Source organism: Cryptomeria japonica, chromosome 11, assembly GCF_030272615.1.
Source record: "Cryptomeria japonica chromosome 11, Sugi_1.0, whole genome shotgun sequence".
NCBI lineage: Eukaryota > Viridiplantae > Streptophyta > Pinopsida > Cupressales > Cupressaceae > Cryptomeria > Cryptomeria japonica.
The window spans coordinates 723482428-723554516 of NC_081415.1; the positions used below are offsets into that span (position 1 = coordinate 723482428).

Sequence of the window (72089 nt, forward strand, 5' to 3'; positions counted from 1 at the left end):
ATCCTCATTGACGATGTCCAATTGACATGATAAGATGATTATGACTAACGATTGCAATTTGAAGATGATGTTGACAAGAGCTAATTGAAAATGCGAAAAACGCAATCGAAGAGGAAAGAAGCACAAAAGAATGACAAGATGTCGACAAATGATAAAGATCAAGTAGACGACATAGAAGAAATGTTAATAAGATGCGAAAACCCTAAAATAAGATCGCACAGACATGTTAGAGTATGGTGTCGCAAACATTGACCATTTTTAAATGCCTACAAAGTGTAATATATCTAATCACAATCTTGTGAAGCATTATGAAAGGAGCATACTTCCAAATGATTAGAAAGAACTCGTTAGGTTGGTTACGGCGCATTTGAAACCCGTGAGGCTATCCAGCCATGGCTGCTCTAAAATGTGAACGATTTCAAAGACACGGATTTTTACCAACCAATGATTTCAAGACTAGGATTTGCCAATTTAAGCCTTCATCAATAATTCCTTCAAAAAACGTTTTTTTTCAGAGGAAAAGCATTTGAGAACTAGGTATATTGTAGGAAGCTTAGTTCTCTAGTATACTTGTAAGAGATTTAAGAGTTTTGTTATCGTTTCTTGTGGCTCCATATCACCGTCTCCGACTGTTCTAGCACTTGTTTCATCATTGTCTTGTTGATTTGGATAGATAGTTCAAATTCAAATTTCCAAGGTTTATGGGTGAATTAAATGCACAACTGTATTTAGTTGGCTCCAGTTGTGCATTTAATTCACTCCTGTAGGCAATGGTCGTCGTCCTCTTTATAGCCGTCAATCTCAAATTGTAGCAGTACATGCTACAGGCCTTCTCGCATATGTCAAAAATCATAAATTTGGCCTTACGGCCATCAAATTTAATTTGAGGTCCTGAATGTCTGTTAACCAATAAAGCAACTGTGTACTCTCTTCGTCAACCCCACAACTGTGTACGCTCTCAACAAGCCCACAGTTGATACGGATCGGTACTTCTAACATGGTGGTTTGCTGGCCTACTTTGGGTGGCTGTAATTGTAATAGAAACTTTCATTAAATATTATAAATCTAAGCTGGGATTTACCCCGTAAATGATTAAAAAAATACACACGTACAGGCACATTTTGGTTTCCAATGCATGGAAGCTCTTGTCTCGATGCTGTAACTAATGACTTAGTTAATACTCCCCGGTTTGTGGTGAAAGTTGTTCAGTCTCTACTGCTGAGAATTATTTCTCGTTGGGGATGTGGGTTTGTCTCAAACTGGATGACTAGAAATGGGTGCCGCTTTTTTACTTGCTTTTCTACTCACGACGGCCGCTGTTTACGCATGTCTCTGTGCTGGTCCTGAACAGGTATTATTCTATGCTCTGCTTCCTTCAGTAAAGCTTAAACCTATAGTAAACTTTAATTATAGGTAGATATTTCAGATTTAGACAACAACAATGTAATCTTGTTCACTAACACTCTTGTTCCGGTCCTCATTCTAGACTAGTACTCATCTGCACATATATTACACGGACTCTTCAGGTCTTCAACATTAACTCCATTTGCTCAAATGGTAAGTTTGTAGCTCAGTTTGGCAGGCTGAGATTAAATTTAGGCTTGGTTGGTAGAGACATCCTAGGAGAGTAAAACTGCAGCTCAGAAACGGATTATAGATCTCCCTGGCCTTAGCTTTCCAATGTAAAATTCAGAAAATATCTTTCACGGGAACATAAATTAAATCTAGAATGCTTCAAGCTTCTTTTGTTCTATGTTGTTTAAGGCTCGGCACAAAGTGGGAGTTTGTATGTGCTATACTTGACTCAATCTAGTACATTTGAAGTTGATTGTTTAGTCATTATATTTAATGAAGAAAAACAGAAGTATGCATTGTCACCTGATCCCTATTTGACCTCTGTAAAGAGTCTCCGAGAAAAATAGGATTTTTATCCCTGTCCCTTATTCCCATATTTTCTTGCGAAAGACAGATTTATTCCATTGGCAATGCACTAGGACAAGCTCATATATATTCCAGTGGTTCCATGGGGAGGGGCTTGAGACTGTTTAGTGTGTGCTGTTGAGGAAGTTTGGAAGAGAATTGTAGTGAACAAGTTTTATGGGAGATAATACTTTTAGTCCCACTATTGTTTTTTAGAATCCGCATCAAGATTCAATACATTTTGGTACATGATGTTTTTCGAACAGTTTTAATAAAAAATCTAGTTCAGGTGGACGTATCGTTTGCCATTAAAAGTTTCCCTAAAATGTTCGAGTGTGCACTGTGCACTGCCCAAGTTCAAGCCCCTTGTTGCCAGAAGCGATTCCACTCCAGCCTCCCGAAGAACAGCAGGTCCGTATATTCAGAACAAGATTCTAAAGCTTGTTAGTTTGTTGTGAAATGGGTTTCATAGGCCTACCTGTGCAATGAAAGTAGGTGTAATACTCTCTTCCACGAGCCTCTGTAGCTCCCTATCATGCCGGTTAAAGTCCTTTAACCTGTCAGGGTTATTAAACGATACAATTATAAGGCCTTTGAGTGATCATTCAAGTTTTCAGGAAACGAAAATTTAAAGAATTTGATGTCTAACAGCTACATAAGCAGTAACCTACGATATAAAGAAGTATTAGAAAGCTTGGACTTTTAGGTCTCTATGGCTGCAACCTGTGTATAATGAGATATATGCAGAATGTGAGATGAATATAAGAATCCCTCTAGTCAGAGACCAGAAAAGCAAATTGGATTTCTTTTCCTGCAATGTCTCCAAATTAAGCCAACTCTGAAGGGAGCCAATTACAAATTGTGTTCCCTGGGTCCCATTCACACAACCTACTGAAGAAAACTTATTCATTATTGACATTAAAAAGGTTCTATTTACCCATTTGAGTCACACAATTCCATTTCTTAATTGCGATGTATTTAACGATGAGTAGAGAAATCTGATTCATTCTGATGCAGACAACCCCTGTTGGTGCAAGCTAAATTCTGTGCCTACTGAAATGGATCAAAACAGAACAGTAAAACCCATGGCATAGCAAGTGACTTAGTAATCTAAGTATTCTCTGCTCAAATAATTTATTAACTCACAATAGATACAGAATCAACATGCAGTATCAGTTAGAAAGCAACAGAAAATTACATCCTTTATGCCTTCTAGAAATAACACAGCTAATTCCCATGAACGGCTTCCAAGGCCAGACCAAAAATCTCAACTTAAACCAAAACTGAAACCGAATAAAGAGAGCCCAAATATAGACCACAAGTATCTGTTCTAGATGACAGTTACAACATTCAGAAAAACAATATACAAAAGAAACTGATGGGTAGTGGGGGACCTGTCACAAAAGAGTAGTTACATCCTCCTCACCTTTTAAAAAATTTTTGAACTTCCGGCCCCAGGTTTAGAGATCTGATTTTGTAAATTTCACTTGTTCTTCTTTGGCGACCCAAGTGTTGTTGGGGTCAAGTAAATGAAGCCATTTCACTAAATACATCTTGTAATTTTGGATCTTGTAGTAGCAACCTTAGTGTCAACTATCTTTTCAGTCACCTTTTTCTGTGGCAATTGACTGGTCACATCTCCTAGCATGTTCTCATCTTGAACTTCTTCACTACCTAAAAGTTAGGGGTAAAGATCTGTGACATTAATTATAGGACAAACATCAAAATCTTTAGGCTAGTCTATCAAATAGGCATTCTCGCTTATTTGCTTTGGTAGCTTGTAACTGTCAATTTTGTTCGGCTTCAATCTGTTGTAAGTGCCTTGAGAAAATCTGTCTTTAAGCAAGTAAACCTAAGTTGCTGAATTGGGTATGAGTACTTGTCCAACCTCTTAGACCAAGCTTCAATTTATAGAAGAATTACAAATAAAAATCATAGAATGGTTTTGGAAACCATTGACAAGCCCAAGAGAGGTTTGACGTCCAAATTGGTTGGACTAAAATCTTAGCGCCTCCCTTGATCTAAGATGCCCCTGGCTATTAATAACATTGAGTTATTGGTTTGCAGGGTTTGGATGCCGGGTCTCAGACCTGTTCGAATCCGATTCATGATTCAGGTTTGGTCTGTTGTGGGTCCAAACAGGGTATTGGCCCCAGCATATGGCTCCGGCCCTGGCAAACTCAGGATGAATTTCGTCCCTGGAATTGTTGTTTTGTTGAATTTGGCAAGTTTCCCAAAATAAATTCACTTTTTTTTCTTAAATTTGATTTTTATTGCAAATGGGTCATTTCACCTCCCCAACCCTGATTTATGCTGTACAAAACATCTTAAAGGAAAAACCAACCTCATTTTTCATATAGTGAATGAAAAACAAAAATATCTTCCTCCATTGCTGAAATTATTCTCTTGCTTGCCATTGCAACATTAGAGTTGAATTGATCGTTGAATGCTCCAAGCTGGTTGTTGTACTATTCTTGTGCATTTGCAAGTGTTGGTTTGTTGTCAAGGAGATCGTAGAGGAAGATTTAATAAAAAGAGGTAGGTTTTTTTGAATTTTTGGTTTTTTTTCCTTACATTTTTTATTTACAACTGAACTTTTTTTTTTTTTTGAATTTTTTTCCTTTTGGTTTGTTTCAAATGTGTTTTTTATTGAAATTGTTGTTTTAGGTGTTAAAATGGCAACCGTTTCTAGCTTCGTGAACCATCTTCACTTCAAAACAAACCCAAACTCTCCCCTTTGGAAATATGTTGAAATGGAACAACAACTTTCAGGTGGTGGAGGTTATCTTTGGATTTATAAATGTTGTAAAGTTAGATATTCGAGCTCAGAAGTCGAGTGAAAGGCCATATGTCCAAGGTCTCTAGACAAGGCATCAAATTTTGTCCAGGTGGACCAGGTTGTAATGTCCCCTATCTCGATTACCTTATATTTTACACTAGTTTCACAAATACAAATGAAACAAAGAATATAAGATAGCTAGAGCTATAGTTCTCACCCAAGAATAAGGTAGGATAAGTCTGTTTTGGAAACCTGTAATCAAGTTAGATAACATTGAAGATATCATTCATGAGATAAATCCATTACTAGGGTTAAAGGAAACATATATTCGTAACATATAACAAATCTAAAATATTATGTGGGGTTCAACCATAACGGGGATTGAGATAAGGAGACTTGATAAGGTGCCCAAAATCTTCCCTGCCCTAGGTCCAAGAGTGGAAACTCTGTCCCTCTTGTACCTAGTGAGGCCTGCATAGCTGTTCCCCTTCATCATGTCATCCTTCTCACCCTCTTATGATTGAGGGTCCCTTGAGTTCATCCCAAGAATTGATCAATGTAGGGTTTGTAGGGGAAATTGCAATAGGTTGCCCTAAAATGACCCTCAAACCTAGGCCCAAGAGTGGAAACTCTGTCCCTCTTGGCCCCATGTGGCCTTTCTGCCATCCAGATGGGGTGGTGTGCCTAGTGAGGGATTCATAGCTGTTCCCCCACCTTGCATTCCCTTCCTTACCCCACCATGACCGATTATTGCAAGTAGAAAATCATATATTTGTTCATAATATTATTAAATGCATAGATATGTATGCTACATTAGTACATAATAATTCCTACATTCATATCTGCATCCAACTGATATAGACATATACATTTATACATTCACATCTACATACAACAGATATAGATTCATATAAATAAGTTAAATATCTATTTCGGCATACCACGAGAAATAATTATGTTACTACTCAGATCGGGTCTGCTGCATATGAGAGTCTCTGCTGTTCATCAATGTTTGTTTCTGCTGCTCGCTTGATTATCTTATTCCTAATGATAATTCTGCCCTATATATCCTACAAGAAGGGCGTGGGTTCACATCCTTTGCAATGGTTGCCCTTGTTCATAAAGATGTGTCTTTCCAAGTTAATAGCTGTGTCGGACTGTAGGTTGCTTATATTAGAATATGTTCTGATCTGGTCCTCTTCGTTGTCTTCCTTTATGATCTGCTCTAAACTCAGAAATTAGAATGATATTCCATGAATTCTTCTTCTAATGTCCACCAAAGACTTGTTTATATATCCCTCCACATGCCTCTTTATCCAACAGTCACCTTCCTTTGATTAAGTGGGCCAGAATTAATATAATAATTATTTATTTGTTTTATCCTATCTCAAAAGGGAGTGAAGCTTGTAATATGTCCTAATATCCCTATTGGATTCGGCCCTAAAGCAAAATAGATTTAATTTCATTTAAACACCAATAGGTCAGCTCATTTCCTTTGTGATTATATATTTTTTTTATTTTGCTATCCTTTTCCCTTTGCTTTAGGTCGGCCCTATTTGCTAAAGTGTGGGTTAAGTGGCTATTTAAAGCTGTGATTTGTAGTATAAGGCCCTAATCTTAGACGGGGCGTGACAATTCGCCCTTCCCAAATTTGCTTGTCCTCAAGCAATGACAATTTTTTAACCAAATCATTGCAAATGCAAGGGTTTCAAATCATCTCTTAGGTATTTGTAATCCTTAGATCCTCCATATGATATAATTAGCTTTAGTAACCCTAGTATTAGCCTAAGTTGCGAATTTGAATGAAAACATGCAACAACATAGTCTAGAGTTGGAAATTGGCAAGGTTCGAAATTTAAGACAAGTTTTCTCTCATCAATTGTAATCATAAAAACTGTTTTGGTTGGTCCTATGGATATCTTTTCGAGACAAAGCAAGGGTGAACTTCCCATATATTGAGAAGAGGATTAGAAGCATGACACTTATCTATGACCTTAAATGCAATGTTCTTTCCTAAATAAATTCATATCTTTTTGGTTTACTCTTGTTATTCTCATATTCTAGATCAACCAAAACCCTCATGATGATAGGAATATGCTTATAGTAATCATGGATATTTATGGAGTAGACATGCCAAGCATGGAGCATTGTTGTGACCTTTTCACACATCGCCCCATTGCTAACGAGGACCCCCTCTTTTCCTGCTTGCTGTGTTGTTAGGTTAGGGTTTTGGCTGCTTAGCGGGCAATTTTGCGTTTCTCGTGCCCGAGTCTCAGAGTTTTGATCATACCTAGTGCCGTCTAGGGTTTTTGAAGTTATAGGATCAAGCTGCAAACGTTGATATTTTAATGATCCTAAATTTTGTGTAAGTGTTGACCTCTTGAGCGTTAACGTGTTTTTAAACACGCGCATCGGTGATTTTAAAGTGCTAAGGTATTTCCAGACCTTTTGGAGTTGTTTTCTCGCTCCTAAGGTATTATTTAAGTTGATTTTGCATTTTATCCCGATAATTTCCTAGCTTTTCGCTCATTTTTTTGGAAAATTTGCCTAAGTCCAATCTAATTTTGAAGTTTCTAAGTGATTTTGAGTGGTTAAAATGCCTAACTCCGAAGGGAAATCCATATTCCAAGGGTTAGAAGGTCAAATTCCATGCTAGAGGTGCTTTTCCCCTCATATTCCAGACTACCCACCCTTTTCCCCACTCAAAATCCACACTACACATGGGTTTCCCCTGAAATCCATACTGGCTATGATTTTCCACCACTGTTTATCCATGCCTGGATCGATTTTCCCCTGGAAGTGCTAAAATTTTGTGAGATTTTGCCAAGATCAAGAGGCAATGGAAAGCACAAATAAGAGAGACAAAATATATGATACAAATAATCTGTATTCTATCAAGATGCAAAATACTGATCAACTGGATCATCACAAGATATAGATTGATTGCCCGTACAAAAATGTAGATGAACTTGCTTATATAGGCAAGTATATGGATATGTGAGCACACAAACATGACATGTGGCTCAATAAGAAACAAGGGTAGGTAGGAAATAGGTGTGGGTAGGTAGGAGAAATAATATAATATTCCACATGAGGTGGATCACCCACTGAAGGTGGAATTATCACTCCACAATAAGTGGATATGATAAAGTAGTAAAAAGATCAATACCATAAAAGGTGGAATTTCTCTTACACACACTATCCCAATGTGGCACAAACACCCAAGTGTCTCATACCCAAACTACTATGAAATGCATGTACCTAAGTATACTTACGTAAGGTGTAATAATATCCAAGATGAATAATTATTTACACCAACACCCCCCCTTAAGTGCAACTTAGGGGAATGCACTTAAGTCTACAATGCAACTAAGCAATGCAAGATGGGTCCCGGCTACGAGGCCATGTTAGGTACCCATGTACAAATGCAAATGCAAGGAAATCTCTCAAAAAGCGGGGAAAGAGAGAAAAACCCAATGGGAAAAAACCCTCCCCCCAAAAGAGAGATGAAAACTAGATACAAAGAACTCTCATAGAAGTATGTGAAGGACAAAACCCCATGTGAGGAAAAATTCCCCCCCATATGAGAGAAGAAGAAGAGAGACTAGGAAGCCCCCCCTCAATCTGGAATCTGCACCAATGATAGAAGCTCGAAGATAAATGAAGAAACTGCTCCATGAACGTCGAACCACATTCCTCCCCTTAAGAAGAAACAAAACCAAAGGTGTATCCAAAAAGTCTCCCCAACCATGAAGGGAAGATGAAGGAAAAATACTCATGATAAAAGGAATCTCTGAAAACTGCTAAAGTGTCTCCATGTCGATGCTGAAAGGTACCCCCTCCAAAGGTGGTAAACTGTGCCACACTGCTGAAAAAGGCACTCCAAGATCTAGTGGAGATGAATGTAGAACAATATCCAAAGACTCATATGTCTCCTCAAAAGATAAAGAGACCTCCTCCAAGTGTTGTACAAAAGTATCCACAATCATGTCAACCTCTAAAGATTGATCATGTAGAGAATGCACAAGAGGGTCAGAGTTATCCCTCGCAACAATCAAAGAAGGATCACCTTCATCAAAGAGAAGATGAATGTCATCAATGGTGTCTCCCAAATCTGTAATGTAGGAGTCCACAAACAAACCTGCAATGTCTGTCAAGTAGGCATCCCAATCAATTGAAGCTAGAAGACATGAAATATCCTGCTGCATTGAATCATAAGAAGGCAAAACTGTCGCACTAGTTGCATCATCAGGTGCAATAGGTGGTGTGATATCAATAGAAGGAGATGAAATGCAAGGCTCAAGAACAGGGTCACAAGTGAGAATCCCCAAGTTCAAATGCCCAAAGTTCTCCTCAAAATCTGAATCATCAATATAGAAAGAATTAACCTCATCAATAGGACCAAAATGTGAAAAAGAGTACAACCGAGATGCATGATCAACCACCCCAGTCGCAATGATAGCTCCACTCTCCAGGTCTCTAATGATAACTGAATCAGGTGTGAACTCCATAGTTTTCATAGTTGCCCCATGTGTGATTTGATAGATGGAAAGAAGATTATTTGTCAAGTGGGATACACACAACACATCATTGAAGGAGTTATCCCCAATGGCAATAGATCCTTTCCCAATCACATCCATGTATGTATGATTGCCCATCAAAATCTGCAAGATGTGGCAAGGCTCAAATGTAGAAAACATAGATTGCGAAGATGCCATATGATGAGAAGCCCCTGAATCTAGAAGCCATCTCCCTGAATCATGACTTGTAGTAGCACAAAGAGCTTGTCCCTTTCCTTTATCCTTGGAAGAAGAAGTTGATGTAGACTTTCTAGAAGGTAGGTTGATTCTATTCTTCTCAAGAAGATTCTTCAACTCATCAATATCCTTCTTATAACAATGATGTTCATCATGTCCTGACTTCTTGCAATATCCACAAAGATTATCCTTATATGATTTCCTCTAAGGTGAGAATGGTGAATCACGTTGTTGTGGAGAGGAAGATTGTGCTCCATCTTGTTGTGGTTTTGACTTAGGTTGCTTGTGATTCTTGCCTTTTCCTTGATTACTTTGATTCTCTTTATTAGCCACCGAAGCTTGTGACTTTGAAGATTTGAGAATCCCCATCGTGGTCAACTTAGATTGCTCAAGTATCAACATCTCCGTAAATGAATCAAATGAGGGAGAAGTTTATGAGGAACCTTGAGCCAACCTATGGGTGTGAAAGCTAGATACAAAGGCTGCATATTCTGAAGGAAGCTTGTCCAACAAGTTATAAACCAATTGAGAATCCTTTTTGTCAATTCCACAATCCTTTAGCTTTGCTCTTAGCTCAGTTGCTTTTGTGACATAATCTTGGATTGTATCAAAATCCTTGGGATCCAAAGTTGTGAGTTTACTATCAAGCTTGTAGCCCTTAATCTCATCAACTTGACCATACAATTTCTTAAAAATATCCCAAGCCTCTTTAATTGTAGTACACTTATCAATGTGAAAAACGAGGTCATCTGATACATACTTTCTAAGAGGTCCAAGTGCCATAGCATTCTTAGTAAGCCATTCAATTTGAGCATTAGGATCAGCCTTAGGATCAGATGGTGTTGTAATAGTTTCATTTACATAATGAATGAGTCCTTTTTCCATTAGTTTACTCCATGCCTTAATTTTCCATGATGCATAATTATGAGGAGTTAAAAGTGGAAATTTAGGAGAACCCATAGCACCAAAATGGAAAAACACAAGATAGAGAGAGGCACAATCACACAAGACACCCCCCCAAAATACTCAATCAAGAAATCCCCCCAAAATGGTGATTTTGGTACTTTATACTTAGTGCGTATACAATGGGCCACTTGCAAAACAAGGCAAAGTGGACTTTTGATTTCAATTTACAACTTCTCAAAATGAGATCTAAGAGGCTTCAACAAATACTGCTAGTGATCTAAACTGAGATTCAAGCAAAATGCAAGTACCAATTATGCCAAAAATGGCCAAATACTGAAAGTACTATTTCTACTTAAAATCACTGCAAACAGATGGCAGATTATGAAAGTAGATGAAAAAATATGCACTTTCAAAAAAAACGGCACCCGAAAAGGAGTCCATATGAGCCCAAATGAAGCCTCCAAAGATGTAAAAATCAGGATTTCGCGATTTCCGAAAAACCTGTATCTAAAAATCAGAAAAATTCTGCACCACTGTATAGATCACGAAATTCTACCCCAAAGCAAAAAAATTTGCTCGTAAAAATGAGTCCGGATGAGTGAGATATTGCTATTTGAAAATTGCCTGCAAAATTATAATTTCTGGAAAATTTCAGTCGCAGCGTCAAACTTCAAATGCCTTTAGATTTGACCTCCGAAGTCTGATTTAGATGAAACAAGGCAAAATTGACTTTCTTGGACCTCCTCAATCCAATGGTAACCTCAGATTTGACCCATCAAGCTTCAATAATAACTTGCAATAGAAAACTCCAAAATACACAATACCAAATAGCATCAATTTCTCTCAATTAGCAAACCAATGACACTCTAATGGCTCTGATACCATGTGAGATTTTGCCAAGATCAAGAGGCAATGGAAAGCACAAATAAGAGAGACAAAATATATGATATAATTAATCTGTATTCTATCAAGATGCAAAATACCGATCAACTGGATCATCAAAAGATATAGATTGATTGCCCGTACAACAATGTAAATGAGTTTGCTTATATAGGCAAGTATATGGATATGTGAGCACACAAACATGACATGTGGCTCAATAAGAAACAAGGGTAGGTAGGAAATAGGTGTGGGTACGTAGGAGAAATAATATAATATTCCACATGAGGTGGATCACCCACTGAAGGTGGAATTATCACTCCACAATAAGTGGATATGATAAAGTAGTAAAAAGATCAACACCATAAAAGGTGGAATTTCTCCTACACACACTATCCCAATGTGGCACAAACACCCAAGTGTCTCATACCCAAACTACTATGAAATGCATGTACCTAAGTAAACTTACGTAAGGTGTAATAATATCCAAGATGAATAATTATTTACACCAACAAATTTGGCTAAGTGTCAGGATTTTTCCAGATTGACATCGATTTTCCACTAGGAGTGCGGACTGGAGTGCGGACTATAGTGCAGGCAACGTTAAGATTTCATCCAGACTGAAGTCGATTTTCCACTGAGAGCATTTTGATGAGTTTTAAGTCCAGATTTTCATCCAAACTGAGGTTGATTTTCCACCAGAGAGTGTTTTTTACGAATAAAGTGAATTTGGAGTGTGGATTCCTTGTCTAGACTGCCATCGATTTTCCTCTGGAGTGTTTTATGATGAAGTTTTGTATGGATTTTTATCCAAGCTAGGATTGATTTTTCCTTCTGGGAAATTTTTGACATTTTAAATGATTTTGAAGGGATTTTTTAATCCCAACTAAAGTCGATTTTCCCCTGGAGGCTCAATCTGGACTTAAATCGAAATATTTAATAAGTGAGCCCATTTAATTGTTTTTAAATGTTGATTAATGATTATTTAAAATTTTAAAAGCAAAAATTAAATAACTTGCAATAAGCATTTAATATTTTAACCTTCTAGAAGCAAGTTGGTTTTTACCAAACAAGTATATAAGCAAGTGTTTTATCCCACATTGCTTGTGTGGTGAAGGTGAGAGGCAAAAACAAGTATATGAGAGGAGTTTCCAGCATTATTTTATTACTAAATCTGCCAAGTGTTTTCATGAAAGGCAATTTTTCTCCCTCATTGGCGAATTTTGGCGAAGTACTGAAGTGAAGTGTTGGGTTGAGGATTTTTTTTGCCTCCTCCATTTTTTCCAGCTTGGCTATCCATTCCCTTGTTGCCATTGAAGACTATTTCCAGATTTAGCGATTTTTCCAAGTTTGGCGATTTTTGGTGAAGGTGGCGATTTTTGCTGTTTGGGAGTGAGGCGATTTTCTCCTCCATTTTTGCTTGCTGTTCCAACCTCCCTTGTTGCAGATCCGAGCTGCCATTGAAGACATTTTCAAAATTTTAGGAATGGTGCTGGGAAAATTTCGATTTTTTATTTGGAGAGCTTTGTGCCAATGTTTGGGGTGATTTTCTTTGTGCTTGGTGGCTGCCATCATTCCCAGCTCACTGATTTGTTTCAGATCTGAGGTTTACTTCAGATTTGACCTCTATTGTTGGCTGCTCATTAATTTTCAGACTTCAATTTTCATTGCTTAGCCAATTCCAACCTAGGCAATTTGCATTTGGAGGTGTTTTATGGAGTTTCTAGTGCATTTTCAGACCATTTTATCGCTGTTGTAGGTCTGAAAACTCCATTATAGGCAGCTGTTCTCAGAAATTTTCATTTCCAGCCACCTAACCACTTTTTCGATTTTGCTTGGAGCAGCTTCCTTAGCTATTTTCTATCATTTTTCAGGGATTTTTAACTACTTTGCAAGGTGCTGGTAAGTCTGAAGTAATTAATTTTCAGACTTGTCCTCAGATTTTTTTTTTTTACTAGCCACACTTACATTTGTGGATATGATTGTTTCCTTCATCAAAACTGATTTTTATTAAGTTATGCACATTTTTGAAGGATTACAACATGTTGTAAAAGTCTGATTTTGAGGTTGTCTTCAAATTTGTTGACCTTCATTGTTGACTGCGGAAGGTGTCTTCAGACATACTTTGTGTGAAAACAAAACCTTCCACACCTTTTCTTAGTCATCGTTGATTCGGTATACTCCTTTGCATTTTAGCTTGCATATTTTCTAAGCATAAGGAGGTATTAATGAATTTTGTAGAGGGTTTCCATACCCTAGTGTTGTCATACTTTGAATCTAATTGTCAAAATCTACAAAGAGTATGGATTATTTTCCTGACTTCATGCTTTAATTAGCTAAAATCTTTAGAAAGTCAGGAATTTTATCAAGAGCATTATTCATTTTCCTAAGTCTAACTTCAAGCTTCGTACAGGTACGATGTTGAAGTCCTGATTCAAGGAAAGGAAAGAACTACAGAAGATGCTGGAGATTGGATTTTATCCAGAGCTTAAGATTTCATCTAGATGGAAGGAGATCACAGATACAAACATGCATTTCTTAGACTTTGACCAGATGCATCAGTAGATGTTCGGAGTTAGAGATCAAGTTCCTTTCCCAGCATATGCGAACATTATGAAGAGTGGTAGTTTTCATGCCGTTGAATTTCCACAGTCCATACAGTGCAGTGAGCTTATCTTGAAGTGTGCACGATGTTATGATCCGCTCACGTGAATGATCAAAACTCCTAAGGGCGTTGTCATTGCCTACCTTAGGATGCTATTGCTGAGGTGTTCGGAATTCCACGCGGAACGGACATGAAGGATGTGACCAAGGATGAATATACAGAAAGATACACGAAGAAGATGGGTGTATGCAAGAATATGATTAACAAGGAGTGGATGATTGAGCCTAGGTCTCATCATTCCAAGGCTCCCAAGACACTCATGTGCGTAGACTTCAAAGAGGAGTATAGTGATTTAATATTCCTACTCAACAGAGTGATGTGGATGTTGCAGGGAGCAATACGCGATGGATGGATGTTCTACTTCATCCAGGATTGTCTTAGAGGAATGTTAGTAAATTGGTCTAAGATTACAAGTGACAATCTGGACTTTCAGCTGAGGAATGTAGAGTGGTTCAAGTCATTTGCCATGACTTCTTACCTGGTTTACCTGCTTGCACGATTTGTTTCATACAGAGGATTAATATGCAAAGGTGAAGTCGGGAATGGGCAAAGACAGTTCAGGAGTCATGAATGCTACCCCCAGTTGAGCATGTATAGAATTGAAGACTATAAGAGAGTGAATGATGCATTCACTATGTACATCACACGGATGCTGCAAGGCGGAATCCACAGAAGATTGTCCAAGGAGGCAACAAAGCTAATAGAGAAATATGGATCGTGGTATATTCAGTTTCCCACTTTCACGTACCTTAGGATTCATGGGTTTCAATTTGAACCCTACAGACTTCCTAGGTATCCAACCAACAGAATGATCTTGTTGGAAGTGGTGAGACAACTTCTAGAGTTCAATGTCATTCAAAGAGAGAAGCATAGGACAGGCATGACATTCCCTATTTCAGTTGGGAAGACATCAGAGGTTTGCCAGTCTGCCTTAAGTGCTAGCACTACGAGTGAGGAGCTTGCTTTCTATCGATTTGCTACATATAAGAAAAGAGAGATTTGATCCAGACAAGAAAGTTGGAAGGATTAGGCGAGAGAAGTTCATTCACAAAGTTGACATAGAAGATTATTGGGCCAACTTGATGGACGAGCAAGCAGTGAAGAGAAGAATGTGGTCCAGAATGCCAGTAGATTTCATGAGGAAGTGTGTGGACTTTTCCTCATTCCTGATCAAGTGTTAGATAACAAAGATCATATGCATCCACAGTATGAGAGTGAAATGAAGAAGGCAATCCTATTGCCTAATTGGTTAGAGTCAGAAGAGATTGATCTGAATGTATTGATGAGAGAGATCTTGAGTTTCTCCCGTGCATGGGTAGATATATAGATGAATAAGTTAGTTGATATGGGTGTTCCCTTCACTTATGAAAGGATGAAGCCAGAAGAGTCTACTTCCGAAGATGATCAGAGGACTACCAGTGATGTCAGGATTCATGCAGACGAAGAGAGTCAAGCTCCCAAGAGAAGGAAGAACACGCCAGGAGAAGTCAAGGCTAGAGGAAAGAAGATTGAGGAGGTGAAGAAGAAACAAAAGACTATCATTTCTCCACCTATCATTCCTTCACCACCTCTCAGTGTCTCATCAATCAAAGTGATTGAAATAACAGAGCAGAACAAGGAAACCCAACAGTGTTCTAACACAGTGATACTACCAGGGAATACTTAGGAGTTACATGCCACAACGACATCTGCACCTCCTAATGAGAATGATGATCAACTGGGATCCCCTCCTGTCCTTTTAGAAGTTAGTTTGGGAAATGAGGTATACGATTGGACCAAGAATAATCCTGATGATGATGATGATGTTATCTCGGCATTAAGAGGACTTGATTGAGAAATATGTCTCGATGATGGCATGGAGATGGCCGCTATTCTTGAATGGCTGATGAGAAGTATGGAGAAAATTAAACAAATGATAGAGGTACAGCCTATTGATGACATTGATGACTACCTAGCTAGGAGTGCTAAGGAGAAAGAGCCCAAGAGAGCGGAGATTTTGTCGCACATAGCTAGAGATGAGACAGGAATGCGGATTGCGCAGATTGGTGTTCCTATTGCAGGTGTGACAGCGAACATTGCTACTCCTATGGATTTCCAGATCGCTTTAGTTGCCCTTGGTCGTACATCTAGAAAACAAGAATTTCAGGAGGTTGGTGAAAATCTCAAGGCAATCGATGCAAGGTTAGACAAAGAGATTGCGGAGAAAGAAAGGTACAGAGAAGAGAATATCAGACTTAGAGAGTATATTGCAGGGATAAGGCGTGAAAATCCCACCCTTATTTCTCGTAGTGCAATTGACCATGGAATGCATTCACATTATGAAGCGGCAAGAGGTACACTCTCGGAGGTGGAAAAGTGGATTGAGAATACAAGAAAGTAGGCAAATGATTTCCTTACTCAATTTGTCCATGCATAGGATAGGACAACAGGGCTCGCATTTAGAATCCAGTATTTGGAGGGAGTTTGGGAAGAATTTCGGCCTATTCAAGAGGACTGTTCCATGCCTCCAGGCTTTGAAGAAGATTCCAAATTCCACCTTGGTCAGCGAGAGCATTGTACACAGTGAAGACAGATATGATTTCCATGGTTGCTATTGTTCATTAGCTGTGAAGAAATCAACTTATGAGAACGCCCAGTCGAGTTGTATGGAGATGGAGGGATCGATTCAGGACATTCAGATGAAGATCCTTGCCTCGATTAAGGAATTATTGGGTGTTGATGTTAGTGATGCTAGTGGTTTACACTTAGCCGAATTAAGAGACAAGATGAAATTCATGTATTTTTTCCAGTTGGACTCTTTGAAGAAGAGTTAGATAGATGACTTGGTCTCTTTGTTGATTCATGTTCATAGTTCGCAGAAGCTCATGCCAGAATAGGAGAACACTTTGGATGCTTGCTCGGATTCACTGGACGTGATTGATTTACAATAGGATACCTTGCCTAGCATTTCCATGGAGGAGTTAGATTCAGTATTGGCTAGATTCTTGGAGTATACTAGGAGAGAGAGAGATGTAGGGAGGAATCTTCTAGAAGATTCCCTATTTGATGACTAGGTATCTTTTCATTGGGCCATATGTTGTTGGCGCCATTTTTGATGTAAACCCTAATTAGGGCAATTCTAGGGTTTTGTTGGCATGATCTCGGCTGCTGATCTTGGATCAATCTTGGATCAATCTTGGCCATCCATTTTGTAAGAGACTTTATAGATGCCTCCTCATCTCTCATTTGTAGGGGAGAGTTTTTGTAGAATTGTTGGTATATGCTGCAGCTATTTAAATCATAATCATTGTTCAATTGTTGGTGATTTTGCTCTTCAAGTGTTGTATTTGCATTCATGGTTTTCAATTCCTCCAAGTTAGATTATAATTTATTTTCATGTATGTTAGATTGAGTGAAAGATTTGTTGAGTATATTTGTGTGGAATCCTTAGTCCATACCATTGGCCTCTTGCCGCTGGTAAGTGCGCCTTGTGTGGTCAACTAGAAATTTAAGTAAGCTTAACTTCAACTATTACGCGTCCCTTGACAAGCATCAACTTGTATGGTGTCAATGTTTGATGGTGATAGCCTGAAAATCTTTAAGTATACCTTAGACGATTGCACTAAGCTTGTGTCAATACCTATTTGTGAGACCTTGCCTAGTTTGATTCCACTAGATCTGTTCGTCATTTCCTACATTCCTAGGCCTAGAATAGATTTCTTGAACCCTATTCCTTTTGCCTATTTTTTAGTAAGAAGTAAATCCAGAACCATATTGATAAATCTTAAGTTGTCAGCACACCTACTCCGCATCATTCATGATAATCCAAACATTTGCATAAGTCCCCAAGTGAACACAACAATTCACATCGACCATTGGGTTACCCACTCGTCAAGACCTGATATGTAGAAACCTTGGAGTCATTTTAGTTGATCTCATTCTTAGCATCTGAGGTGATTTTGTTCAAGAGAGGGTAAATTATCTTGGTAATTTATTCTGTATTGTTATGTGCGTAAAATACACATCAACAAGCATACACATAAAAACACGAAGCATACACATGAATATATGCAAACACGGAGCATACATGCAAATACATGTATTGTTAGGTTCCTTCCCATTGACTTTAATGCATTCATTGATACATCTTTACCCTACAGGCTAGCAGGATCAATGCTTTGATACCACTTGTAATGCCCCCTTACTGGATTACCTTATATTTTGCCCTAACTTCACAAATCTAAATGAAACAAAGAATATAAGATAGTTAGAGCTATAGCTCTTGCCCAAGAATAAGATAAGTTTATTTTGGAAACTTGCAATCAAGTTAAATAACATTGAAGGTATCATTCATGATATAAATCCATTACTAGGGTTAAAGGAAACATATATTCATAACATATAACAAATCTAAACAATTATGTGGGGTTCAACCATATTGGGGGTTGAGATAAGGAGACATGATAAGGTGCCCAAAATATCCCTTACCCTAGGCCCAAGAGCAGAAACTTTGTCTACCTTGGCCTCATGTGGCCTTTTGCCATCTTCATGAGGTGGTGTATCTAGTGAGGCCTGCATAGTCGTTCGCCTTCATCATGCCATCCTTCTCAACCTCTTATGATTGAGGGTCCCTCGAGTTAATTCCAATGATTGATCAATGTAGGGTTTATAGGGGAAACTGCAATAAAGTGCCCTAAAATGACCCTCTATCCTAGGACCAAGAGTGGAAACTCTGTCCCTCTTGGCCCCATGTGGCCTTTGATAGCCATTCCTTCTCTTTGCATTCCCTTCCTTACCCTACCATCACCGATTATTGCAAGTAGAAAATCATATAATTGCTCATAATATTATTAAATGCATAGATATGTATGTTACATTTGTACATAATAATTCCTATCTACTGTAATGTCCCCAACTTGAGATTACCTGAATTTTGCACTAAATTAGTAATTCCACAATATAGTTTATCTTTTTTTTCAAATTATGAGAGTGACTTCATCTAGTCGTTCAATAAATTTAGGATTAGACAAATAAATACATGGATTAGTAGCAAATATATTACATAGAATGATAAACATGTCTTTCTACCCATATTCAATCATAGTTTAGTTTGGTAGGAAAGCCTTGTGAGGGTGCCTGTAAACTACTCAACCCAACTAAGCCCAAGAGCGTGCAGCGTCCTACTATGACAACTCACCTCTTGGCCCACAAGAGGCAGGAACGTCTTGCTATGACAATTCCATCCCTTGGGGTGGCCTACCTAGCTTGGGAGAACCAGTAAACTGCAATTCCCTAACGCACTTCCTCCATTCATTCCTTTGATTGATTACGAGATAAGACATACGCACATATATAAATAATCTAAGGAAATATAATCAAGTAACTAATTCATTATATCCATAATAATATATATACATATAATCTTATCAATATTATTTTAAATATATATATATATATATATATATATGTATATCAAACTATTATAAATCTTGCTAACATCATTATCATATATAACTCTATTATCCTTATTTTGTACTATATAAATCTATATAAATCTTTTATGTAATATGAATGACTGTCATACCTATTGCAGTCCATATTAGCATTACTATTAATTCTGCATAAGAACATTATTGGGCTTCATATATTAAGCATACTTATTAAGCACATCCCCATGCATACCACCAAGAACACAAATGTTATTGCCTATAACTTGATAACAATTCTGATCAGATTCTGCATAAGAACATTATTGGGCTTCATATATTAAGCATACTTATTAAGCACATCGCCATGCATACCACCAAGAACACAAATGTTATTGCCTATAACTTGATAACAATTCTGATCTAATCTGATCAATGGTGATCTTACTAGATGCTTTTGATTCCTTTCCTTTATATCTCTCAATGTGAGGGAGAGGTCACACCTCTTCATCATGTATACCCTTTGGCAAGAGATACACCCTTTCACCATTAGCACCCTTTGAAAGAGTGCAACACTTCATTATTTCTGCCCTTTGAAAGGGACACAACCTCTCATAATCAGATCTGCACTTATCATTTAAATCAGATCTGCACTTCTCATTTCCCAAATTATTCCCCCCCTCAAATGAGGTTCTCTTCTCCCTTTTATATCTCATTGTTGAGGGAGTCACAACCTTTCCTTTCATTTTTTTTGATTTTTCATTAACTTAATTAATTTTAATTAATCATATTTAATTATTTTATTTTATATTTTAATTTTATTATTATCATTTATTATTGAATTTTATTTCAAAGTGGGGACATTACAGTCCGCCCCACCCAAGATTGCTTGTCCTCAAGCAATGATCATGGAGTGTTCAAAATGACTCCCAATATGAAATGGTATTGGAAACACACATGGAATGAAAATTGCTTGTCCTCAAGCAATGATCATGGAGTGTTCAAAATGACTCCCAATATGAAATTGTAATGTCCCCTACTTGGTTCAGGACAATTTTAACCGTAATTAATCGATTTCCAATATATTTATAACTTAACTAAATCGATTAATGGACAAAACTATCTTAACATGAATCCAACCTAGGATGTTCTACCTTTTCTTTAGTCTATCAAGTACTAGCAATCTTACCATACTAATAATTAATCCTATTTTTGATTTATAAATCATTTACGCAATACTTATTGTTATCAATTAATTAATAAATACTTTGTTTTGGTGATTTAATAAATATTTATTAATTTTTAATTACATAATAAATGATAATTTATTATTATGATGAAGAATCACAAAATCTATTATTAATTACATCATCGGGATGTGGGGTTATGACAACCTTCTCACTTTAGAGGAAAATCGTGAAGTCTCATAAATGAGACGATTTTCCAATATTATTAAATGTTAATTAATAAATGTTTTAATTATTGTATTTATCACAATAATCCAATGTCCAAAGAGGGGTTATGACAGTTCGCCCTTCTCGAATTTGCTTGTCCTCAAGCAAATGTTTATTTTAATTTCCTCAACTAAGTCATCTACCAACATGAGTTAAACAACACAAAGCATATACATGGGAAACACGAAGCATACACGTGGAAGACACAAAGCATACACATGGAAAACACGAAGCATACATATATGCAAACACGGAGTATACATGTGAATACACACATTGTGAAATTTCTTTCTTGTTATGAGTAGAAACACAAATCAACACCGGCTTGATGCAAAAACATAAACACTCAATCTAGTTTGTGATCTCAGGTAGAGTATTTAAGAATTTCAAATGGAGTAAATATAATGAGTCTGATTAGCCATATCGACAAAGAGGATAGATAGCACAATGTTTGGATACTTGCCTCAAGTATTAATTAAATGGACTATGCTTAACCCCCTATTCGCCATTAATGAAAGAGAAAAGATTTAGACACAACGAGACGCCTGTAGCGCTTATCAGGCCCAAGAGCAGTACACTCCCCCTTGGCCCAACTGATGGCAGACTTTCAGTCATCCACATCGGGTTGCCTACCTGACAGAGGCCTAGTTTCTGCTGACCTCATTGCTCTATCTCTCTCCCACACTAGTGGTGAATGTGAAGTATACATCTATTATTAGTCAATTTGTTTAAGATTATACTGTTATCAATGAGATAATTCCATACTCATTCCCTAGTGAGACCAAGGAGAAGTAGGTGCAATAGGATGCCCGTAGCGCTTATCAGGCCCAAGAGCGGTACACTCCCCCTTGGCCCAACTTGTGGCAGATGTTCGGTCATCCACAGTGGGTTGCCTACTTGACAGAGGCCTAGTTCTTGCTATCCCATGGCCCTATTCCCTTGTATCTTATTGGGTTTGGGTATGCAATTTATCCATTCATCATTACTTAATAATTAATCTATGGTTTCTTTATGGGACTAATCCTTGTGATCTTAAAATCACATTAATAATGCAATTCAATACTAACTTGTAATTTCAATAAATATTTGTGTATGCATTAGCCTTCTTCGTATTCACTTCCTTAGTGAGATCAAAAGGATTTAGACGCAATGAGACCCCCGTAGCGCTTATCAGGCCCAAGAGTGGTTTACTCCCCCTTGGCCTCACTAATGGCAGATCTACAGTCGCCATAGTGGGTGATGTACCTGACAAAGGCCTAACATCTGCTAACCTCATTGCTCTACCCCATTTCCTCACTAATGGTCCATATGGAATTTATGATTAATTTATTCTCAATTTAAATGCCAGCTTATTTGTTATTTGTTATTTTTTTGTCATTATATATATATATATATATATATTAAGTATTTTAAATGCCACATGGATATGCCTAGTTATCCACTATTCTAATTTGAATTACTTTGAAGTCATACCAATTCAATATCTATTTGGCTGATAATAATATATTTTAAATTCATTTTACGAGATGGAACCCTCGTTGTTTATCCGTCATGGTATTTGCCTCTGTTTATTGACTAGAATAATTCGTTGATTGAATCTTACCCTACAGGATGGCAAGATCATGGCTCTGATACCAATTGTAATGTCCCCAACTTGAGATTACTTGAATTTTGCACTAAATTAAGAATTCCACAATATAGTTTATCTTTTTTTTCAAATTTTGAGAGTGACTTCATCTAGTCGTTCAATAAATTTAGGATTAGACAAATAAATACATGGATTAGTAGCAAATATATTACATAGAATGATAAACATGTCTTTCTACCCATATTCAATCATAGTTTAGTTTGGTAGGAAAGCCTTGTGAGGGCGCCTGTAAATTGCTCAACCCAACTAAGCCCAAGAGTGTGCAGCGTCCTACTATGACAACTCACCTCTTGGCCCACAAGAGGCAGGAACGTCTCGCTATGACAATTCCATCCCTTGGGGTGGCCTACCTAGCTTGGGAGAACCAGTAAACTGTAATTCCCTAACGCACTTCCTCCATTCATTCCTTTGATTGATTACGAGATAAGACATACGCACATATATAAATAATCTAAGGAAATATAATCAAGTAACTAATTCATTATATCCATAATAATATATATACATATAATCTTATCAATATTATTTTAAGTATATATATATATGTATATCAAACTATTATAAATCTTGCTAACATCATTATCATATATAACTCTATTATCCTTATTTTGTACTATATAAATCTATATAAATCTTTTATGTAATATGAATGACTGTCATACCTATTGCAGTTCATATTAGCATTACTATTAATTCTGCATAAGAACATTATTGGGCTTCATATATTAAGCATACTTATTAAGCACATCCCCATGCATACCACCAAGAACACAAATGTTACTGCCTATAACTTGATAACAATTCTGATCTAATCTGATCAATGGTGATCTTACTAGATGCTTTTGATTCCTTTCCTTTATATATCTCAATGTGAGGGAGAGGTCACACCTCTTCATCATGTATACCCTTTGGCAAGAGATACACCCTTTCACCATTAGCACCCTTTGAAAGAGTGCAATTCTTCATTATTTCTACCCTTTGACAGGGACACAACCTCTCATAATCAGATCTGCACTTATCATTTAAATCAGATCTGCACTTCTCATTTCCCAAATTATTCCCCCCCTCAAATGAGGTTCTCTTCTCCCTTTTATATCTCATTGTTGAGGAAGTCACAACCTTTCCTTTCATTTCTTTTGATTTTTCATTAACTTAATTAATTTTTAATTAATTATATTTAATTATATTTAATTATTTTATTTTATATTTTAATTTAATTTTAAATATTTTAATTTTATTATTATCATTTATTATTTTATTTTATTTCAAAGTGGGGACATTACATCTACTTCCGCTTGCCACAAAAAATATTTATGTCACTATTCAGATCGGGTCTGCTTCATATGAGAGTCTCTGTTGTTCGTCGATGTTCGGTTCTGCTGCTTGCTTGATTGTCTTGTTCCTAATGATAGTTCTTCCCTATATATCCTACAAGAAGGGCATGGGGTCACATCCTTTGCAATATTTATCCTCCTTCATAGAGACTTGTCTTTTCAATTTAATAGCTGTTTTGGACTGTAGGTTGCTTATAGCAGAATATGTTTTGATGTGGTCCTCTCCGTTGTCTTCCTTTATGATCTGCTCTAAACTCAGAAATTAGAATGATATTCCATGAATTCTTCTTCCATTGTCCACCAAAGACTTGTTTATATATCCCTCAACATGCTACTTTATCCAACGGTCACCTCTCTTTGATTAGGTCGGCCAGAATTAATAGAATAATTTTTTATTTGTTTTATCCTATCTCCAAAGGGAGTGCTGCTTGTAATATGTCCCTATTGGAGTCAGCCCTAAAGCTAAATAGATTTAATTTTATCTAAACACCAACAGTTAGGCTCATTTCCTTTGCTATTATATTTTATTTTCATTTTGTTATCCTTTTCCCTTTGCTTCAGGTCGGCCCTATTTGCTAAATTGCTGGTTAAGTGTCTATTTAAGGCTGTGATTTGTAGTATAAGGCCCTAATCTCAGACAGGGCATGACAAAGGCCCAAATGATAAAGCCCTTCCGAATGAAGTAGTCTTTGCATGTATTGAAAAGCAAGAAAACAGACCAATTATCAAGGTGTAAATCAAATCAAAATCATCCTTTGCTAAAGAAAGGACTGAGAGGGATGAAGCCCCCTCCACAGCCTTCTTATTTTGAACCTACAAAGAGCTATCCGTTTTTGTCCATACCTGAAGAGCTTGTGGCCTCTATACACAGGAGATCAAAGGGATCATTGGAAAAGACATTTCATAACGAGTCTAGAGAGATTGCTGATCAAGAGATAGCGAGATGTGTATATACGAATAGATTGGTATTCAATGTTGCTTGCTCACCATATTGGTAAAAAATGGTGAAATCAATTAATGAGGCTCCAAAAGGCTACAGGGCCCAAATTTTGAAAAGGTGTGAAGCACCTTGTTGGATAGAGAAGTGAAATTCGTAGAGGACTCCTTGAGGGCCATTAAGGGATTTGTTGATTGAAACAGGGGTGCCCATCATTTTTGATGAATGGATAAAAATCACCAACAAATAAAAACGAGGGTTTAACTTACGAATTATGGAATATTGATTTTTTTATTATGTTCATATGACTGATTATATTGCATTCTACAATGCATATTGCATAATGCATAAATGATAGCTAGATACTAATAGTTTTCAAAATTTTAATTACAATTTACTTTGTACAAAAATCAAAAGTCCACCTATTTAGGGGGTCTTGCATAAAAAATTGTGCAAGTAACTCAGAGCTACAACAAGTCAATAAAGCCATCTAATAGAAATAAATTCAAGCTGTTATGATGAACAGCTAAAGTGCAGGCATGCTTTATTTCCCACAAGAGAAGTGATTTAAGCATATGCAACTTTTGAGGGCCAAAATCCTTTAAAATAGGAGGTCTGATTTGTTTCTAGATATATATTCTATTTGAAATCCTCAGTTTCAAGTCCACTGAATAAATATGAAAACTTCAGCTAGAAACTATAGTCTTCACATTATGTTGGGTATTAGAAAGCTAGAGATGCAGTGCTGCATAGTGTAGATACCAAGGTTCATCAAGAAACCTCGAAATCATGACTGCAAATAATGACTAACAAAGGAGCCAAAATTGTGCGGTGAGTGGATCTCTACCAAGGCGGAAAGAAGAGCAGAGGTTAGTGTTTGCAGGCGCTGCCTATAATGCATCAAGAAAATCAGTCTCTGGACAACCAACAGACCAAATGACCTGTCAGTCAAGGCTACCGAGGTTTCTGCTGTCTTGTGAAATAATAGCACTGAAGTTATTGAGGTCAAAAAGTAGCCATCTGAGTAAACAACAGCCACTGCAAACAAATGAAAAATTGGAAACCCTTTTTTGATAAAAAAGGCTTTGACAAAATAAAAAATCATGAAAACATCACCTAAAATCTGTAAACTTGTGATAAATTGCAATTCAGATGATTTATTCTTGATTTATTGGGAAGAAGTTAAAAAAATTGGGTGGGCATATTTCTTGCAAAAACCGTGATTATTGTTAAAAATCACCAACAGTGGTGTTTTGTGATTACTTGTGATTAATCAAAGTTTTTTCGCAAGTTACTCTTTTATGTAATATACAAATGTATACATTCACTGTATTGTCAAGTAAGTATGGCAAAGACGATTCTGAACTGAACAGGTGTCTGCACGGCTTCTGGTGATGCTTGAAATTCCTCTTGGGTCCAGTAGAACTTTGCTGTCATAAGAAAGTTATCAACAGAGGCTTTGTATTGGTTTGTAAGGGGGCATGGGAGGAAAATTGTATGGTGTGCCTTCCTAGATTGATGGAAAAGAGAATACTTTTATGTTGTATCTTTGTCTTTCAAAATTAAGTACGACTATCATGTGTTGTATTCCTAGGAGATAAGAGTCAAAAGGAAAGTAGCATCGAAGCATAGGCAAATAATGGAAACATGTAGCTAATGGAGCAAGGGGCAGATCCATAGCCAATGTCTTATTGAATGGAACAAAGGGCAAATTGTATCCATATTATCTGCACACTCATTGTATATGTCAGTTTACTGCATAATATAGGTAGTAGGCAATTGCCACTGCCAAATTTTGGTTTCTCTCTCTTCACAGTATTTTTAGGATAAGTATGGTGTTCTTTACTTCTTCTTTTACTCTCTTGACTGTCATCTAATTTCTAATTATCATAGTATAAATTCTTGTTTTTGCAATTTCTACAAGCATAGGTTTTGAGAAATTATGAATCATTTTGGTATCAGGGCAGAGTGTGAACCCTTGTGATTTGTGGACCCGTGCAAAAAACACTGCTGGATTTGCAAACTGGAAAGAAGGCTGAGTTGTTGAAATTGTATGGGCATTTGATTGACACTCCAAATATTTCTGACTTAAATGACTGATTCCACTTCAAGAAATCAAGGGAATTGTATGAGAGCATGTACAACACGCAGCATGTGAAAAGATATAAAAATTGTACCACTTTATTATTCCTAGTTCATAGCATCCATCATAGCAAGCTTTGAGCAAAACAAGTGTTGTAGCTATCAGAGTTTTAGCATAAGTTGATACCCACAAACATCTCTCAAATGTAATATTTTATAAAACCAAAATCTCTTTAAGTAAGGGAATTGTGATCAGAATGGATCATAAAAATTGTAATAAACATGTAAAGACATTAATTTTTGTGAACAGTATTATAGATTTAAGAAAACTATATGTAGGGGCAGGTGTTTAATGAGCTTGCAAAGCAGGGAAAACACAGAGACTGGAGCACGTTTGTGTTAATGTCTTAGACTTTATTGCATTTGTGACCATGTCCATCAGCAATACACATGCCATAACTTAAAATCCAAACTGAACAGATGTCATACATCATTTCGTGATAGTTGAAATTCTTCTTGGGTGTGGGGAGTTTGTTGTTGTAAGAAAGTCATAAATAGAGGCTTGTATTGGTTTGTAAAGGGGGCATGGGAGGACAAATGTATTTTGTGCCTTCCTAGATTGATGGAAGAGAGAACAATTGTATGTTGTATCTTTTTCCTCTAGAATCAAGGACAACTATTGTGTGTTAGTATATTTTAGGAGGTGAGAGGCAAAACGATAGGAGGTGAGTGGCAAAAGGAAAGGAACATAGGCAAACAATGGAGATAAGTAGTTAGTGGAGAAATGGGCAGATTGTATCCATAGCCAAGGTCTTAATGAATGGAACAAGGGGCAGATTTTATCCATATCATTTGTACACTCATTGTATGTGCCAATTTACAACATAATATTAATATATGTAGTAGGCAATCGCCATTACCACAATCTGGTTTTCTCTCTTTGGAGGGTTTCTAGGATAAGTATAGTGTTATTTTATCCTTCTCTTCCTCTATTGACTATCATCTAATTTCTAATTCAATAGCACGGTACAATTTCTTACTTTTGTGATTTCTACAATCATAGATTTTGAGAAAGATGAATCAAAAGTTGGAAGTCTGATTCCAAGTATGATTGCAAAACGTGCAATATTGTCAAGGTTCTTACTCTATGTCATTGAGTCCCTATCCCCGAGTGCCACATGTTGAGAAGCTCTTGGGCAGTATGAGCAATTTTCTTTGGGAGATAGATGACAATATCACCAAATTAGTGCTGGGAGATTAAGTGTTCACCTTGCAAGCCTTGATAACATTGTATTTATTTAAAATTTGTGATGTGTCGTAAACATTGGGCCCTATGGAAAAAGGCACCCCATTTGGGAGGAATCTCAAGACTCCCTGGACAACATACTATGCCACTTGGCATTTGTATCATAATGGGTGTAAGAGCATCCACGCCATTGTAAGATGTGTTTATGACCATCATTGTTACACGAAGTGCCTTGAATGCAAATCCATGGGCTCCAATTAATTTTCTTTATGCTTAGAATTTTTGGGATTTTGGTTGTAGTTGTCATTAGTGGCTGTTGTAGAGATCATACAGATGATTTTTGGTTTTTAGATTTTTAATTTTTCTCTTACTGGGGGTGTGTTGATGGGATGAAGGGGGAAGTTTTGGGGACTGGTTGGGGTAGCCATTGAATGTATTCAAGCTTAGAAATAAAACATGTATTTTTCTATGTAATCTTCAGTATATTGAGTTGGTCTCTATCTATTCAAAGTGAGTTAATAGATTATAAAGAAGAGAAAAATGTTAGTGTTTGTATCTGTGGCTATGCTATGCTTTTGCTATCTTGTTTTGATTCATTATCTACTAGAATGGAGTATTTAACTTGCAGGAATATAGTTTGTCTGCATCACTTTGGTATTATAGCATCCAAAGATGCTGGGAGTAAAGAGTTTGGGACACCCTTAGCTGTTATTGAGGGGAGTACTGAATAACATAGAAGAGAGGTATGGTTATGGCTATGGATGCAGAAGTGGAGTTGCTTCATGATATGAAAAAGAGGATAACCCAGTTCGAAGAAGAAAAAGACAAAGGAAGAGGCAGAAGCCAACAAAAGACAAGCAAAGAAAGCTACACATAATGGAGTTTGAGTTGGAGAAATTATGGTGAATGTTGGAGCAGTTTGAGGCAAGTAATAATGGGAAAGCAAAGAAGAAGAAAGCTAAGCAAAGATACTCAAGGGTTGTGAGAAGGTGAAAAAGATTGGTGTGAATAGATACTCACCTTGTGAGCAAGAGTTGTTTTTAGAGAGGAAAGCTATAGAGTTTGGGATTGGCACAGGGATGGAGTTACTAGAGAAAAGAAATATTAAATCTCCTAAGGAGTTTGCAAATTTATTATTGGATGGAAGGCCTTTAAATATGCTCTACAAAAAGAGTTTGAGAGAGAGAAGATAGATGAATGAGATGAAGATGTTGAACTATGTTACCTCGAAGAAGGGGAAATATTGATGATTGCATGGGAGAGAGGAAGAGTTCAGACATTGCAATGAAGAGGAATGCAACTTATCAATATAGGTGGCCCTACATGTTACAGCTATGGAAGCAATCCACATTACAGATGAAGTAGCAACATAGATGGAGAACTTGGAGGCCCCACATTTTATGGTAGGAGTCCTCATAAAAGAGGATGACATTTTGAAAAACGAATGTGAATGACATGATACTGTGAGCATCGAAGAAGTTGATATGGCAATAAACACAGATGAAGAGGAAAATGGACTCTTGATAGTATGTGACAGGGCAAAAATTCATGAAAAAGATACATTCTGCAAAGAAGAATAGGAAAGCATGCCTAAATGGTATGTAGAGGAGGCATGTATGGGAAATTTCGATTCCCTTGATTTTCTTTTAGTTTTTAATTGCTTGTGTAGGTACAACAAAAGGTTGGACAAGTGATGAGAAGAGAAATAATAGATCTAGTGGAGGAGGACAACTAGAGGTGGGTCTAGGCCCACAAGATGTTTGGAAAATAGAAGAGAACAATTTTTACTTAGTTTCTACTTGAAGCCCTTTTATTCAAAATATAAATTGAACAATTTGGCAGAGGGACGATTTATGGTCCAACAAGAGGCTGGGAACTGAAAAATAAATTTAATGAATGATTCAATAATCGGATAATGTATTCAACAATATACAAGCATATATATAGAGATTACAAGATGACGTTCTAAATTAAGAACAAGTTGTTTAAAGTGAACTACTAAAAAGCTAAACGCTAAATAAAGCTTAAAAGCTAATTAACTAAAAAGAAAAAAGCTAAATGCTAAATAAAGCTTAAAAGCTAATTAACTAAAAAGCTAAATGACCATTAAACAAGGAACTAAATATAGGTGACTAAAATATAATTAAATATTCTAATACCCTCCCTTAATGGTCATTCTATCTACTAACTACCCTACAGAAGACACTACAGGTCTTTTAATCACAAATGAAAAGAACACTCTGTTGCGGTGGAGACCCTCCCTGGATCTGAAAAGTGTTAATAACCAAGAATACCAGAATCCATCCAACTTGATGTTGGGTAACCAAACTGAAACCTGAAACCATGATTTTGAGGAAAAATCGGCAAACCCTCCAAAGCTGAAGATACAAATCATCATTTTTGTGGAAAAAAATGGTAAAAACCCTTGAAACGTTTTTTGTGGAAAAAATCGAACAAAACCTTGAAACTTTGCATGGCAAGACCCAAAAGACCACGTGGTAAGACACCAAACATCACACGGTAAAACATCAGACATCATGCTGGAAAACACCAGACAACATCACGTGGTAAAATACCAGACATCACGTGGTAAAACAACAAACCTCATGCGGCAAAATAGCAGACATCACGTGGTAAAACAACAACCCTTGATTTTTGAGGAAAAATCAAGCAAAACCCTCCCATGATTTTTTTGTGGAAAAAAATCAGAAAACCCACAGACAATTTTTCAAGAAAAAATCATGAAAACCCTGGGACCTGTAAGACGAGGTCTGGCCTAAATCAATCTGATAAAGGTAGCGATATTCAAATGTCGTGAACATGCACTAATTCTACGTTGTTGTGGCAGTTGTTGAACTTTTGATTGTGTTCCAACATTATGTTGGTCAAAGATGCCATAACGAAAATGGAGGTTGAACGAGGTCAACCTAGTGAAGCATGAGACAAAAGAATCTGATTCAAAAATTAGAATAGAAGTAGCTGCACAAAAAATATGAAGTACTGGAGGAGAATTCTGACACGAATTTTGAGGTTTGGAAGAAACCCCAAAATTAAATTTTTTTGCAAACTTAAAACCTGAAATTTTTTTTGAAAATTAATCAGAAAAAAAAAATAATTTGCAGAAAATAAGAAAATACCTCTGATTTTTTTTGTAAAAAAAAAAGAAAAATATTGACGATTTTTTTTCCAAAAAAAACACAAAAAAAAATAGGGGCAGAAACCCTAGGTCGGATGTACAACATAAACGGCACCCAAAAGACACCAAAATTCCCAACGTCCACAGAATTAGCAGAAATCGCTGACTGTTTTTAAATTCCAAGGCAAATTCGCTGGCACAAAATTTGAGGCACAGAAAAATATGAGACCAACCCAAAAAAGCTCTTGAAAAACCCACCAAGAATATGAAAACAGAATGCAGATCCGTTGGCTCAAAAATCAAGGCATCGAAAACGATGCACCCAGAAAAATCTGACAACAACCCAGTTGAGATCTCGAAAAAACCACCAAGAATCCGCAACCAGAATAAAATTTGGACTTGAACTGAAGGGTTAACCCTAGTTGAAAATTGTAGAAACCCTAGGAAAATTTTCAATCTGCAAAAAGAAACTCCAGGTTGCAGGCTCGAAAATCTCCATAACCCTAAAAAAAACATGAACTGCTACCCAGCACAAAGAAATTCGCCCACTAACAAGAAACCCTCGAAACCCACAAAAAACCTTCAAAAAAGCAAAATCGACAAGAAACCCTCGAAACCTACAAAAAACCTTCAAAAAAGCAAAATCGTTTTTGGATTAAAAAACAATAAAAAAAAAATCTGGAAAATATTCTAGAAAGAAGGCCATGAATTTTTATTAAAAAATTCGCCAAACTTTAAAGAATCCCATCGACCCGCTCTGATACCATGAAAAATAAATTTAATGAATGATTCAATAATCGGATAATGTATTCAACAATATACAAGCGTATATATAGAGATTACAAGACTTGTTCTAAATTAAGAACAAGTTGTTTAAAGTGAACTACTAAAAAGCTAAACGCTAAATAAAGCTTAAAAGCTAATTAACTAAATGCTAAATAAAGCTTAAAAGCTAATTATATAAAAAGCTAAATGACCATTAAACAAGGAACTAAATAGGTGACTAAAATATAATTAAATATTCTAATAGAAACATGGGAAGAAATAATGTGAAAAATTGCTGAAGTACCTAACATGGTAGAATGGCAGGCCATGGGAGGCAGGTTCTTTAATTCTTTGAACTGGAAGGTTTAAAATTTCTAATAGATGGAGAGGATGATGTGGAGTGCCTTTAGTGCAAATCCTTCTGCTCCTGTGGGTATCCTTTGTGCTTAGATATTTTTGGAATTTGATTGTAACTGCCACTAGTGGCTGCTGCAGAGGTCATCTAGGTGCTTTTCTATTTCAGAATTTTAGTTTAGTTTTTTAGTGGGAATGTTTGCTGGGGTGAAGGATGAAAGTTTTGGGGACTGGGCTGGGTAGCCATTGAAGAGGATTTTGTGATGTATTCAAGCTCAGAAATAAAAGGCGTATTTTTCTACTATAATCTTCAGTATTTAGAGTTGGTTTCTATAATCAAAGTGAGTTAATAGATTATAGAGTAGAGAATAACAAGTTTTTTTATCAGTTGCTATGTTCTGTTTTTGCAATCTTGTTTTCATTCGTTATCTGCTAGAACCAAGTATTTAAAGTATTTAACTTTTAGCAATAAAGGTTTTTTGCATCACATTTTAAAATGCATTCAGAGATTTAATGACTTGTAAGACCATGCAAGAGGAAGTCACAAAGTGGACATGGAAGGACATGGAAGAGACCTTTGTTTGATAATGATGGTATTTGTAAGAGGTTTGAATATACCAAATTGGAGAGCGACCAATTTTGGTGAGTCGAATATTAGACCTTGGGAATTACATACTACTCTTGGAAGGTGGACTCTTTATAGGAGGTGTTGGTATTTGAGAAGAACAATTTGGGAAACTGTTGTGACGTATTCACACATGGCCCCATTGCAAATGGGGACCCCTACTTTTTGCTTTCTAGGGTTTGTTTTCTTGGTCTTTTAGGTTCTGGGCTTTTAGCCTTTGCATTGAAGGGTCGCCAGGGGGGCTCATTAGGGTAGCAGGCTCTGCTTGAGTCAGGTGGATCTCCTCAAGAGGTCAAGTCAATTGAGTGATTAGGGGTAATTTAGATCATTCCTAGGCTTTTTTTTTTGTGTACTATCTGGTCGCACTTCAAGTTGCTAAGTCAAACCTTGGTTGAATGCATAATGTCCTCCTAGGTCCCATCCCTTACATCAAGGGCAAAGAAAATTCGCCTTGAGAAGTCTGGAACAAAGAAACGGGACTCGGGCTCGGCTCGGACTCTGACTCGGGACTCGGCTGGACTCGGGAAAGTGAAAAACTCAAGAAATTTAGAGATTTTTAAAGATGTAAAACTTGTTTCAGACACCCTTTATTGAATACACCTTAAAGACACAAAAACATCATCAAACTCGACTCATTTGATTACATACACAAGTATACATCAATCACATAAGCATAAACGCAAATTGTAGCTGAAGAAAATAACAAGCATAGATATATAAATATTGTCAAATGTATACAATATTACAAAACTCATGGAATAAAAAATCCATGTCATCATATGATCATCATCAAATGTTTCATACAAATACCAAAGGTAAATAGTAAATGCTAAATACAACTACAAGTGTACAAGCCTATGGCTCAGAGGGCCGTGCAACTGAACCCTCTCGCCCTGGCCCCCTGCGAAGGCGTTTAAAGTAGGTCCTGGATGATTTAGCAGCCATAGTCGCTCCTCGGGACACCATGCCATGCTCACCAACATCAGGAACAGCTGTGTCATGCTCGCCAACGTCAGGAACAATTGTGTCACTATGAGTCTCAGTATTTCCTGTCTCTGCTCGTGCTCTCTGCTCCTCCTCTGCCATGGCTACAGCCTCAGCTTCTATATCTACCTGGTCAATCCAATCAATGTCATCATCACTAAATACAGCTGTAGGAGTCCCAGGAGCTGTCTGATTCTCATTGGCCCACTCTGCTTCAAGATCAACCTCATCTAGAATGATGGGAGACATGTCAACTGTTGCATTCTTTCTCATTCTCAGGCAGAGGTTGTAGTGAACAAAGATGAGATCATTCATCTTCTCCACAGATAATCTATTGCGCCTCTTGGAGTGTATGTGCTCAAACATACTCCAATTGCGCTCACAACCTGATGCGTTTCATGGTTGGCTCAAGATGCGAATGGCCAACTTCTGAATATTTGGTGTCTCTGGGCCAAAAAAGTTCCACCAATGATCTGAGTTTGAAATGAGAAAAATAAATAAAATCAGTCTCACTCATGAACTCATTTAACAAGTTACAATATAGTATTGAATAAAACTAAAATTAAGCCTAACAATTTATTTTTACCTGGCATCATAGTTGTCCTACCGTCTTTGGCGACAGGATGAGAGAAGGTCTCCCCTTGTGCATCTGAGAACATCTGTAGCTCTCGAAAAAGGTCTATCTGAGAAGTACCAGCAGGTCTCATCTTCTCCATGATTGCATATAGCCCATTAAGGACCTCCACATCAGACTTGAAAGAAGGGATAAAACGGAATGCCGGATTCAGATAATAGGCTGTCGCATGGATGGGCCTATGAAGCTGACGATGCCATCTCCTATCAATGATCTCCCAAATGGGACCATACTTGCTCTCATCTGCTCCATAGACGAATTTGATGGCCTCCTTCGCCCTATCCATGCCCTCATATATATAGCCCATTGTAGGCTTATCTCCATCCGCAACTCGCAATAAAACCACCAAGGGCTTAACAAACTGCAAAATTGAAAATATTGTGTAATTTAGAAAAATGAGCAAATAAGAGAATACATATAATAATTTATAAAACATGAAGTTAAATTGTAGAATTTATAAAAAAATTACCTTCACTATCTCATCACAAGGGACCCAAAAGCCTTGCTCATCAAAAATGCAGTCTGCCATTTTTATCCCTGCCGGGGTGGTAGCATAGGATGAGGAAGACCACTCCTCACCAACAATCATACATCTCAAGGCAGACTTAGACCTAAGCATGGACTGCAATGTGAGGAAGTTTGTGGCAAATCTTGTGATTCCTGGACGAGCTAACTCCTTCCGCTCTGTGTATTGTCTCATAAGAGCCAACACCCATGAATGATTATATACAAATTTGTAGACATTTCTTGCCCTTTCTACACATCTCTTGACCCATGGGATTTTTCCAATATCCTCCAACATGAGGTCAATGCAATGAGCAGCACATGGAGTCCAAACTATAGATGGGTGCCTCTCCATCAATAGTCTACCTGCAGCAACATAATTTGTTGCATTGTAAATTGTAATTAATGGAGGTACAAACTACAAGATAGTAATTAATTTGCAAACAAAATTAGTTTGTAATCAAAAGTTTACCCACAGCAACATAATTTGCTGCATTGTCGGTCACTGCCTGTACCACGTTCTCCTCACCCACATCTTCAATCACCTCCTCTATTTGCTCACATAGGTAGGTGGCATTCTTGCAATGGGCGGAGGCATCAATGGACTTGATGAAAACGGTGCCCCCTGAAATAAAAAAATAAAGCTAGGTCAATGATCATTCAATAAACCATTAGATAAAAAATAAAAATTTAAAGACTATATGAAACTAAAATTAATCAATCACCTGTGGAAGAAACAAGAAAATTAAGGAGAGTTCTATTTCTCCTATCCGTCCAACCATCAATCATGATGGTGCAACCTTTAGTGCTCCATATGTGGCGTTGTTCATCTAAATCCTTTTTCACATCATCCACCATTTGAGACAAAATGGGTCCCCTCAAATCACTCTCACTAGGGGCTTTGAACCCCGCCCCGCATATGGTAATGGCATCAACCATTTGTTGCCAATAAGGAGACCTGTCGCAAAGAAACTCAATGAGATAAGTATAAAAATTCAATGAGATAAGTTAAGTATAAAAATTAAAACAATCAAAGTTATCAAACATAAAAGTTAGTAAAACATTCACCTGGCTACAAAGAATGGAATACAGCTGTAGCTCCAAAACCTGCCAACTGCCATTTTAGCAGCATCATGGACCTCCTTGATCCAACCCATGCCCTCAAGCGACGGTTGGGACCCAGGAGTAGTGCGAGGCACAAAGAAGGAATCCAACCTAGATTTACGAATCCTAGGTCCAATGGTAACATTCCCACTAAAACTACTAGTGGTAGGAGCATGAGAAGTGGCGGTGGCACTGCCACTTATAGAAGCAGAAGCAAAAACAGAAGCACCAGCAGTAGCAAACTGAGTGGGACGATATGGAGGTAAGGAAGAAGGGCCTCCAACACAACCTAACTGTGTCCCTCTTCCTAAAACTGTCTCTCTCCCAATGGTCGCTCGATCCTCCTTTTGTTTCTTTTTTCTTTCAATCTCCTCAACCATTACATAACAATCACATACGGCCTCAGGGACTGCTTTTAGGCATGGTTCGACATCATGTCCACGCACACCAACAATATGGTATTTCAGTCTATATATACCTCCATGGAATATTGTTTTGCAAAACATACATTTTGTTTGCCCCTTTCCTTGTCCTAGAAAATCCTCATGATATTTCCAAGCAGGGTCCTTTCTAATGGGGGGTCTAGAAGCTGAAGTAGACATTTTAGGATAGTTTTGTGAAACTTGAAGTTGAGGCAAATAATAAAGTGAAGTTTGCTGCAATAAAACATTACAAATACAAAATAAAATTAATACATACATTCAAAAAAACTAAAGTAGGGTTTGTAAATTTTTTTTTTAAAAATTGTAGGGTTTGTCAAACCCTACTTTAAAAATAAATAAATTTACAAGCCCTACATACAACCCTACATAGTACAACTACATACTACATGCTACATACAAATTACAAAGATACAAAAGATCTTGCATACAAGAAAATGTAAAACTTTCAAAATAAATGAATAGAAAATGGAATTTTTGCATACAAGAAACAAAATAATGTTCAAAAAAACAATCTTACCTCTTACAACAAGCTTGAAATGAGCTGCAAACTCTTCCTATCCAACTCTTGATGCACCAAATCGAAACACAATGCAGCTCCAATGTGACAAATTGAAGAAAACTTGAGCTTCCTCCTTGCTGGTTTTTCTTCTATGCACCCTTGTTTTTCTTCCCAACTCACTTTACTCTTCCTTTTTTTGCAAGTGAATGAAATGAAAGTCACTTTTAGGGCTAGAAGACAATTAACATAAAAAAACGGATTTAAAAAATTTGCAAACTAATTTTTTTTTGTGTTTTAAAGTATGTCCACGCCGGCCGAGTCCAAGGCTCGGGACTCGCCGAGTTTGGCGAGTTTGGGCCAAACTCGCCAACTCAGCGAGTCTGAGTCCGAGCCCCTGGGACTCGGCAGGCCTGACTCGGACTCGGACTCGCCTAGTCTGGGCGAGTCCCGTTTCTCTGGTCTAGAATGTCATCCTGATCCTGAAATTTGACTTAAGTCTGGAAAATTGAAGAATCCTCCAAAAACTAGATTTTGCATTATAACTCCTGGAGGTCCGAAACCACTCTCAAACATCCTGACAGTATATATGGAATATAACTTAAAGTATAAGTGACATTTCCTTTATACTTAAATGTTATATTCCATATATAAATCCTGGCGTAGAGGCTAAAATATCAAATTTTGCTCCTGACCCTTCCAAAGGGTCCAGAGCGAATGTGAATTTCGCTCCTGACCCTTCCAAAGGGTCCAGAGCAAAATTTCACAAAGGACCTAAGATTTCACCTAAGTCATTGAATGGTTGAGCAAATTTGAAAGGATAGGGAAGGAAATGGATCTAGGATCAAGTCTAAGGCAAAGTCAAGTCAAATCCAAGGTGAATTGAGCCTAGAATAGGAATTTCACTCCTGACCCTTCCAAAGGGTCCAGAGCGAATTCCTCTATAAGACATTCTACATTGCCCAAAGCCATGAGCTAATCCATGTCCTAGGTATTATTGAAGGCAATTCACTTGTTTAAATGAAGAAATGTGGGAAACGGAGTCAGAAATCAAACCCAAAATGCAAATTTTCCTGACCCTTCCAAAGGGTCCAGAGCGAAATTCATATAAGACCCTATTTCTTCACAAAATCTTGAACTAGATGCCAACTTGAGGAACAAATTCACTTGATCATGATGGAAGGAGGCCTAAGAAGTTATATCCAAGCCAAGGAAGGGAGGAAAAAGGTGAGAAATCAGCCCAAGTAAGAATTTCGCTCCTAACCCTTCCAAAGGGTCCAGAGCGAAATTCTCCATAAACCTCATTTTCTTCCTTGTTTAGACCAACATCTTAGTTCCTTGGGCATATTTGGAAGTGGATTAACATGTCTTTGCCTTTTGAAGTGATGGGATGTGAAGGGGTGAAGGATTTTGTCCTAAAACTTGAATTTCGCTCCTCACCCTTCCAAAGGGTCCAGAGCGAAATTCTTGAAAACACCTATTTTCCCCTTGGAGGAGGTCAAATCCTTGGTTTTTATGGCGTGGATGGAAGTGAAGTGATATGTCCTTGCCTTTTGAGGTAATTTGGAGTTGAAAAAATGAAGAAATGAGCTCAAGACATGAATTTCGCTCCTGACCCTTCCAAAGGGTCCAGAGCGAAATCCTCAAAACCTTCTCTTTTCTCCCAATTTTGTGTTGAGCCAAGCATTGATCAGGATGAATTGAACTTGAAGATGTCCTTAAGCATGCCTTTGAATGGCTTGTGATCACCAAATGTGAAGGAATTGAGCTAAAACTTGAATTTTGCTCCTAACCCTTCCAAAGGGTCTAGAGCGAAATTCTCTAAAGGTCTTGTCCTTGGCCATGATTTGGAGCGAATTTCTCCTTTCAGGCCTTCTTAGGGGTCAAACAGGTATTGCCTTCATGAGAGAGGGATCCAAAGTTGAGTGTTAAAGGAAAACAAGGTATGAAGAATGAATCTAGGTGAAGGAAAACAAGCAAATGGAAGGGTCAGGAGCGAAATTTTCAAAATCACCTAGTTTGTTCTTGATGAAGACTAAGATATGGATTCCTAGGCCTTGGTGGAGAGAAGGCTAGCATGTGCTTGTCTTGGGAGGCAACTTGGAGTAAGAAAATGATAGAATTTGAGTCTAAGGAAGAATTTCGCCCTTGACCCTTCCAAAGGGTCTAGAGCGAAATCCTTAAAACCTCTATTTTGCTCCCAATTTTGCATCAAACCTAGTGTTTATTGAGATTAGAGGCATCCTTAGGCATGCATTTGATCAAGTTGTGGTCACAAAATGTGAATATTTTGTCCTAGAATGCAAATTTCGCTCCTGACCCTTCCAAAGGGTCCAGAGTGAAATTCTCCATAGGTCCTGTCCTTGGCCTAGGTCCAAAGCGAAATCCTTTTTTTTGGTCTTTTTGGGGGTCAAATAAATGATGTCTTCAGGAGAAAGCGATTCAAAGGTCAAGAGAAGTTTAAGGCTAAAGGAATGTGAATTAAGCCTAAAATGCAAAATTTCGCTCCTGAGAGCGAATTTTATTGTAGGGCCTATCCCTGGAGAGGATCTTGAGCGAATTTCATTCTAATGCCTTCTTGTCAAAGATATGAAAGGAAATGCTATGTTAGAATGAATTTATTTGTACTTAATCACCTTTTGGTTTGTTCTGCAAATGGAAGAAAATTAGGCCAGGACAAGGACGACCTATTCTAAGCCCATCATTATCAAGGACACTTCAAAGGCATGGAGGAGGACTCAAGGTGTTTTGAAGCGTTGGAAGACTACAAGTGTTCGAAGAGTTCCAGGCTAGCCTCAAAAGACTCCATTCTACCACACAAAAGACCCACATGATGACAAAGAAGAATGACCTTACTAACACTTCAAGGCGAGGTATGCTTATCAAGCACATAGAAGATCAAGGAGTGCATCTTTATTCACATCAAAGACAAAGGAGGATCAACCAAGATACAAACGTCAGACAAGGTGGCATCCCAGTCACTTTTCCTCTAGTCGGATTGGTCCACCTCAGCATGTCCAGATTCAATTAACCTAATTTATCAAGGACGACACAAACTTCGGTGTACCTACCCTTGCTTCCTATTGGTCCTCACTCCTAGAATGTAATTTTCTCATTGGCTAAGGAAGTTTGTTAGAACAAACCCTAATTAGGGTTTCTATCTTGTAATCCTAGCCATTGATTCTAAGTCAATCAGAGCCATCAATTTGTAAAGGGGTTCTCTATATAAAGCCCTGGCTCTTCATTTGTAAAGGTTAATAGTGAGAGATTAGTTAATAGTTAGGGAGTTAGCAAAAGAGATAGTCAATAATTAGTAGCTCAATAGTAGATAGCATTTTAGAGTAGAGTAGAAAGAGAACGCAAATATTGTTGCCAAGAGATTGTTGCAAAAGACATGTAAACTTCATTGAAGGAATGGTGAATTCTGTGTCGATTCTACAATTTGCATGGTCTCTATACTTCTCAAATTTAATTTCATGTTATTAGATGAATAGAAGAAATTTGTATGATCAATGGTGAAATTTGTATATCCATACTACTAGCGGTTTGTTGATTGCAAACTTGCCTTGCATAGTCAACTGGAATCATTCAGCTTAAGCTTAACTTCAATTATCGCTTCTTCATTGATATGCATCAACCTAACGGTGTCTATGCTTGTAGCGGTGATCTGAACATCATAAAGCTTTCCTTAGAAGATCGCACTAACCTTTTGGAGATGATCCAAGCATGTCAAAGCAAGACTTAGTTAAAGTTTCATCAAAGGTCATCCATTGCTCCTACATTCTTAGTGTTAGAATTAGATCCTTCTCCAACCCTTATCCTTTTCCGTTTAAAAAAAATCAAGGATCAGTAAAGACCCACGTTCCAGTGATATCCAAAGCAAATTAGACGCTCAGGTCATCGAATGTAAGTCCCCTTGTGATTCTAGCAAAATCGCATCATACCGCAAGAGCTTATCCACACGTAGAGAACCTACAATCAGAACCTTGGAACTACTCCGATTGATCCTTCTCCGAGATCTTCAGCATTCGGGGAAGCTTTATTCAAGAGAGGACAAGGTACCTTTAGGTATTTTATTCTGTGTTTGGTCGTGTACAAAAGACACATCAACAGAAACCAAATTGGGCCCATTGGTTTGGCCCATGGCATTGGAAGTCCCTCACTGTTTTTTAGTTTTCTTTGGTCTATATATTGGATGTTTGAAATGAAGTTTGTACGCTTGTAGATTGTAGGGGTTATGTTGCCAGCATTTCTCCACATAGGTTGAAGTTCTCCAGTGAATGACAGATGCTATGAGCGTGTGTTGTAATCTGGTAGTTGTGATTAATACATAATTGTGCTCCTTTGATGTTTTCTTTTTTCTTGTGAAGGGTTTTCCTAAGGTGTATCTTGTATTTTGTTTTTCTCATTTTTGTTGAAATTATTTAGATCTATCTCTACTTACATTGTTTCTCTCATTCGGTTAGTGTAAAAAATCTATACTTTTTGCCTAGTTTCATTGCAATAAGATTAGCCTCAAAAGTTGATCCAAACTCATTTGAGATTGGAAGGCTTCCCCAAAATTTGACTTGGTGAGCTTAGTTGTTATAACCTTAAGGAGGTGTGATATGGAAACTTTGAAGTTATCTTGTTAGATGATCATGGTACCCATTTTGAAGCTATAATTTATTGATAGGTAATGGTCCCAAGAAATTGCTCAAGTTGTTTAGGACATGGGATAGATGTGTCTGATCTGGCATCCTGAATATCAATGGTTAACTGTAGATGGAAATCAATAGTCTTGACTGCAGATTTACATCCACCAATCAAAATTTGATTTAGATATCTATATGTTGCTTGAGAGAGACATGGATCTGGCCTTTTTCGCTAGTTCTAACAATTAAGCTGCTCGCTATATGCATTTATATAGTCATAAAGAGGAGACTCAATATTTTGTGCTTCACCAATCTTTTGGTTGTTATGTTGTTTCTCTGTTGATGAAATGGACAAGTTTTATCTTCTTAGTGCCTGATTTTGGCACTGTAATGAATCCAATGCATTGAACGCACAGACAAGTCATGTTGGTCCTTTGTTTGTTTCCATATGTGATGCATTTTTTCTTGTGTTTATTTTTGCATTTATAACTTATCTTTATAATAAATTAGCTGGTAAGGCATACAATAGGTATTGTTTGCTTTGCACACTAAGCATAATTGATGGCTTTATGACAGTTATTCTAGATATGAATTTGGCTACTTTCTCTATGTTCTCTTCTTTGTGGCATTGCCTGATATTTGTAAAGCTGTGATTATGTTTGGCTTTGATGTGGCTCACTCATCTCTTGTGGAGAGGGTGATTTCTACAGTTATGTTGATTGTTAATGATTCTCTCCTCAAAAAATGTTAATGTAAAAGTAATATAAATTTTGGTATCATTAAAAATGTGGCTTTTTCTCTAACCTATAAATAACTAGGCACTTTTTTTAGTTCCATACGGAGAACCTGTCCTGCCTTTGGCCATCCTTGTTTCTTGTCTTCCCTCATCTCTGCCCCTTTCCCCACCTTACCCATTTCTTTTGCTCTCCTTCTCCCGCTCTCTTCCTCTTGTCCTTCCCTTCTCTCTCCACCTTTCCGTCACCCACCTCTCTCTGACTATATATTTCATTGCTTGTTAGTGAATTCACAATCACCAGAAATAAGGTTTTTATTCACTTTTTCTGTTTTCTAAAGTAGCCTTACAGTGCTTCATGTGAAATTTGTCCTAATTAAGATCTTAATTTTTAAATGTCTGGAAGAATCAGTCGCTTTGGCCATCAGGAAAGCCCCTCTTGGAAATTGGTACTACTTTTTATAAATTTGGGCATTACTTCCCTTAAGCAGGATAGAAGATTTATTTATTACATGCTGTGTTCTGTAACCCAAATTGTGTATAAATAAGCACAATGCAGTCTTGTATACTTCTACGGCTGAGAGTAGGGGATAAATATATTGTTTGAGCAATTTTTAAAGCAAGGAAACCTTATGAGAATCTTTTACTATCGCTAAGGGAGAGGACCCAGCAGTTGAGCACCCTAACTTCATGCCTCTCAAAATCCTATGTGATAATTTCAAATCAATTCCCCAATTTTTAAAGCAGTTTACTTAGCAAGTCCCCTACTTATAACTAAGGTTCCAGGTCCACATCATCAAATATGATGCCACTCAGTATGCTTTTCGTTGAGGTGTCCAAAAAGGCCCCCAAAAAAGGTTAGACCAGTAGTTGTGCGCTAAGTCATGTTTTATTGGTGCACTTATATGGCATCACATGATTTGTTGCTTTTTAGATCTAATGACTATATTTCATTCTATAATGAGTACTCATCAACACTAACAACTTTAAAGTCACAACTACTAGTGTTATATTATTAAAAATATTGGGCATTAAATCAACAAATATTATCAGAAGTTTTAGAACATGCTCAACTACTAGGTCCTCTACCCTAATTCAGTCCTACGATATTTTTTGAGGTTGTTTGGGAGCAATAGGCTTCTAATTCTTGCTGAGTTCACCTGACATAAGGATGCACAGGTCCAAGTTGCCAGAGTTTTCCCACATTTGGTTTTTCCAGGGTAAATTTGTGTCATGCTCTGTGTGACTTTTGTTATATTTTACTTGCTCAAATTTCTATCCTTCATCTTCTGTAGTTCTAGACTCCCCTTCAAACAAGAAACATGAGCATAGCAGTATATATATCATAATTTCATCCTAAACATGCTAACCGTGTTGGAGATTTAAGGATGGAATGTTATCCTAATTACAGATCAGAGATTCAACTCATTTGCTTTAATATCCAGTTACCAAACACCAAAGTTGAGCCATCCCTGTCCTATAACTTTCCCGGTCAATGGTTAACCTTGATCTCAATGAAATTATAACTAGTGTGTTCCATTTTATTGTATGGAAAATCGAACTGATTCTATCAGCGTAGTGAATCTTGGGTGAATCCTCCGAAGCATTTAATTAGTATTCTTGTAAAGTTAAAAAGGATTCTGTTGTTCATATTATAATTTGGAAAGAACGATATAAAAATATAACATCTCACTTTTGACCAAGAAGGGCTTCTGATATTTTTCATACTTTACAGGTACATATTTCTTTGTCGGGACAGAATCAAATGAGAGTAACATGGTTAACAAATGATACCGGTGTGCTGTCAATAGTCGAGTATGGAACATTGCCTGGAGTATATAATTATTCAGCTAAGGGAGGAAATACTTCTTATTCTTACTTGGGCTATAAATCTGGCCCGATTTATGATGTTACAATTGGGCCATTGGATGCGAATACAAATTATTACTATCGCTGTGGAACTTCTGGTCCAGAGTACAAATTCAAAACACCACCATTGCAGTTTCCAATAACTTTTGCAATTGTGGGTAAGAGGAATATTGCTTTCATCCTAACTATTGCTGCTCTCTAACTGTTGCTTTCATCCTAATGATGGATCATGATCCTAAACATTGATGGTGAAGAATATTACTGTGCAATCCTGAAATGAATAATGTTAACATTATGGACTGTAGAAATTACATGACTTCAATAGAAATATTTCTAATTTTCCTCCTTTCCGTGTCTTCTTGAGCTGGCTTCTTTCCTGATCTCCCTTCTAACAATTGACCAAATATGGCTGTAATTCCTTCTAGATTAATTAAAGGTTAAGTTTGGCTCAACAATTTGTTCTGTGAATATTCCAAAGCTGGTGCGGTGCCTTTAAACCTTAGTTGCCAGAAACGCGACGGTCGTTTCGCGTTTCAACGCGAGAAACGCGTTTCTCGTTTCTAATGGCTGTTTCTGCAGGGAAATTCTTTTGACAGGTGTTTTCCATTGTTTTCGATTTGTCATAAAATAATTGTTTTCCATTATAAGTGCAGTAAAATAATTGTTTTCTATTATAAGTGCAGTAAAGTAATTGTTTTTAATAGGTTTGACAGTAAAGTAATTGTTTTTAACAGGTTTGACAGTAAAGTAAATGTTTTTAACAGATTTGACAGTAAAGTAATTGTTTTTTTATTGATTTAACATTGACAGACTGATTTTTTTTGGCATGTGAAATTGCATGTTTCATGGCTTAACTTTGGATTAACTAGTAGATGCAGATTATAGTTTTCTAAGTCATGTTAGTTACATTAAATATATAACTTTAACTAACAATAATTATACAGCCTCATGCAAAATATTTCAATATAATTATCTACAATTCATGCAATGCAATATCTTAATAATTTATCTCCTAATATAAATATCTACGGTTCATGCAAAATGCAATATCTTAAAATAATTTATGTTTATCTTCCACTAATGTTTCAGAATAAATTTTTTTAATGAAAATATATATAAAATTTCATGCTTTTTCATTTATGTAAAATATTTTTTTATAATAATAGCTTGTATATGTGTATATTTTTATTTTATATATATATATATATATATATATATATATATATATATATATATATACGTTTCTTATATGCAACCTTTAAATATTCCGTAATTTAGCTTTAAACAGCCAATGTAATGTCTTTTTCCTTGGATTTGCAACAGGCGACCTAGGACAGACTAAGTGGACAAATTCAACTTTACAGCACATTCAACAGACAAACTATGATGTCTTCCTGTTGCCAGGTGGTCTTTCATATGCAGATACCCAGCAGCCGTTATGGGATTCCTTTGGAAAGCTGGTAGAGCCTTTGGCAAGTACAAGGCCATGGATGGTCACAGAAGGAAATCATGAAACTGAGACTGTACCCATTGTTGTAACAGAGCCATTTATTGCTTATAATGCACGATGGCAAATGCCTTTTGAGCAGAGTGGATCAAGTTCAAATCTCTATTATTCCTTTGACGTTACAGGAGTACACATAATAATGCTTGGCTCGTATGCGCGCAATGGAAAGTATTCAGACCAATATGAGTGGCTCCAGGTTCTACTTTTCCATACTTTGTATCAATATATAGGCTTGTTAATTACATCTTCCAGACAATATCATATGGAATGTGAACACAGTCGTTAGATAAAAGTTAACTCAAGCATTCATTAACTTTTGGAAATCGCAGGCTGACCTTTCAAGTGTAAATAGAACCAGAACACCATGGATTCTTGTGCTCTTCCATACCCCTTGGTATAACAGCAATGCTGCTCATCAAGGTGAAGGTGATGAGGCGAAGAAAGCCATGGAGCCACTACTTTATGCTGCAAAAGTTGATGTTGTCTTTGCTGGCCATGTCCATGCCTATGAACGCTTTGTAAGTATTGTATAATGCTTTGGTTGGCTATTTTCTGCACCAATATCATAGACAATTGTTGTTTCCTTATTGCTCGACTAAGTTGTATGCCTTGTTTCAGACTCGAGTTTACATGGATGCAATCAATCCATGCGGAGCTTTGCATATAACCATAGGGGATGGAGGAAGTCCAGAAGGCCTTTCCACACAGTATGTGAAAATATTGATATGATTTTTTGTACTTTCTGTTTGTTTTTCTGGATAATGGGTGTCATACTTGATTAATTTTCCACAGGTTCCTGGACCCACAACCTCAATGGTCACTGTTTCGAGAAGCAAGCTTTGGACATGGTGAGCTTACGATTTACAATGCAACTCATGCACATTGGACTTGGCATCGTAATGATGACAACAACTCAGTTATAGCAGATGAAGTCTGGATAAACAATCTAAGCTTTTCAAGCAATTGCACCAAGTGAAGTTCAAACAGAAACCAAATATCAATCATATTACTAAACAAGCAACTGATGCTCTTTGCAATATATCTTATAAACAAACAACTGATCCTCTTTGCAATTGCAATAATGAGTAATTACTAATTTATTAAGGTTAAGCAAACTGTAGGTGTCAGTTGATTTGGAATTCATGATGACATTAATTATTTTTTAGAAGGCTCTAGTGCATTTGTGATAGTGGCGCACCATGTTGAAAATTTCCCTAGAAGTAGTTGAGTTGGGCAGAAAATTGAAATGTATTCACCACTTTAGATGTATGCTGGACTTTTCAATTGGCTAAGCCAATGCAATTGCGTACCTTGTTAGGTGAAGTTTTGAGGTGAGGCAAAATTATTACATGTTCAACCATGATTTATATATGCGAAACTTTTAGCCACTTACTCACTCAAGTCTAGGAAAATATTTGAAAATATTTGTCACTCAAGCCTGGCAGAATTTTTTTTGACATTTAAGCTGAGAAAACTTTTAAATGGTTGAACGAAGGTGGAAATATTTGCCACTAATATAGTTGGAACTTTTTTCACTTGAGCCAAGGTAGAAATATTGGCCACTTAGGCAATTTCAAGATCATGGGTGGAATTTTCATGTTGTAAAGCCACTTCAAATGTTTGTCTAACATTTGAAACTTTTAGTCACTTAAGTTGGTGGTACGTTTAATCACTCAAGTCTAGGAAAATATTTGCCACTCAAGCTAAGCAGAAATTTTTTTGACACTTAAGCTGGGAAAATCTTTTAAATGGTTGAGCGAAGGTGGAAATATTTGCCACTAATATAGTTAGAACTTTTTTCACTTGAGCCAAGGTAGAAATATTGGCCTCGTGAGCCAATTTCAAGATCATGGATGGAATTTTCATGTTGTGAAGCCACTTCAAATGTCTGTCTAACATAGAAATATAATGATTTAGTTGATTTAAAGATTTTAGACAAACCTTTCAAATGGTCGAACCTTGCTAAGTTTGTTTTTTTGGGTACCTTTGTTGGACAAACAATAGCAACATGTGTCCCTTCCATGACTTAGCCATTTTTCCACTTGTCTTTCTTTGTTGATGACATTGACAACTTGTAAATTTCACCATTATTTCATATCAAATAATTGTAACCTCCATTCTATAAAAGTTGTTAGTCAACGAATAAAGACTATGACATGACAACCTTGCAAATTGATTAAGGATGTCACATATTGAATTTGGTTAGCAGACAATGATGGCCAATCTTGACAAGGAAAGACAACAACCAAGTATGGACATAGAGTTGAGCCTATTTCAAAAACACCTACCTTACAACTAATCTAATTGAACAAAAAATAACAACAAAAAAAAGGGAAATGAGTTATTGAAAGATGAACATCGAAAAGGAACACCTACCTATGAAAACAATAGGAAATACATTTGCTATACAAATCAATAACTTGCTAAGAAAATTAACAATCCTATATTTGAGTTGGGAATCCAACTATGGCAACATAGTTCCATAAATTAGTTTTGAGCAATATTTTCATGAAGATTATGGTTCAAGATGATGTATAAAATCATGTAGAGAAAACTCAAGTACAAATTCTTAAATGTTTTGCAATTTATGGAAATCTTCCTCCTCGTTGAAGTTTATCTCTAGTTTGAGATAATTTGTTTTCTTCTCAAGATACCCTCCTAAATCCTTTAGATTTAGCATGTCGTCAAGAATTGTGATAGTTTTTTACTCCCTTTGTCCATTATTCTCTTAATGGCCTTCCCCTTTTGTGATATCCAATTATGGTACCAACTGATTGATAACCATTGTATATTCAACTCTTAGTTCTTAATTGATGTACATGAGATATATTGAAGATGGGGATGAGGATGATTCAAACCCTAAAAGGATGAATTCATTTCAAAGCCACTCTTAAGGTGTTGCAAGAAAATACCAAGTCAGGGATACAAATTTTCATTCGTAAATCAAAATTGAGATTTTGAAGCTAAATTATCCTCAAATAGAAGGAAATGTTCTTCATTCAACTATGACCCTTAATTACCACTAGAAAGAAAAGTATCAACATTGAGTGACAATTGAAATCCTTTACCATTTAGACTTATAGAATCCAACAAACTTGAAGTTGCAATCACTTCATGGAGAAAAAAACATTGATCTCCTATCAATAGAGCTATAGATGCTAAAATATATCAACCTCTTGGAAGAGACTTCGTTTTTCAATAGCCATCACTTGAATAGATTGATTGGTTTGACCTTCTTCACATTAGTCCTATGTAGGTTTCTTGAACAATCCTTTGATACAAAAAAACATTTTATGCCTCATCTTTCATGGCACAATCATTGTTGTTTTGCTTGGTAGGAATGGTTGAACTCATCCTTTTTCTTTTCAAATACTTTGGAGACCTTATCCTCCTTAGGGAACATGTGATATACTCGTGCAACTTTTTCTATAATTAACACAATGGTTGTTCCTTTTCATTATAGAAATCAAGCAATGCCTTTGAGGTAAACAAAAACTCTAGTCTTCTTAATTTATGAATGAAGGGACAAATATTGGCTCTTGAAAACAAGATTCTATAGGAAGCTCCTTCCATGGATTTCTTTCATGATCTCTCCTCTTTTTCACTCGTTCTTTATTGATTTTGGACTCCACAAGGATGCAATCATTAAATGTATATACTCTTTCAACCCAAGTGGGTTCATATTGAATATATCTTGTCATAGAGTTTCCATTGAGCTCATCTTGAAGATGTTAAAGGTTAATTAAAGCCCTTTCATAGTTTGATTAAGAAAATGTTGAGTTGTAGCATTCAATACATCTCTAGAGAATATCTAGCATTATGGTTTCTTGTCTTTTGGAAATAACAAAAAATATTTGAGTTGTCCTCAAGTGGTGCCTCCAAATCAAGCCTTATAGGTAGAAAAGATAATTTAAATCTATGTTCTTATTATTTTCTTGAGGACACTCTTGGTACTATTAAATAAGAACACATGTTGCTTTGCAAGAGGGGATCAATTAAATTGTAATGTCCTGAATGACATATTTTAATAATTTATTTTTAATTTAGGGATATATAGCAAATAAAATCTAAAATAATATTTTTCGAATCTCTTTAAATCACTTTGACGATTTCTTCCAAACCCACAAACATATAACAAATTTATTGCAATTTATATGCACACAATTGAACAAATTTTATACCCAAAACACCAAACTTCTTATATTATTTATATTTCAGATTTGGATTCATAAAAAGGTTTGCTATAATAGAAATATCACAACATTAATAGCAATAACAAGCAATATAAATTAAATTATGAATCCACACCAAACAAGATGAACACAACATGTGCAAAACATTTGAAATTGCAAAGTAAGCTTCTGAAACCCTTCCAAACTTGCACCAAAACATCTTGATACATGAAATAAAGAAAATACAATAAAATATCAGCAAAACCACAACCTCATACCACCAATAAACCTTTGCGACACAAAATACTCAATACAACACTATAAAATACCCCACAAACACCTGCAAGCCAAAACTATGAAAACTACTGATTCCTTAAGCACAATGATAATCTTTGAATGAGATTATACAATAATATTTCTTGAAACTTGTCCTTAGAAAGCATGTTAATCCTCTGACTCTCGCCTTTAGATCACATGGAAACTTTCAAACATCCCATTCTACAATCTCCTTCTCCGCTGGTTTATCAAACACTAAAGAACTTCAAGCCAAAGCTCAAACCAAATAGCCAAATTTTGAATGCCATCCAAATGCCCAAATATCTTAATATATGGAATTCAAATTGAAAATTTTAAATTGGGCACCCAAATCCCACTAATTTAAATGAAGGAAACTTGCATGATATGAAACTGATCATTTTTGCCAACTTTTATTTTAAAGCTACTAGTTACCAAAATTGCCCAGGGATGTCAAGAAAACTTCTAAAAACCTATGCCCACCAAATGAGAACAATAATTTAATTTTGTTTTTTTCAAGAATATTGGTTTGCATTAAAAATATAAATTATTAAAGTAATATATTTTCCCAAACTATCCTGTGGCCTTGACTTACTATTTCTAGATAGTGGGAATTTAATATTTTAGCAAGTTTCTATTTTTGGAAAAAGGGGACATGACAAGTCCCCCCTTCCCCAAAATGCTTGTCCTCAAGCAATTGCAATCAGGATTCTCCAAGATTCTAATGCCAAAGTGATCAATCATGACAAATTGCAAATTGTCTTTGATCTTGTACCCATAAGAAGTTGCATCCTTTACCCAAGAACATTGTGCCAACTCAAGGCTTAGATATCTTTGTGACAATAACATGTACTAAGTAACAACAACCGAGTAATCCAAGCCCTTTGATATATAAATTAATGATGCCTTCTCTATAATTTCTAATCTTGTCAATAATCTTTTGAAAAGATTTTGTGAGCTTCCCAACTGTTGTTTCATCCAACTTCCTTCTTGTCATTCTGGTAAATCTCAAATATGTGGGCCTAAATTGAGTGACTTTGTTGTATAAATATTCAAGGTATAACCAATTCATCCACGCTACTTTAGTTAGTTTCCAATCCTCTTCCATTGTTAACCTCTTTTTTTCAATCTTTTCCCTCAACTATATATGCGCATTATCACAAGACAAGTTTTGGAATTTGGCTTCACAACTACCAATTATGTTTTCTTAAAGAAGATTATAGAGAGGGAGAGGGAGAGGGAGACAAAGAAGTATAAAGAGGAAGAGGGATAGAAGAGGGAGGAAGAGAGAGACAAAAAGAAGAGAGATAGGAAAGTAGAGAGATGCGGAGATAGGAAAAAGAGAAAGGGTATATATATATATATATATATATATATATTGTGTGTGTGTGTGTGTGTGTGTGTGTGTGTGTGAGAGAGAGAGAGAGAGAGAGAGAGAGAGAGAGAGAGAGAGAGAACTTGATGGGTAGAAAGATATATCTTCATGGACAAGTGACATCTTTGGATTGTTGGCACAAAATAGTTGATTAAAATTCAATCTCTTTTTTCTATATCTCCCATCCCCTTTATATCTCTTATTTTTGTCTCATGTCCCCCCCCCCCCTCTCTCTCTCTCTCTCTACTTTTCTCTAGATATATCTCTTTGTCTCCTTCATCTCTCTTTTTCTCTTCCCCCTCTCTCCTACTTTTCTCTATCTCTCTTTCCCTTTATATATTTTTGTCTCTCGTGCTCTATCTTTCTTTCTATACTCCTCTTTCTATGTTGCATGGATTTTAATAGGGTAGATCCACAATAATGTGACCCGCTTTTGGGACATTAGAAATTTGCATTATTGAAGAGAAAAAATTGACAAATACCTTTGTTTGAATGTTTTTCTTTGAACAAAACCTTTGTTCAAATATCCTCAAATGAAGGCACTTAGATGGGTCTTTCTACTTTGATTCTTAGTTTTTCCTTAAAAAAATTTTGTTTCAAACCTTGGATTAGACTAGAAAATGGAATCAACATGACAAGATAATTTATAGAATCGTAACCCTAAAAGTAAGTCTTTTAAAAAACATTATTTTGAATATATTCAATTTGATTATTATATTTATTTTTATTTTCTTCTGAATACAAATTTTCACTAAACATCAAGGTCTCTATTTCACGCATGAAAAATAGTAAAATAAGAAGAAAAAAAACTAGAAAATATATATGCACTAGGGATTGATGTCCTTTGTTTCAACAAAAAAAGAGAGACTAATTTGGATATATAAAAATATTAACGCAACATAGAATAAAGCTATGTCTAAATTATAATTAATCTCACTTCAAAAATTAATCAAAATTAAATGTGCATCAAAAACTATAAAAATATCTTCCCACTAGATATTTGTGTTCCCGATCTATATTTAAGAATTTATATTTTAATTTTTTTTGTTAAAAAGGTTACGTGGTATGGAATAAATATCACTTTTTAAAAAATATAGCTAACTATAAACATTCACAAGTTATTAAATCTATACATGAAATCTGAAAATTTACTAGATGATACTATCATCAAATTCTTAATGATTTAATTTCTATGGGTGACATCATGTGAAATTTTGGTTAAAATGTTGATTTCAATGCCCCGCTTTGGTTGAAAAGGGGACACACTATTGTGAGATCTCCTAGTAACAACAAACCAAATACAAATAAAAAGTGAAATTTATATTAAAGAGACACTTTCTCTTCAAAATAACAAGTCGGATCTACTTTCATGGTCACTGCTTGCCTACGAGTTGCTTTGATATCAATAACTTCTAATGCATGTAGATCATGTATATCTTGATAGATAATAATTCTTCTACTACATATGTGTTGAGACACCAATGACCCATAATTTAACATACTTGAAACTATGAACATTTCATCTCATTACAAAAGAAGGGTCCATCTTGACCATCACAAAATTGTATTAGTGCAAGTTTAAACATACAATGCAACATAGCTTCACATTAAAAATATTTTGAAAAGATCAAGTCTATTCTATATGGTATCTACCATACCTACATGTCAACCTATTTTGAGGTCCTTATTGATGCATCAACTACAAAGGACTTCACCCACCATTTTTTTGGCAAGAAGTAATGAAGCTTTATAACATGAAACCTACACTACTTAAAGTGCAATTAGAACAACAATTCAAAGGCACCACATTTTAATGCATAGTTATATTTAGTGTAGAACGTTGATGTATTTACTTAATTTGATCTAGCAATTGGATTTAAAGACCTCGAAATGATACAATTCAGAAGTCTAAACGATTTAACACACAAATTCAAAGGTTATGCAAGAATTCCTTCCCCTTAAACTTATAAGATCGATGAGAATCCAAAAAACACAAGGCTAAGCATAGAAGAATAATAGTAACAAAAAAAGAATTAAAAAGCACACAACTACCAAGAAGCAACAATGAAAAACTAACAGTTGTGCTTAATTTTGGCTAATTGGTGTTGTAATTAATACTACTAATCTATATTAAAAAATAAAATCCATTTAAAAGTAACACTCAATTAAGCCTATCAATCTACTTTCGCTAAAAGGAAAGTACACTTAATAAAGAAATCATTGACCAAAGTGAGATTATTGGAGAATAGTGTCATTCTTAACCCCATATTTCCAAGTGGTTATGCAAACTTTGCTTCAGCAAATGAAAAAGTAAATTCCATATTAATTATCCCTTTGTTTTTTATTGTTTGGATATCTTCTATCTTGAAAAGGATAAAAGGATGAGAGCACTAAAGGATAGTGCATATATGACACTAAAAAATTATGACATGGACATACATGTATGTCAATTACAAATAATTCAATATTCCATTAAAATTATTAGTATTGATAAAAAATTTATCACGGGTATGATCACCATACTAGGTGTCAACCTATGTTAACATCATTATTGGTGTATTGGCTACAACTTGACTCATATATCACCACTTAGATATATGCTAGCAAGCTTTGAATGTCATATGCTAGGGACTTTGCTTGTCAATTTTTAGGTAAGAAGATATGGAGCCTACACTAATTAGTAGAATCAAATGATCTACACATTATGAATGCACATCTAATTGGTGCCACTTGGTACATAAACTCTGCGCGCGCGCGTGTGTGTGTGTGTGTGTGTGTGTGTGTGAGAGAGAGAGAGAGAGAGAGAGAGAGAGAGAGAGAGAGAGAGAGAGAGAGAGAGTTTTATTATAATTTATAAAGTTAATATAAGTGGATGCATGGTCAATCCAAAGTAGTCAGTTGTCCATCGAAACTTCATCATTTGTTTAATGTCTTTTCAATTGATCTCATAAATTACAGAAAAATATAAAAAACTTTAAAAAAATAAAAATTGATAATTAATTTTCCACACCTTCTCAACATACTCATTACACACCAAAATGTGATTTCTAATTCAAGTACTAACCCATCAACATTTAAGCTAGGCTCTTGTTATGTCTCTTTCTTCTAGTAGTAGTGATGTGTGAGCCAAAAAGTAGCCATATGTGTCGTTTGGCTAAGAGAATGGGGCAAAAGTGAAGGGCTTATCGATAAAGATAGGAAGTTAAATTGATGGGAGTGAGGAGGAGGAAGCAGATGAAGTTATTGACTCTAACTTACCTCCTAACAAGATGGGTTTCAATCATCTGCAACGTCATCCAGTTGGATCCACATGTCTTACCTTTACAATTACAAAACAGCCCTCGTTGGAGACCCAAAATTCTTCCACCATACGTGTCATCAGGCATGAACATCACATAGCAAACAGGAGTATATAAAAGACAACTCAAGTCAGCTTCAGCATTCAACGTTATCCATAACTCTGTGAAAATCACAAGGAGTAGAAGAAAATGCATCATATGAGAAGCAACAAGAGTGGTTTATTGACGAGAGTCTTAGTGGGCACCATCCCCAGTATGGACTCGGTTCTTCCTCTTTGCCTCAACTCTGCTGCTGCTAAATTTACTGCTAACCCACTCAATACAAAGGCAGAAGATGGAGATGGAGATGAAAGGGAGTCATCTTTTGCACCCAAAAGTGGCGGTGCAGAATACGGTGAAGTGCAGGAAAAGAGTGAGAATGTAGCAGAGGAGATGGAGAAGAAATGGAAGTTGAAGGAAGAGGAAAATGGGGATGATATGATAACATTCAAGGACATTGGGTTTGATATCTCTAAGATATCTCACCCTGACGGTGATGAATGAGTGCATGCCAAATTATATTGTTTTCTTCAATACAAAACATGTGCATAATCTTGCTTCTTCTTACTTGTTATGTGTCTCTGGTGCAACCAGAGTGGATGAGATTCTTGACGCAGAGGAAATTCCATTACTAGCTGAAGTTTGTTGCCCCACATATTAACTCTGTGTTCTTCTTTTGGAGTATTTGGTGGCTTTACAATAAATTCAGAGAAGAAGACCCAGTTGGCACTTTTCTTTTCTGTTTTTTATAAATATCCAATTGACACCTTTATTGGCAGGTTTTCTATGCTTTATTTTCCCTTTTTTACTTGCAGTAATAATGTATGTTGAAACCCATTCATGGGGTAAGTGCGAACTTATGTATATGGAATGATGTTTCTTGGACCTGTGTAAATAACTTTCATAATTGAATTATCATGGAGCAATATGAGGCAATCTTACATCACATTTTATAGTAAGTGGAAATTTTGGTGGTATGAGGTTTCAAGTATTCCTAATTACTAATTAAGATTTGTATGGTTAGTAATTAGCATTTGGTTAGTAATTGTCATAGAATAGCATACTACATTGAATAATATTAGAGGCTACATATATCTATGGTTGTTTATAGTTTGTCTATGATTGTTTATAGTTTTAACATACTATACTGAATAATATACTGAATAATATTAGAGAGGCTACATACATATATTATCTTCGAGCATCTCCTCTGTCGGGTTGGGTGGGGGCTTAATCCCTCCCGAAGGATATAGAGGGATAGGGCTCGCTTCGAAACTGGGTTTATAGTTTTAACAAACTATATTATCTTGTTTATAGTTTGTTATTAACAAACTATATTGGATAATATTAGAGAGGCTACATACATCTATAGTAAAATATACATTGAATAATATACTATATTGGATAATATTAGAGAGGCTACATACATCTATAGTAAAATATACATTGAATAATATATTATATTAGTATATTAGAGAGGCTACATACATCTATAGTAAAATATACATTGAATAATATACTATATTAGTATATTAGAGAGGCTCTATGATTGTTTATAGTTTGTTATAGTATATTAGAGAGGCTCTATGATTGTTTATAGTTTTAACAAACTATATTGAATGTTTATAGTTTTAACAAATTATATTGAATAATATTAGAGGCTACATACATCTGGATCTGGTTGGTTGTTTATAGTTTTAACAAACTATATTGAATAATATTAGAGAGGCTACATACATCTATGGTTGTTTAAACAAACTATATTGAATAATATTAGAGGTTACATACATCTATGGTTGTTTATAGTTTTAACAAACTATATTGAATAATATTTTGGAGGGACCATGCATTTACTAGTCCGGCCTTTTGGAGGGACCATGTATTTGCTAGTTCGGGCGAGACCTTTGCATTGGAGTGGGGTGCTTGAATGGTTATGTCTATAGTAAAAAAATATATTTAATAATATTTTGGAGGGTATATACATTTACTAGCACAATATTTTGGAGGGTATATGCATTTACTAGCACTTATTTAATAATATTTTGGAGGGTATATACATTTACTAGCACAATATTTTGGAGGGTATATGCATTTACTAGCACTTGCATGGTTAGATTGATATCAATAATAAAATATAAATTGAATAATATATTGGAAGGTACATGCATTTACTATACTAGCACTTGCAAGGTTATGTCAATGGTAAAATATAAATTGAATAATATATTGGAGGGTCAAATATAAATTGAATAATATATTGGAGGGTACATGCATTTACTAGGGATACTTGCATGGTTATGTCAATGGTAAAAAATACATTGAATAATATTTTGGAGGGTGCATACATTTACTAGGGATATTTGCATGGTTATGTCCATAGTAAAAAATACATTGAATAATATTTTGGAGGGTGCATACATTTACTAGCATTTACTAACACTTGCATGATTATTTTAATAGTAAAATATACATTGAATAGTATATTTGAAGGGTAGATGCATTTACTAGCACTTGCACTGTTATGTCAACGATAAAATATATAAAATATATATTGAATAATATATTGAAGAGTATGTGTATTTACTACCAATAATTATTTATAATAATTGTTTGTAATGTAAAAATTGTATTTACTATGATTATGTTGATAGTAAAATATACTTTGAACATGGCTATGTCATACCATTGAATAATATAATATTGGAGAGTAAATGCAATATAATATTGGAGAGTACATGCATTTATTGGCAATAATTATTTGTAATATTTTTTTGTAATGTAAAAATTGTATTTACTATGATTATGTTGATAGTAAAATATACTTTGAATATGGTTAGGCCAATAGTAAAATATGCTTTGAATAATTACTTAGAGGGTACATGCATTTACTAGTGATAATTATTTGTGTAGTGTTCTAAAATTGTGACCCCCACAATTTCGACCACATTTTAGGTCCTCACCTAGGAGACTGCATCTCTCTCTCTCTCGACTGAGACCTTTTTCTGCACTTTCATCCCGAGTCTCCTCCTATTGTGACCCTTATGCTGCCTTAAGACCCTATCCGGGCCCCAAGATAGGGCAAGATAGGGGTGCCATGCCCCTGTCCTCCCTCTTAGGGAGGCCCTAAGTGGGTCCATGCGGCCCCTTTTGCTTAATTTCGTCTTCAGGGATTGTAATCTTTCTTTGTTGGCCTTTGATGGATAAAAATAAATTCTCTTGGGCATGTATAAAAGGAGATTCAATTCTCTTATTCGATATACGAAAGATGATCGCGATACATAGGGCAAATATGTGAAATTCAAGCGAAAGGTCTTCATCAAGTATTCAAGTCTTCAAGCATCCACCAATTTCTCTTCTTCATGTGTCTTCTTCATTTATCCATTGGAGCAACATTACAACATACATTTGCAAGCATGTGTGTGTTAGGATTTTGTCATGTTACATGCCATTTCATACAATATTTGTGATTACATTCAAGAAGCAAAAAAATCATCATCAATTGCAGATCTACAAGGTATACATTTCCTAGATTTACATTTAAGCATTTGCAATTACTTTCTTTCAAGGTTGATTCCTCATCTGGGGTTTGATTGAGGAAAAACCCTATCGACAACCCTTCTTCCCTTCTTTTCTGTGTGTAGGTTGCATGTACGCAACTGTAATTGCAGGTTTGGACTTCATTTGCAGAGACGGAAAAACCCTTTTCGACACGCAGATTTTTCGAAGGACCGTGTGCACTTTCAACACGGTCCTGACGAATTTTCTCCAAATTTGCAGGGCAGATTCATATCAGTCTAAATATCTCAGATCCAAAATTACAGCGGGATCCCGAACTGGTAACTCCTTATTTCATTTATTTTATCTCCCTTTTCTACATAGTCAACAAGTCAACATATCTATCTACAAAAGAGGGCAAATTACTTTCCAACCCTTGCAATCCACTTGGGATTCATCTCCTTGTTTCCCTTGGATTTGGATCTAGTGGATTCAAGCCTCTCTTTTGAATGTAAAGTTTCTCCCAAGTGAAAATCATCCTAGTGACTTCCTTTATCTCTCCTAGGTGGGGAGTCACTAGGGTCCAATTTTCACCTCTGTCTAAGCAGCACCCATATTGTACCATTGACCATGTTTTGTAATTAATTAATAATTAAAATAGACCATATGTTTATTTTTCAATTAATTATTAAATATGGTCAATGGTACAATATTGGTGTTGGATAGACGTTGCCCCAATTTTCCACTTTACATTTTGGTGAACCCGACGTCTTACAGTCTAATTCCGATTTCTTATTATTAGATCTAAATTATTGCAATTTGAATTTCAAACTTTCATTTCCAAGTTTAATCTTTTTACAAAATTTAGAGGTTAATTACATAAAAACCCTAATTTTTAATTTTGACAAAATTAAGTTTGTGAAGTGTAGCATTTTAATTGCTTGTTTTAGATCTGATTTCTATTTCAAAATTGCAATTCAAATCTATCTTTTCATTCTAAAAATTAAGTGGTTAAAAAGCAAAACCCTAATTTTCAAGAATCTCTTATTTCGACCTTTGATTGCTAATTTGACCGATCTAGACATCTCCAAATCGGCTATTTTTTTTGGATTCCGCAATAAAATCATAATTTTTATCATCCTTGAAAATTTCAAAAAAAGATGGTTAGACCCAGTGCACTTTGCGCACGGTCCCTAACTTTTTTCACGAAATTTCAGGAGTAAGAATTCACCGTATTTTTCTGCTTAAGTCCAGAAAATTGGCGTACTTTATCAATTTTTGCACACCTTAAGGTCGAATATAAATTCAAATTTCCACACTTTTAAATCAATTTTCATAAAAGGGTCCTAATTTTAGATCTTCTTTGCAAGTAAATGAAGATTTTAATTAAGAGACTTTCAATGGCAATCAATGGATCAAATTTATTTGCTATATCACATATGATTACATTATTTTTAACATATATTTATTATAATCATGTGTTTGATAATGGCTTTCTTCATTTCATGTTAGTTCTTCTCATTCATAGCACTTGGTCATACTATGTTGCTCGGATTTCAAAGTCATTTCCTTTTCAATTTGATCTCAAAGCTTTCATGTTATATCATTTTTCTTGCATTATGGTGATGTTATTAACAAAATGCATTTCATGTATTAATCACCTTGAGGCTTTTGTAGATCACAACTCAAGAAACCCTAATTCTTGCACCTCTCCTAGGGTATCCTATGTGAATAAGATGAGAGCTACTATATCAACCAATGATCTTTTTGAAAAAGAGAAAGCATTGGAAAACAATATGGGCCCATCTTCTTCTTATACACATACCCTTGAGCAAGGGGGGCAAAATCATAATATCAACATTCTTACATCTTTAGACATTCCTTATTCTCCTAGGACTTATCTTCAACATCAAAGTATATGTAGAAAAGATGATGTTATGCATTTTATTCATGATATTTCTGCTAGTTTTGATACTTAATATAAGTACAGATCCAATAGCCAACAAGATGAGAGGGGGGGGGTGAATCATTCAAACTTAATCTTCCATAAAAACATCATATTCAACCTCGGTAACATATATATCAGTAATGTAACCAAAACTGTTAAACATGCAAACTCAAAAGCATATGAACAATATAAACCTCATAACACCAGATTTAACGTGGAAACCCAAATAGGGAAAAATCACAGTGGGATTTCGGACCCACTAAGAAATATACTCTTCTAGAGTATGCTCGGTTAAAAGCAAATCCTGTTAAAGATTACAAACACATTGCTAGATGTGACCCGGTTAAGGGATTTACCTTAGATCTGTTAGGATCTTCACTTTGTTAGAAGTGACCTTGTTAAAGGATTTCAAACATTCAATCAGAATGTCACCTTGCTAGAGGGTTTACATATAAGACTGTTAAGTCCACTCGGTTAAGAGATTTTCTGTCACTTTCACAAAATAACAGTAATAAAAATCTATCTGCAACTTCACATCTAAAATGCTAAAGCAGATTCCTATTTGTTCAATACAATCTAGACATAGAACTAATCTTGTCTATCTGTTGGGCTTCTATACTCTGTTATTCTAACAGGTCTTCAAGCTTCTGTGCTTGGTAATCACTATGTAGCATCCCTGTGCATACACTTGCCCGCATACATTGTTTATCAACAGTTTCCTATTTATAAACAATTAGGTAACCGCTTAATCTCCTTGATCACATTTCCCATGATCAATGATAGCCATCAGATCTTCAATCTTGTCCAGGTTGAATGCATCTTTCGATCTGAAAACGTTTTACCTCGCCTTGGAACTTGCATAATAGTCTTGGAACTTGTGCCAAGGTATTGCGGTTCAATCTGAGTTGTAGATCTTCATGCCGACTTTCCATTGCCTTAGATTCATTAACAAACTTCTTCCACAGCTTACCAATCATTTAATCCGCTCCAGCTCATCAGCTTCCTTTATTAAATACCGCATGTAAACATTTAATGCATTCTATTATAGCTCGGTTACAAATCGGTAACAACTCGGTGAATACTAAACTCCACTCGGTAGACATTCCGCCTTCATTAACCGATAGCGATAACCTTAGGGTTTACCGACTAGGTTCCTTAGCTTGATAACATAGTATAGTATTAACCTTTACAATTTACAACATATGTATGATGTTAAAACAATCTAAAACATCATGATCTCATCATTGTCTGACTCAGTAGTAGTTGCCCATTGAATACCTTATTCACCATATTCTTTCCTGTGTCTTTTACCGACATCTTTATAATCTTCATATCATACTTCTCAAGATATGGCAACATCATACTGAATTAGAAAATCAATGACAAAATAATAATATCAAGACAGTAAAACATCTTTAATCAGTTATATCCATAATCATCAACAACCTTCTCAATATCCTTAAGAAATGCCAACAATCTTTCATTGTTTGTTATAATGCAATATTGCCAACAATTTCCCCTCACATAGAAATGAGTAAAGGTGAACCTTTAGATGATGAAGATGTTCATACCAAATCTCCCCAAAAGGATAAGCCTGACAAAGGAAATAAGGTTATCATTTCCCATGATATTCCTTCTTCATCTACAAAACCTCTCATTCCACCTTACACATCAGGTTTAAAAGAAATTCATGATCTTATTCCCCTAAATTCCCATTTGCAACATTCTTATGGTTGTGGCTTTGATATAATAACAAAACAAGGTTTTAGAGGACAAGGAATTGGGAAATTTGAACAAGGAATCCGTGTCCCTATAAACCCTCTTACACAAGCTACTACAGAAGGCCTAGGAAGTGAATCTCCTCTCTCTAAGGGTGAACTCCTTAGGCTTGAAAATTTTAAGAACTGTCTTCAAAAGAAACAAATCAAAAGAGCCCGCAAGAAGGCTTCTTTTTCAAAACGTCCATTTTGCTCATTTCATAAAACCCATGATCATAATGTTGATGATTGTCCTGATTTTCAAAAATCTATTCAAGATGGCATCGACAGTGGCAAAATTAGAATTGTGGATGATAAACCTTCTTCTTCTAATAATTCTCCTCTTCCATATCAAGAAAATGACTTAAAACACATGTATCATCCTGATAGACTAGCTACAAGAATCTATTGGAGATTAAAACATGATAATAATATTTCCTTACCTCCTAAAAATCCAAACAAGAATCTTAAGCAAGTGAAAAGTGAGGAATATTGCATTTTCATGATTCATGTTCACATTCTCTTGGGAAATGTCATGCATTTAAGAAATTTGTTCAAAAGCAATATGATCATGCACAAATTTCTCTTACAATAGATCTAGTTGTCTTCCTTGACATGAACATAGTGCCTTCGCATTTCTTTTCTTCTCATGTTGCTCTTCACCCTATGACATAACTAGCCAACTTAACTGGGGGCTCTCTATTTGTGGTGGTATTGTTTCAATTTTAAATACTTTGGGGTAGCAACATGAGGCTCATTTCTTCTTCTTTTTTCCTATTTCTCTTCATGCATTATTCATTATTAGATCTCCTTTCTTGCATAAGGCTTATGTGAGCATATAATTATTCTTTGGTTTTTCTATTTGCTTGATGAGAGCATATTAATGAGTAATACACTTCTTCTTCTTCTCTTAATTCTATTGGAAAACTTACCTCTTCTATAGTTTCTTGAGGAATATGTGATTCTCTTTCTCTCTTCTCTTTGAAGATTACCACTTCTTGAGATGTGTATTTTACATTTACTAATGTCTTTTCTTGCATATGTTCATGTAAGTTTATTGTGCATTTGCTTATGTTTAATCTCTCTCTAGAAGATTGTGTAAGCTCTTCTCATTGTTCCTACACTTGGAGGGCAATGATTTCTCTCTCTCTTTCTCTAAGGATCCACCCTTTTCCTACATTGTGGAAGGTGTGAGTTTCATTACCTGATGTCATTCCTTGTGTGAAATCATTGTTGTTTGTTCAAGGGTTCTCTCTTATACAAGAGTTGTAACTCCTTGACTACAACCTCTTTCACACTTGGTAATTTACATCTATAATAAATTTGCCCATCCCCATTGGGATAAAAGTGAGTCATCCTTCATCAAGAATCCCTTTCACCTAGCAATAGGAGGAAGGATTGAATTCTTGTTCTCTTCTGCGCTTTATTCTAGAAGATTTTATATTTGTCTAAGACAACTCCTCGTGGAGGTAGATGTCTTTTGAGAAAAGATCTCTTCTCCTCCAAGGATCTCCTTTACACTTATAGAAAGATATCTCTTTTCAACTATCTTATCCTTGCTTGAAGAGTATTCTCTCTCTTGCTTGGATTTATGATATTTTTGCATAATGGTTATCTTCTTTGTGTTGAAGGTAGGTATCCTTGTTTTACTTTCCTTAAGATATCAACATTGAACAATGTTGACATCTTAAGGGGGGGCACCCGCACTGCTCCTTTTGTACTATATTTCTCTCGTGTATTGTATCTCTTGTACAGTGGATCATTCTTGGAACCAGAGGGAAGCCTCTTAGAGAAAAATGTCACCACTTTTCTCTTTTACAGTGGGTCATTCTTGGATCCAAAGGGCAACCTCTTAGAGAAAGATGTCGCCACTTTTCTTTTGTACAGTGGGTCATTCTCAAAACCAGAGATAAGCCTCTTAGAGTGAGATGTCACCACTTTTCCCTTGTACAGTGGGACATTCTCGGAACCAGAACCAGAGTACAACCTCTTAGAGCAAGATGTCGCTGCTCCTTTTTTTCTTTTAAATGGGGTGATTATTCTCGGAACCAGAGCACGGTCTCTTAGAGTGAGATGTCACGCCTTTCTTGACATTTGCACTATACATCTTATATAGGTTGTAGCATACTTGGGCATAGACTCCTATGAGGTTCTTTGAACCTCACTTGCACACACGCGCACGAGGTTGAGTGGAACTAACGACGTTCTCACTTTCCTCCCTTACATGGATCACCTAGATAGACTGTAGGGGCTAGTTTTCTATGTCCCTTTTCTCCATGGATCACCTAATTCTAGGGGCGATATCTCCATGGTTTCCGCTTGTTCACCTTTCTTCTCATGGATCACCAAAGTGTGTATTCATGTCCTCTCTCTTCTTCCTCTCATGAACCCATAGTCTTACTATTGTTGGTTCATGGATGATGTTAGTGTTTCTCTCTTATTTGATTATTGGTGTTTATGTGATGGCATTTGGCTTTGTGTTTCAGTTAGTTGTTTGAGACATTGGTATCGAGGTCTCTTCGGCTAGTTGATGTGTGGTTTTGTGTGTCTTGTCTTTTTTTGGTCAGTCTTGTTCTTTTGGTCTTGTATGCTCTTGCATATGTTTGAGTGAGTCAAAACCCTAAGATTGGGGGCTTTGTTCCTCAAGATTAGTGATGTCTTATACTCCTTGTGGTATTGCTTTGTATCTCTCATCTTTATCTTCTCTTTCTTCTACTTTATTGACACTATTGGCGTAAGCCATACTCTCACTAAAGTAGGGGCTAAATGTAGTGTCCTAAAATTGCAACCCCCGCAATTTCGAGTAAATTGTGTCCTATCTTTTTCTTTTCGTTATTTCCCATTTGTGATGAATGTAATCCTTGTGTCTTATATGCACAAGGTTTTGATGGTGAGTGTTCTTCCTTGTCTTTTGTTTGGTAGTTGTAAGTTAGAAAATGTAAGGGCAATAAAATTGCAAAGAGTACTTTTCAAAATTTATGAATAAACCGAAATCATATATATATATATAGAATAAGAAATAATACATAGATAAATAGAGATTATGATATGGACAAAGTGATATTAAATAAAGGTTATAACTCCTCACAAATAAATCATTTTATCAATATGTTTAAATACTAAAATATCAAAATAAATACAAAATTAAAGAAAATAATATTAAAATAAATCTCAAGTATAGAAGCAAAAAAATATTTCTACTATGAACTAAAAAAAATTGTACATAAGAAATAGATCTTTATAAAATTAAAACTTTATTAATTTTTATTTTATTTTTGGGCATCTCCTTTGCTTTTTAGGCTTCTCTGGTTGACCTCTGAAATGTTGTCTTGGCCAGAATTGAGAAGAAGCTTTCCTATTAGATTACCAAGCTGCTTTCTTTGGCTAGAATATTCCAAGTTTGCTCAAAGATTTTTGTGGCCACCCATGTTTACTACTCCTCTTGTTGGGCACCTTCAAATGCTTTGTATCTCCATTTAGAGAAGCTTCTTTGTGATTTCCTTTGGGCTTCTTTTGAGGATCACAAAGGTTTCCACCACATTGCTTGGGAGTTAAACTATCTCCCATGGGATTTTGGTGGGGTTGCTCACCTTTCTTTTAGGAGGAAGGGTTTAACGCTTTGTGCTGAATGGATTGTTCGTGTTATTTCTGGCAATAAGGCCAAGAAGGTCCTCCTCACGCATTGTATTTATGTGGGTTTTCCCTAGCACCATCATGCTTCGAAGGGGATTGGCTTTCAAACCTTTGTTTTCATGCCAAAGAACATTCAAAATCAAGGAAATTTTGTGGCCAAAAGTATTTAGCATGCTTGGAAGTTGTTAAACTCTAGCTTTGATGGGTTGGGTCTATTTTTAGGGTCGAGTTGTCCTTCAGCCACCACAACTTGTGGTGGTCCCCCATTATTTGTATTCAAGGGCTTCCTCTAGCTTGCATGCCTTGGATCTAGGCCTTATGGTTTTGCAAAAAAGGCATTCACACTCTTAGAGATTTGTTCTCTAAAGCCACCACGAGTTTGCAAACTCGGGAAGATGCTAGGGTTTAGTTTTGGCTTGCTCGACCAAATCACCATACTTTTGACACTTTGGAGTTCTCTTTGCCTCCAAACATGTTACACAAGTTGGGCATTCATTATGTCAAGCCCTGGTGGAAGGATTGGCACTGACATCCTAACATTTCTTTTTACAATTACAAGTCGTGGCTTGAATACCATTGGTTTTGTCTGCACTTGCCAATGATCCAGGTCCTTAATTTTAGGTGGCATTTGTAGTCAAGTTTATTTGTTTGGCAACAACATTTTCAGATGGTTTGGTCTATTGTTATAGAACCCAAGTTTGTTCATTTTCCCTAATGTATTATTTTCTAGGGCTTGCCTCTAGGTTATCAGCTTCAGTGTTTGGGGGTCTTGGACCCTAGATGCCCTTTTTGTGGCCAACTAAAAACTTTGAAGCACCTTTTCTAGTTTTGTCATCGAGCTCAAGATTTTTGGATATGGATCCACGATTTATTTCGCCCTTTCAGAATTGAGCCTTTTTTCCTGGCACATGGTGCTCTTAAGGGATTGGCCCCATATTCACTTCAAGTACGTACCTAGATGTAGCATTTTTTCAGGATGGAGATCATATTTAATTTATGGAAAGATAGAAATGCAGTTCTCTTTGCTCGCGCAGTTCTATAGATACTTATGTTTTGCTTTTTCCTAAGGCTACTATTTATAATAATGTTATGTTGCAAATACAAATTCAAGAAAATAAAGTTGCTTTAGAGGTATCTCACCTCTAGGAGCTACTACTTAATCATTGGGGCAATGCCCCTTGCATTTTTGCTAAGGTTCTGCTCAATGCTTTCGCTTCCCATGGCCAATCACCTTCTCATGGCCAACAATGGAGGAGCTTCTTTGCTCATCACTCTAGTTCTCCCAAATCCCAAGCCCCTTGCCACCATTTTGGTGTCAGGGGTGGTTTGGTTCAACGACACTCTACTTCTCCACCCCAAAGGGGCTCTACCTCCGCTTGGCCTTTAGGTGGGGTAGGGCCAACCCTTGGAGATGGCAACGGTTGGTCTTCTAGCAATGGCAGTGGTGGTTCTTCTAAGTGGCTTCCATGATAGCATTTGGTCATTTCTCCTAAAAGGACAGAAGATAAAGAGGAAGGTGAGGCGATTGTTGCCGAGGGGTGGTCTCTGCCTGATGTAACCTCAGACCCTATTGATGTATGGGGAAAATCAGATGATCGAGACCCCCTTCACCTCCTACTTGGTGTGTGCTAGTTACATAGTTGTTTTTCCTACTTTTTTGTGGGTTGGGCCCTTTGTTAGTTTGTTTCTACTTTTATCTTTTTGGGCTATGCCTTATTAGACTTTAATTTTCAAACTATACTCGTGTGACATTGAGGGGTGACCTTATGTACCTCTACCCTTTTTTTGTCTATATGTGTATTATATTTTCTTATTAATAGATTCTGACGCACATATTCATAAAAAAAAATACTTCTAAAAATATATGAAATATATCTATTTTAAAAAATGCTAAAAATGTATAAAGATTATTCACTTAAAAGTTTTTTTATTTTACTTTGAAACTGTTTTATCTATTAGATACATGTAAATATAAATTATGAAGAAATTTTTGGCATGAAATTGTGTGCATTTTTAATTATCAATGTTTAATTATTTTAAAAATATTATTTTTATTTTTGAATAATAAATTTTTAATGTATAATAAATTGTAACAATTTTGAAATAACTAACAATTTGTTTTTTGTCTTGTATTCTTAATCTTGGACAAAGAGTTGTAAATTGTTTTCAAACATTTGATCAACAAAAAACTGAAAAAGAAAGGTTTGGAATTATTTTTCATTTGTAAAATAAAATGTTATCTAGATCTATTGAAATTGTGAGATTTTGCCAAGATCAAGAGCTCAATGAAAAGTATAAAATAGAGAGACAAAATATTGATAGGAATAAATTGTATTCTATCAAGAGCAAATACTAATCAACTGGATCATCAAAAGTTGTTACATACAATGTAGACGAGCCTTCATATAAAGGTAAGGCTAGGGGACAAGAGAGCACACAATGATGGCATGTGGCTCAATGAGATGCAAGGGTAGCTAGGGGTAGGTAGGAGAAACAGTAAAATATTCCACATGAGGTGGATCACCCACCAAAGGTGGAATTATCATCCCACAATAAGTGGACATGATAAAGTAATAACAAGATCACACCATAAAAGGTGGAAATTCTCCTGTATACACACTCCCGATGTAGCACATCTCCCTAAGTGTCTCATATGAAAACTACTATGATATGCATGTACCTAAGTAAACTTAAGTAAAGTGTAATTATATCCAACATGAATAAATAATCACACCAATACGCCCCCTTAAGTGCAACTTAGGGGAATGCACTTAAGTCTACAATGCAACTAAGCATTGCAAGATGGGTTTTGGCTATTAGGCCATGTTAGTTACCCATATGCAAATGCAAATGCAATCTCCCATAAAGCGGGGAAAGAGAGAAAAACACAATGGGAAAAAACCCTCCCCCAAAAGAGAGATGAAAAATATATACAAAGAACTCTCAAAGAAGTATGTGAAGGACAAAACCCTATGTGAGGAAAAAATCCCCCCCATATGAGAGAAGAAGAGAGACCAAGTAGCCCCCCCTCAATGTAGAATCTGCACCAATGGTAGAAGCTCAAAGCTGAATGAAGAAACTGCTCCATGAACGTCAAACAACGTTCCTCCCCTTAGGAAGAAACAAAACAAAAGGTGTATCCATGAAGTCTCCCCAATCATAAAGGGAAGATGTAGGAAAAAAAAACATGATAGATGAAGTCTCTGAAAACTGCTCAAGTGTCCCCATGTTGATGCTGAAGGTTAACCCCTCCAAAGGTGGTGAACTGCTCCACATTGTTGAAAAAGGCACTCCAAGATCTAGTGGAGATGAATGTATAACAATATCCAAAGAGTCACATGTATCCTTTTAGGATAAAGAGACCTCCTCCAACTATTGTACAAAAGTATCCACAATCATGTCAACCTTGAAAGAATGATCATGTAGAGAATGCACAAGAGGGTCAGAGTGTTCCCTCGCAACAATCAAAGAAGGATAATCTTTATTAAAGAGAAGATGAATGTCATCAATGATGTCTCCCAAATCTGCAATGTAGGACTCCACAAACAAACCCGCAATGTCTGTCAAGTAGTCATCCCAATCAATTGAAGCTGGAAGACAAGGAATATCCTACTGCACTGAATCACAAGAAGGAAAATTGTCGCACTAGATGCATCATCAAGTGAAATAGATGATATGATATCAACAAGAGGAGATGAAATGCAAGGCTCAAGAACGGGGTCACATGTGAGAATCCCTAAGTTCAAGTACCCAAAGTTCTCCTCAAAATCTAAATCATCATGTGAAGAATCAGCCTCATTAATAGGACCAAAATGTGAAAAGAAGTACAACCGAGATGCATGATCAACCACCCCAGTCAGAATGATAGCTCTAGTCTCCAAGTCTCTAATGATAACTGAATTAGGTGTGAACTCCATAGTTTTCCTCGTTGCCCCATGTGTGATTTGATAGATGGAAAGAAGATTGTTTGTCAAATGGGGTACACACAACACATCATTGAAGGAGTTATCCCCAATGACAATAGATCCTTTCCCAATCACATCGATGTATGTATGATTGCCCATCAAAATTTGTGGCATGTGGCAAGGTTCAAATGAAGAGAACATAGATTGAGAAGATGCCATATGATGAGAAGCCCCTGAATCATGACTTGTAGTAGCACAAAGAGCTTGTCCCTTTCCTTTATCTGTCCCAAAAGTGTGATCCTTTCCTTTATCCTTTTCTTTGGAAGAAGCCAAAGCAAACATTCTAGAAGGCAAATTGATTTTGTTCTTCTCAAGAAGATGTTTCAATTCATCAATATCCTTCTTGTAACAATGTTGCTCATCATGTCCCAACTTCTTGCAATATCCACAAAAAATATTGTCCTTATATTTCCTCTTAGGTGAGGATGTAGTATCACCATATTGTGGAGAGGAGGATTGTGCTCCATCTTGTTGTGGCTTAGACTTAGGTTTCTTTTGGTTCTTTCCTTTCCCTTGATTGCTTTGATTCCCTTTATTAGCCACCAAAGCTTGTGACTTTGAAGATTTGAGAATCCTCATCTTGGTCAACTTCAATTGCTCAAGTATCAACATCTATGTGAATGCATCAAATGAGGGAGAAGTGTAAGAGGAACCTTGAGCTAAGCTATGGGTGTGAAAGCTAGATACAAAGGCTGCATACTCTGATGGAAGCTTGTCCAACAAGTTGTAAACCAATTGAGCATCCTTTTTGTCAATGCCACAATCCTTTAGCTTTGCTCTTAGCTCATTTTCTTTTGTGACATATTCTTGGATTGTATCAAAATCCTTGGGATCCAAAGTTGTGAGTTCACTATCAATCTTGTAGCCCTTAATCTCATCAAATTGTCCATATAATTTGTCATAAATATCCCAAGCCTCTTTAATTGTAGTACACTTATCAATGTGAAAAATAAGGTCATCTGATACATATTTTCTCAAAGTTCCAAGTGCCATAGAATTCTTAGTGAGCCATTCAATTTGAGCATTAGGATCAACCTTAGGATCAGGTGGTGCTGTAATAGTTCCATTTACATAATGAATGAGTCCCTTTTCCATTAGTTTACTCCATGCCTTAATCTTCCATGATGCATAATTATGAGGAGTTAAAAGTGGAAATTTAGGAGAACCCATAGCACCAAAATGAAAAAACACAAGATAGAGAGAGGCACAATCACACAAGACACCCCCCCCCAAAAAAAAAATAAAAAATAAAAAATGATGATTTGGCACTTTATATTTAGTGCGTATAAATGGGCCACTTGCAAACAAGGCAAGGTGGACTTCTAATTTTAACTTTACAACTGCCTCAAATAGGCTATAAGAGATTCCAACAAATACTACTAGTGATCTAAACTGAGATCCAAGTGGAATATAAGTACCAAATAGGTAAAAAATGACCAAATACTGAAAGTAAAATTTCTACTCAAAATCATTGCAAACTAATGGCAGATTATGAAAGTAGACAAATAATTATGCACTTTAAAAAAAAATGGTACCTGAAAAGGAGGTCGTATGACCCCAAACGAAGCCTCTCAAGTTGCAAAATTGAGGATTAGACATGTACAATCTTCAAAAACTCCAAATTGTGAAAAAATTGTCCATCAAAATCATAAAATTCCTCCACCACTGCGAAGAGCACAAAAAATTATACCAAATAAAAAAAAATTGCACCCAAAAAGGAGCAAAAATGAGCAAGTTACGGCCCTCCGAAGTTTGACTGCAAAACTGAAAAACCCATTGGAGAGGGTAAAAAAATTCAAAATACTGCTGACACAATGTTACATTAGCAAATTATGGGCTTAAATTTGACGCTCGTATGGACGTCACAAAAACTTCACCTCCACCCTGCATAGCATCCGTACTGTGTGGACATGATGACGTGGCATAAAATGATAGGTGTCATATAGATGACGTGTCGTACAAAAATCCGATATGGCTGATGATGTGGGTGTACGAAATGTTGAGTTGGACTGCTGATGTGTCTACCGTATGGATGGCGGCTTAGGTGGTAGAAAGGTCCCGTGTGGTGCAGACGGCGGCGTGGGCAGTAGACCAATGGGAATGGTAGCAAATGTCTGTGGGTTGAGGGTGTCGGGAGGGAACCGAGATCGCGACAGTGCAGGAGAGATGTCGGCGGGAGACAAACTGTCAGGGAAGTAAGGTGGGAGCCAAGGAGATAACCGCAGGCTGAGTGGAAGATGTTGGAGTGCACAGTGTGCGGAGTGGCCAGAGCGACGAAGATTACCGGAGACCAGGAGTTGGCGAAAATACAG

The 72089-nt window shown here is 36.2% G+C and overlaps 2 protein-coding genes across 2 annotated transcripts; both read left to right on the plus strand.

Annotated features, from left to right (window-relative positions):
* The first annotated feature begins 423 nt into the window (after positions 1-423).
* On the plus strand, positions 424-46904 carry LOC131061252 (purple acid phosphatase 18). The gene is made up of 6 exons (XM_057994819.2): positions 424-1351; positions 44160-44451; positions 45617-45996; positions 46130-46318; positions 46419-46507; positions 46593-46904. Exons 1-6 carry the CDS (start codon positions 1274-1276, stop codon positions 46774-46776), a joined length of 1212 nt encoding a protein of 403 aa, XP_057850802.2. The 5' UTR covers positions 424-1273; the 3' UTR covers positions 46777-46904.
* Positions 46905-55063: 8159 nt separating this feature from the next.
* LOC131061374 (uncharacterized) lies at positions 55064-55864 on the plus strand. Its single transcript, XM_057995020.2, has one exon. It carries the CDS (start codon positions 55130-55132, stop codon positions 55481-55483), a length of 354 nt encoding a protein of 117 aa, XP_057851003.2. The 5' UTR covers positions 55064-55129; the 3' UTR covers positions 55484-55864.
* Positions 55865-72089: the final 16225 nt, after the last annotated feature.

Excerpts from the sequence above, each read along its gene's own strand:
- LOC131061252 (XM_057994819.2), top strand. The coding sequence starts at position 1,274 with ATGGGTGCCGCTTTTTTACTTGCTTTTCTACTCACGACGGCCGCTGTT. Across the intron at positions 1,352-44,159 it reads TCTGTGCTGGTCCTGAACAG|GTACATATTTCTTTGTCGGG; the intron begins GTATTATTCTAT and ends CATACTTTACAG. Across the intron at positions 45,997-46,129 it reads ACCAATATGAGTGGCTCCAG|GCTGACCTTTCAAGTGTAAA; the intron begins GTTCTACTTTTC and ends TGGAAATCGCAG.
- LOC131061374 (XM_057995020.2), top strand. The coding sequence starts at position 55,130 with ATGCATCATATGAGAAGCAACAAGAGTGGTTTATTGACGAGAGTCTTA.